The sequence below is a fragment of the Eschrichtius robustus genome, chromosome 9 (assembly GCF_028021215.1).
Source record: "Eschrichtius robustus isolate mEscRob2 chromosome 9, mEscRob2.pri, whole genome shotgun sequence".
NCBI lineage: Eukaryota > Metazoa > Chordata > Mammalia > Artiodactyla > Eschrichtiidae > Eschrichtius > Eschrichtius robustus.
In genome coordinates, this window is record NC_090832.1 from 106,109,249 (window position 1) to 106,180,106 (window position 70,858).

The window sequence follows — 70,858 nt, forward strand, 5'->3', positions numbered from 1 at the left end:
CAATACGAACGCAAGCCGATTTTCTCCTGGAGGCAAGGTGACTTCAGGTAGGAGGTCCTGGAAGGAAGGCGAAGCCTAGTGTTTTCCTCAATGCAGCTCAGACTAGGGAATGTGTGCGATTTCCACAGCAAGGTGGAACTTGCCAAAACGGTGCTCGTCAACCTGTGCGAGTGCTGTTCAATCAAGATATCCTAAGAAAGACTGCAGTGTGTTGCCCATGACTCAGCAGACACCGAGGAACTCCGAGGGACATATGGGCCACGTTGTTGCTCAGCAGGCCTACAGGAGTGTGGAGGATCTCAGGGATCTTGGAACGAAAATGATGCTCACCCGAGGGGCCTAGGAGTGCTGAAAAGGGTACTTCCTTTAAAATAAAGCAGAACGGCGACTAAGAGCTCATGGAAAGAGCTTAATGCCTCCCTTTCTGTCTGGCTACTCAGGGCCTCACCTCGAGGCAAGGACTCACGTTGAGATTCCCTTTAGCTCTAGAGCATGGCAAGATGAGGCCCACCCCGGATAATGAAGCACCCTGTGTAGCCAGAGAAAACTCATTTTCTTCCCAGACCAATGCCTACAATAGCCAGGGTCCTGCCAACAGCAGAGAATTCAGGGAGCGTCAAGGCAGCATGAATGGAGCTTTCAAAATGGATAAGCAAGTCTACCACCAACATGCCCCCGTTTCCATAGGCACAAACAGCATACATCCCTGTGGTTTCACACAACTCAAAAGAGACACAGATTACACACTGGTTCCTTCCCTGAATCAAATTCTCGTGGCAGGGTGTTCTGCATCTAGTGAACTGCCTCAACCAAGGAACGCCCTAGCTAGGCCTCTGGGCTCGTGCCTATTCAAAAGCTTGCAGTGCTGTAGGAAAAACTGTGCTTTAGTTGAAATAGGAAGCAAGGCGTCTTTCTCCTGGAGGCAGGGTGACTTCAGGCAGGAGTTCCTGGAAGGAAGGGGAAGCCTAGTGTTTTTCTCAGTGCAGCTCAGACTAGGGAATGTGTGCGACTTCCACAGCAAGTTGGAACTTGCCCAAGCGGTGCTCGTGAACCTGTGCGAGTGCTGTGAAACCAAGATATCCCAAGAAAGAGTGCAGTGTGTTGCCCATGACTCAGCAGACACAGAGGACCTCTGAGGGACCTATGGGCCTCGTTGTTGCTCAGCAAGCCAACAGGGGTGTGGAGGTTCTCAGTGATCTTGGGACTAAAATGATGCTGCCCCGAGGGTCCTAGGAGTGCCGAACAGGCTACTTCCTTTAATATAAAGGAGAACAGCGACTAAGAGCTCAGGGAAAGAGCTGCATGCCTCCCTTTCTGCATGGCTACTCAGGGCCTTACCTCGAGGCAAGGACTGACGTTGAGATTCCTTATAGCTCTAGAGCATGGCAAGATGAGTCCCAGCCCTGGGTATGAAGCACACTGTGGAGCCAGAGAAAAGTCATTTTCTTCCCAGACCAATGCCTACAATAGCCAGGGGACTGTCCACAGCAGAGAATTTCAGGGAGCTTCACGCCAGCAAGAATGGAGGTTTCCAAATGGGAAACAAGGCTATTACCATCATACCCCCATTTCCGTGGGCACAGGCAGCATACACCTCTGTGGTTTCTAACAAGTCAAAAGAGACACAGAGTACACACTGGTTGCTTCCCTGAATCAACTTCTCGAGGCAGGGCGTTCTACCTCTAGTGAACGGCCTTGCCAAGGAAAGACATAGCTAGGCCTCTGGGCCCTTGCCTATTCAAAAGCCTGCAGTGCTACAGGAGAAACTGTGCTTCCGTTGCAATAGGAACGCAGCCGTCTTTCTCCTGGAGGCAGGGTGACTTCAGGTAGGAGGTCCTGGATGGAAGGAGAAGCCTAGTGTTTTTCTCTGTGCAGCTCAGACTAGGGAATGAGTGTGACTTCCACGGCATGTTGGAACTTGCTAGAACGGTGCTCGTCAATCTGTGCGATTGCTGGCTAAATCCAGATGTCCCAATAAGAGTGCACTGTGTAGCCCTTCCCTCGGCATACACACTGTGAGTCGGAAAGCTCCTGGCCTGGATATTGCTTAGAATGGCCAGGTGAGACTGAGGGTACTCGGTGTTCTTGCAGGGAATAAGTTTACCGGACGAGGCACCTAGGTGTCCTAAAAAGCCTACTGGCGTTCAAATGCTGCAGGGCAGCGACTACGGCCTCATGGAAACTGCTACACGCCTCTGCTTTGTGCATAGCATTTCAGGGCCTTACCTCGAGGCAAGTTCTCACGTTGCTTGCCCTGTGAGCGACACAGCATGTTTGGATGCTGTATTTCTCCTTGAATAGGGTGACTTCAGGAACGAGGTCCTCGATCAATTCTAAGCAGAGTGCTTCCTCAGAGCAGCTCAGACGAGGGCAATGTCGAAGACTTCCAGGGCATGTTGGACTGCCTAGAAATGTGGTTCTGATGCTGTTCGAGGGTTCTGGAAATGGAGCTCTCCTGAAGTAACGTATAGTGTGTTGCCCGAGACTCGGCAGACACAGAGGGCCTCCGAGGGACGTATGGGACTCAGTGCTGCTCAGCAGGCCCACAGGGTTGTGGAGGGAGTCAGTGATCTTGGAAGCAAAAGGATGCTCACCCGAGAGACCTAGGAGTCCTGAAAAGGGTCCTTCCTTTCATATAAAGCAGAACCTCCACTAAGAGCTCATGGAAAGAGCTGCATGCCTCCCTTTCTGCAGGGCTACTCAGGCAGGGCCTTACCTCGAGGCAAGGACTCACGTGGAGATTCCCTTTGGCTCTAGAGCATGGCAAGGTGAGCCCCACCCCGGCCAGTGAAGCTCCGTGCGTAGCCGGAGAAAACTCATTTTCTTCCCACACCCCTGCCTACAGTGGTCACGGGGCGGCCAACAGCAGAGAATTTCAGGGAGCTTCACGACAGCAAGAATGGAGCTTTCCAAATGGAAAGCAAGGCTAGTACCATCATGCCCCCATTTCCATGGGCAGAGGCAGCATACATCTCTGTGGTTTCTAACAAGTCAAAAGAGACACAGACTACACACTGGTTGCTTCCCTCAATCCACTTCTCGAGGCAGGGTGTTCTGCGTCTAGTGAACGGCCTCACCAAGGAACGCCCTAGCCAAGCCTCTGGGCCCATGCCGCTTCAAAAGCCTGCAGTGCTACAGGAAAAACTGTGCTTTAGTTGCAATAGGAGCGCAAGCCGTCTTTCTCCTGGAGGCAGGGTGACTTCAGGTAGGAGGTCCTGGATGGAAGGAGATGCCTAGTGTTTTTCTCTGTGCAGCTCAGACTAGGGAATGAGTGCGACTTCCACGTCCTGTTGGAACTTGCTAGAACGTGGCTCTTGAACCTGTGCGAGTGCTGTGAATCAAGATATCCCAAGAAAGAGTGCAGGGTGTTGCCCATGACTCAGCAGACACAGAGGACCTCCGAGGGACCAATGGGCCTCGTTGTTGCTCAGCAGGCCTGCAGGGGTGTGGAGGTACTCAGAGATCCTGGAATCAAATGATGCTCACCCGAGGGGCCCAGGAGTCCTGAAAAGGGTACCTCCTTTAAAGTAAAGCAGAACAGCGACTAAGAGCTCGTGGAAAGCGCTCCATGCCTCCCTTTCTGCAGGGCTACTCAGGGCCTTACCTCGAGGCAAGGACTCACGTTGAGATTTCCTTGAGCTGTAGAGCATGGCATGATGAGTTCCACCCCGGCCACTGAAGCTCCGTGTGTAGCCAGAGAAAACTCATTTTCTTCCCAGACCCATGGCTACAGTGGGTCGAGGCCTGTCAACAGCAGAGAATTTCAGGGAGCTTCACGGCAGCAAGAATGGAGGTTTCCAAATAGAAAAGCAAGGCTAGTACCATCACGACCCCATTTCCATGTGCACAGGCAGCATACAAAACTCTGGTTTCTCACAAGACAAAAGAGACACAGCGTACCCACTAGTTCCTTCCCTGAATCAACTTCTCGAGGCGCGGGGTTCTGCATCTAGTGAACGGCCTCAACCAAGGAACGCCCGAGTTAGGCCTCGGGGCCGGTGCCTCTTCCAAAGCCTGCAGTGCTAGAGGAAAAACTCTGCTTTAGTTGCAATACGAACGCAAGCCGATTTTCTCCTGGAGGCAGGGTGACTTCAGGTAGGAGGTCCTGGAAGGAAGGCGAAGCCTAGTGTTTTCCTCAATGCAGCTCAGACTAGGGAATGTGTGCGATTTCCACAGCAAGGTGGAACTTGCCAAAACGGTGCTCGTCAACCTGTGCGAGTGCTGTTCAATCAAGATATCCTAAGAAAGACTGCAGTGTGTTGCCCATGACTCAGCAGACACCGAGGAACTCCGAGGGACATATGGGCCACGTTGTTGCTCAGCAGGCCTACAGGAGTGTGGAGGATCTCAGGGATCTTGGAACGAAAATGATGCTCACCCGAGGGGCCTAGGAGTGCTGAAAAGGGTACTTCCTTTAAAATAAAGCAGAACGGCGACTAAGAGCTCATGGAAAGAGCTTAATGCCTCCCTTTCTGTCTGGCTACTCAGGGCCTCACCTCGAGGCAAGGACTCACGTTGAGATTCCCTTTAGCTCTAGAGCATGGCAAGATGAGGCCCAGCCCTGGGTATGAAGCACACTGTGGAGCCAGAGAAAAGTCATTTTCTTCCCAGACCAATGCCTACAATAGCCAGGGGACTGTCCACAGCAGAGAATATCAGGGAGCTTCACGCCAGCAAGAATGGAGGTTTCCAAATGGGAAACAAGGCTATTACCATCATACCCCCATTTCCGTGGGCACAGGCAGCATACACCTCTGTGGTTTCTAACAAGTCAAAAGAGACACAGAGTACACACTGGTTGCTTCCCTGAATCAACTTCTCGAGGCAGGGCGTTCTACCTCTAGTGAACGGCCTTGCCAAGGAAAGACCTAGCTAGGCCTCTGGGCCCTTGCCTATTCAAAAGCCTGCAGTGCTACAGGAGAAACTGTGCTTCCGTTGCAATAGGAACGCAGCCGTCTTTCTCCTGGAGGCAGGGTGACTTCAGGTAGGAGGTCCTGGATGGAAGGAGAAGCCTAGTGTTTTTCTCTGTGCAGCTCAGACTAGGGAATGAGTGTGACTTCCACGGCATGTTGGAACTTGCTAGAACGGTGCTCGTCAATCTGTGCGATTGCTGGCTAAATCCAGATGTCCCAATAAGAGTGCACTGTGTAGCCCTTCCCTCGGCATACACACTGTGAGTCGGAAAGCTCCTGGCCTGGATATTGCTTAGAATGGCCAGGTGAGACTGAGGGTACTCGGTGTTCTTGCAGGGAATAAGTTTACCGGACGAGGCACCTAGGTGTCCTAAAAAGCCTACTGGCGTTCAAATGCTGCAGGGCAGCGACTACGGCCTCATGGAAACTGCTACACGCCTCTGCTTTGTGCATAGCATTTCAGGGCCTTACCTCGAGGCAAGTTCTCACGTTGCTTGCCCTGTGAGCGACACAGCATGTTTGGATGCTGTATTTCTCCTTGAATAGGGTGACTTCAGGAACGAGGTCCTCGATCAATTCTAAGCAGAGTGCTTCCTCAGAGCAGCTCAGACGAGGGCAATGTCGAAGACTTCCAGGGCATGTTGGACTGCCTAGAAATGTGGTTCTGATGCTGTTCGAGGGTTCTGGAAATGGAGCTCTCCTGAAGTAACGTATAGTGTGTTGCCCGAGACTCGGCAGACACAGAGGGCCTCCGAGGGACGTATGGGACTCAGTGCTGCTCAGCAGGCCCACAGGGTTGTGGAGGGAGTCAGTGATCTTGGAAGCAAAAGGATGCTCACCCGAGAGACCTAGGAGTCCTGAAAAGGGTCCTTCCTTTCATATAAAGCAGAACCTCCACTAAGAGCTCATGGAAAGAGCTGCATGCCTCCCTTTCTGCAGGGCTACTCAGGCAGGGCCTTACCTCGAGGCAAGGACTCACGTGGAGATTCCCTTTGGCTCTAGAGCATGGCAAGGTGAGCCCCACCCCGGCCAGTGAAGCTCCGTGCGTAGCCGGAGAAAACTCATTTTCTTCCCACACCCCTGCCTACAGTGGTCACGGGGCGGCCAACAGCAGAGAATTTCAGGGAGCTTCACGACAGCAAGAATGGAGCTTTCCAAATGGAAAGCAAGGCTAGTACCATCATGCCCCCATTTCCATGGGCAGAGGCAGCATACATCTCTGTGGTTTCTAACAAGTCAAAAGAGACACAGACTACACACTGGTTGCTTCCCTCAATCCACTTCTCGAGGCAGGGTGTTCTGCGTCTAGTGAACGGCCTCACCAAGGAACGCCCTAGCCAAGCCTCTGGGCCCATGCCGCTTCAAAAGCCTGCAGTGCTACAGGAAAAACTGTGCTTTAGTTGCAATAGGAGCGCAAGCCGTCTTTCTCCTGGAGGCAGGGTGACTTCAGGTAGGAGGTCCTGGATGGAAGGAGATGCCTAGTGTTTTTCTCTGTGCAGCTCAGACTAGGGAATGAGTGCGACTTCCACGTCCTGTTGGAACTTGCTAGAACGTGGCTCTTGAACCTGTGCGAGTGCTGTGAATCAAGATATCCCAAGAAAGAGTGCAGGGTGTTGCCCATGACTCAGCAGACACAGAGGACCTCCGAGGGACCAATGGGCCTCGTTGTTGCTCAGCAGGCCTGCAGGGGTGTGGAGGTACTCAGAGATCCTGGAATCAAATGATGCTCACCCGAGGGGCCCAGGAGTCCTGAAAAGGGTACCTCCTTTAAAGTAAAGCAGAACAGCGACTAAGAGCTCGTGGAAAGCGCTCCATGCCTCCCTTTCTGCAGGGCTACTCAGGGCCTTACCTCGAGGCAAGGACTCACGTTGAGATTTCCTTGAGCTGTAGAGCATGGCATGATGAGTTCCACCCCGGCCACTGAAGCTCCGTGTGTAGCCAGAGAAAACTCATTTTCTTCCCAGACCCATGGCTACAGTGGGTCGAGGCCTGTCAACAGCAGAGAATTTCAGGGAGCTTCACGGCAGCAAGAATGGAGGTTTCCAAATAGAAAAGCAAGGCTAGTACCATCACGACCCCATTTCCATGTGCACAGGCAGCATACAAAACTCTGGTTTCTCACAAGACAAAAGAGACACAGCGTACCCACTAGTTCCTTCCCTGAATCAACTTCTCGAGGCGCGGGGTTCTGCATCTAGTGAACGGCCTCAACCAAGGAACGCCCGAGTTAGGCCTCGGGGCCGGTGCCTCTTCCAAAGCCTGCAGTGCTAGAGGAAAAACTCTGCTTTAGTTGCAATACGAACGCAAGCCGATTTTCTCCTGGAGGCAGGGTGACTTCAGGTAGGAGGTCCTGGAAGGAAGGCGAAGCCTAGTGTTTTCCTCAATGCAGCTCAGACTAGGGAATGTGTGCGATTTCCACAGCAAGGTGGAACTTGCCAAAACGGTGCTCGTCAACCTGTGCGAGTGCTGTTCAATCAAGATATCCTAAGAAAGACTGCAGTGTGTTGCCCATGACTCAGCAGACACCGAGGAACTCCGAGGGACATATGGGCCACGTTGTTGCTCAGCAGGCCTACAGGAGTGTGGAGGATCTCAGGGATCTTGGAACGAAAATGATGCTCACCCGAGGGGCCTAGGAGTGCTGAAAAGGGTACTTCCTTTAAAATAAAGCAGAACGGCGACTAAGAGCTCATGGAAAGAGCTTAATGCCTCCCTTTCTGTCTGGCTACTCAGGGCCTCACCTCGAGGCAAGGACTCACGTTGAGATTCCCTTTAGCTCTAGAGCATGGCAAGATGAGGCCCACCCCGGATAATGAAGCACCCTGTGTAGCCAGAGAAAACTCATTTTCTTCCCAGACCAATGCCTACAATAGCCAGGGTCCTGCCAACAGCAGAGAATTCAGGGAGCTTCAAGGCAGCATGAATGGAGCTTTCAAAATGGATAAGCAAGTCTACCACCAACATGCCCCCGTTTCCATAGGCACAAACAGCATACATCCCTGTGGTTTCACACAACTCAAAAGAGACACAGATTACACACTGGTTCCTTCCCTGAATCAAATTCTCGTGGCAGGGTGTTCTGCATCTAGTGAACTGCCTCAACCAAGGAACGCCCTAGCTAGGCCTCTGGGCTCGTGCCTATTCAAAAGCTTGCAGTGCTGTAGGAAAAACTGTGCTTTAGTTGCAATAGGAAGCAAGGCGTCTTTCTCCTGGAGGCAGGGTGACTTCAGGCAGGAGTTCCTGGAAGGAAGGGGAAGCCTAGTGTTTTTCTCAGTGCAGCTCAGACTAGGGAATGTGTGCGACTTCCACAGCAAGTTGGAACTTGCCCAAGCGGTGCTCGTGAACCTGTGCGAGTGCTGTGAAACCAAGATATCCCAAGAAAGAGTGCAGTGTGTTGCCCATGACTCAGCAGACACAGAGGACCTCTGAGGGACCTATGGGCCTCTTTGTTGCTCAGCAAGCCAACAGGGGTGTGGAGGTTCTCAGTGATCTTGGGACTAAAATGATGCTGCCCCGAGGGTCCTAGGAGTGCCGAACAGGCTACTTCCTTTAATATAAAGGAGAACAGCGACTAAGAGCTCAGGGAAAGAGCTGCATGCCTCCCTTTCTGCATGGCTACTCAGGGCCTTACCTCGAGGCAAGGACTGACGTGGAGATTCCTTATAGCTCTAGAGCATGGCAAGATGAGTCCCAGCCCTGGGTATGAAGCACACTGTGGAGCCAGAGAAAAGTCATTTTCTTCCCAGACCAATGCCTACAATAGCCAGGGGACTGTCCACAGCAGAGAATTTCAGGGAGCTTCACGCCAGCAAGAATGGAGGTTTCCAAATGGGAAACAAGGCTATTACCATCATACCCCCATTTCCGTGGGCACAGGCAGCATACACCTCTGTGGTTTCTAACAAGTCAAAAGAGACACAGAGTACACACTGGTTGCTTCCCTGAATCAACTTCTCGAGGCAGGGCGTTCTACCTCTAGTGAACGGCCTTGCCAAGGAAAGACCTAGCTAGGCCTCTGGGCCCTTGCCTATTCAAAAGCCTGCAGTGCTACAGGAGAAACTGTGCTTCCGTTGCAATAGGAACGCAGCCGTCTTTCTCCTGGAGGCAGGGTGACTTCAGGTAGGAGGTCCTGGATGGAAGGAGAAGCCTAGTGTTTTTCTCTGTGCAGCTCAGACTAGGGAATGAGTGTGACTTCCACGGCATGTTGGAACTTGCTAGAACGGTGCTCGTCAATCTGTGCGATTGCTGGCTAAATCCAGATGTCCCAATAAGAGTGCACTGTGTAGCCCTTCCCTCGGCATACACACTGTGAGTCGGAAAGCTCCTGGCCTGGATATTGCTTAGAATGGCCAGGTGAGACTGAGGGTACTCGGTGTTCTTGCAGGGAATAAGTTTACCGGACGAGGCACCTAGGTGTCCTAAAAAGCCTACTGGCGTTCAAATGCTGCAGGGCAGCGACTACGGCCTCATGGAAACTGCTACACGCCTCTGCTTTGTGCATAGCATTTCAGGGCCTTACCTCGAGGCAAGTTCTCACGTTGCTTGCCCTGTGAGCGACACAGCATGTTTGGATGCTGTATTTCTCCTTGAATAGGGTGACTTCAGGAACGAGGTCCTCGATCAATTCTAAGCAGAGTGCTTCCTCAGAGCAGCTCAGACGAGGGCAATGTCGAAGACTTCCAGGGCATGTTGGACTGCCTAGAAATGTGGTTCTGATGCTGTTCGAGGGTTCTGGAAATGGAGCTCTCCTGAAGTAACGTATAGTGTGTTGCCCGAGACTCGGCAGACACAGAGGGCCTCCGAGGGACGTATGGGACTCAGTGCTGCTCAGCAGGCCCACAGGGTTGTGGAGGGAGTCAGTGATCTTGGAAGCAAAAGGATGCTCACCCGAGAGACCTAGGAGTCCTGAAAAGGGTCCTTCCTTTCATATAAAGCAGAACCTCCACTAAGAGCTCATGGAAAGAGCTGCATGCCTCCCTTTCTGCAGGGCTACTCAGGCAGGGCCTTACCTCGAGGCAAGGACTCACGTGGAGATTCCCTTTGGCTCTAGAGCATGGCAAGGTGAGCCCCACCCCGGCCAGTGAAGCTCCGTGCGTAGCCGGAGAAAACTCATTTTCTTCCCACACCCCTGCCTACAGTGGTCACGGGGCGGCCAACAGCAGAGAATTTCAGGGAGCTTCACGACAGCAAGAATGGAGCTTTCCAAATGGAAAGCAAGGCTAGTACCATCATGCCCCCATTTCCATGGGCAGAGGCAGCATACATCTCTGTGGTTTCTAACAAGTCAAAAGACACACAGACTACACACTGGTTGCTTCCCTCAATCCACTTCTCGAGGCAGGGTGTTCTGCGTCTAGTGAACGGCCTCACCAAGGAACGCCCTAGCCAAGCCTCTGGGCCCATGCCGCTTCAAAAGCCTGCAGTGCTACAGGAAAAACTGTGCTTTAGTTGCAATAGGAGCGCAAGCCGTCTTTCTCCTGGAGGCAGGGTGACTTCAGGTAGGAGGTCCTGGATGGAAGGAGATGCCTAGTGTTTTTCTCTGTGCAGCTCAGACTAGGGAATGAGTGCGACTTCCACGTCCTGTTGGAACTTGCTAGAACGTGGCTCTTGAACCTGTGCGAGTGCTGTGAATCAAGATATCCCAAGAAAGAGTGCAGGGTGTTGCCCATGACTCAGCAGACACAGAGGACCTCCGAGGGACCAATGGGCCTCGTTGTTGCTCAGCAGGCCTGCAGGGGTGTGGAGGTACTCAGAGATCCTGGAATCAAATGATGCTCACCCGAGGGGCCCAGGAGTCCTGAAAAGGGTACCTCCTTTAAAGTAAAGCAGAACAGCGACTAAGAGCTCGTGGAAAGCGCTCCATGCCTCCCTTTCTGCAGGGCTACTCAGGGCCTTACCTCGAGGCAAGGACTCACGTTGAGATTTCCTTGAGCTGTAGAGCATGGCATGATGAGTTCCACCCCGGCCACTGAAGCTCCGTGTGTAGCCAGAGAAAACTCATTTTCTTCCCAGACCCATGGCTACAGTGGGTCGAGGCCTGTCAACAGCAGAGAATTTCAGGGAGCTTCACGGCAGCAAGAATGGAGGTTTCCAAATAGAAAAGCAAGGCTAGTACCATCACGACCCCATTTCCATGTGCACAGGCAGCATACAAAACTCTGGTTTCTCACAAGACAAAAGAGACACAGCGTACCCACTAGTTCCTTCCCTGAATCAACTTCTCGAGGCGCGGGGTTCTGCATCTAGTGAACGGCCTCAACCAAGGAACGCCCGAGTTAGGCCTCGGGGCCGGTGCCTCTTCCAAAGCCTGCAGTGCTAGAGGAAAAACTCTGCTTTAGTTGCAATACGAACGCAAGCCGATTTTCTCCTGGAGGCAGGGTGACTTCAGGTAGGAGGTCCTGGAAGGAAGGCGAAGCCTAGTGTTTTCCTCAATGCAGCTCAGACTAGGGAATGTGTGCGATTTCCACAGCAAGGTGGAACTTGCCAAAACGGTGCTCGTCAACCTGTGCGAGTGCTGTTCAATCAAGATATCCTAAGAAAGACTGCAGTGTGTTGCCCATGACTCAGCAGACACCGAGGAACTCCGAGGGACATATGGGCCACGTTGTTGCTCAGCAGGCCTACAGGAGTGTGGAGGATCTCAGGGATCTTGGAACGAAAATGATGCTCACCCGAGGGGCCTAGGAGTGCTGAAAAGGGTACTTCCTTTAAAATAAAGCAGAACGGCGACTAAGAGCTCATGGAAAGAGCTTAATGCCTCCCTTTCTGTCTGGCTACTCAGGGCCTCACCTCGAGGCAAGGACTCACGTTGAGATTCCCTTTAGCTCTAGAGCATGGCAAGATGAGGCCCACCCCGGATAATGAAGCACCCTGTGTAGCCAGAGAAAACTCATTTTCTTCCCAGACCCATGGCTACAGTGGGTCGAGGCCTGTCAACAGCAGAGAATTTCAGGGAGCTTCACGGCAGCAAGAATGGAGGTTTCCAAATAGAAAAGCAAGGCTAGTACCATCACGACCCCATTTCCATGTGCACAGGCAGCATACAAAACTCTGGTTTCTCACAAGACAAAAGAGACACAGCGTACCCACTAGTTCCTTCCCTGAATCAACTTCTCGAGGCGCGGGGTTCTGCATCTAGTGAACGGCCTCAACCAAGGAACGCCCTAGTTAGGCCTCGGGGCCGGTGCCTCTTCCAAAGCCTGCAGTGCTAGAGGAAAAACTCTGCTTTAGTTGCAATACGAACGCAAGCCGATTTTCTCCTGGAGGCAGGGTGACTTCAGGTAGGAGGTCCTGGAAGGAAGGCGAAGCCTAGTGTTTTCCTCAATGCAGCTCAGACTAGGGAATGTGTGCGATTTCCACAGCAAGGTGGAACTTGCCAAAACGGTGCTCGTCAACCTGTGCGAGTGCTGTTCAATCAAGATATCCTAAGAAAGACTGCAGTGTGTTGCCCATGACTCAGCAGACACCGAGGAACTCCGAGGGACATATGGGCCACGTTGTTGCTCAGCAGGCCTACAGGAGTGTGGAGGATCTCAGGGATCTTGGAACGAAAATGATGCTCACCCGAGGGGCCTAGGAGTGCTGAAAAGGGTACTTCCTTTAAAATAAAGCAGAACGGCGACTAAGAGCTCATGGAAAGAGCTTAATGCCTCCCTTTCTGTCTGGCTACTCAGGGCCTCACCTCGAGGCAAGGACTCACGTTGAGATTCCCTTTAGCTCTAGAGCATGGCAAGATGAGGCCCACCCCGGATAATGAAGCACCCTGTGTAGCCAGAGAAAACTCATTTTCTTCCCAGACCAATGCCTACAATAGCCAGGGTCCTGCCAACAGCAGAGAATTCAGGGAGCTTCAAGGCAGCATGAATGGAGCTTTCAAAATGGATAAGCAAGTCTACCACCAACATGCCCCCGTTTCCATAGGCACAAACAGCATACATCCCTGTGGTTTCACACAACTCAAAAGAGACACAGATTACACACTGGTTCCTTCCCTGAATCAAATTCTCGTGGCAGGGTGTTCTGCATCTAGTGAACTGCCTCAACCAAGGAACGCCCTAGCTAGGCCTCTGGGCTCGTGCCTATTCAAAAGCTTGCAGTGCTGTAGGAAAAACTGTGCTTTAGTTGCAATAGGAAGCAAGGCGTCTTTCTCCTGGAGGCAGGGTGACTTCAGGCAGGAGTTCCTGGAAGGAAGGGGAAGCCTAGTGTTTTTCTCAGTGCAGCTCAGACTAGGGAATGTGTGCGACTTCCACAGCAAGTTGGAACTTGCCCAAGCGGTGCTCGTGAACCTGTGCGAGTGCTGTGAAACCAAGATATCCCAAGAAAGAGTGCAGTGTGTTGCCCATGACTCAGCAGACACAGAGGACCTCTGAGGGACCTATGGGCCTCTTTGTTGCTCAGCAAGCCAACAGGGGTGTGGAGGTTCTCAGTGATCTTGGGACTAAAATGATGCTGCCCCGAGGGTCCTAGGAGTGCCGAACAGGCTACTTCCTTTAATATAAAGGAGAACAGCGACTAAGAGCTCAGGGAAAGAGCTGCATGCCTCCCTTTCTGCATGGCTACTCAGGGCCTTACCTCGAGGCAAGGACTGACGTGGAGATTCCTTATAGCTCTAGAGCATGGCAAGATGAGTCCCAGCCCTGGGTATGAAGCACACTGTGGAGCCAGAGAAAAGTCATTTTCTTCCCAGACCAATGCCTACAATAGCCAGGGGACTGTCCACAGCAGAGAATTTCAGGGAGCTTCACGCCAGCAAGAATGGAGGTTTCCAAATGGGAAACAAGGCTATTACCATCATACCCCCATTTCCGTGGGCACAGGCAGCATACACCTCTGTGGTTTCTAACAAGTCAAAAGAGACACAGAGTACACACTGGTTGCTTCCCTGAATCAACTTCTCGAGGCAGGGCGTTCTACCTCTAGTGAACGGCCTTGCCAAGGAAAGACCTAGCTAGGCCTCTGGGCCCTTGCCTATTCAAAAGCCTGCAGTGCTACAGGAGAAACTGTGCTTCCGTTGCAATAGGAACGCAGCCGTCTTTCTCCTGGAGGCAGGGTGACTTCAGGTAGGAGGTCCTGGATGGAAGGAGAAGCCTAGTGTTTTTCTCTGTGCAGCTCAGACTAGGGAATGAGTGTGACTTCCACGGCATGTTGGAACTTGCTAGAACGGTGCTCGTCAATCTGTGCGATTGCTGGCTAAATCCAGATGTCCCAATAAGAGTGCACTGTGTAGCCCTTCCCTCGGCATACACACTGTGAGTCGGAAAGCTCCTGGCCTGGATATTGCTTAGAATGGCCAGGTGAGACTGAGGGTACTCGGTGTTCTTGCAGGGAATAAGTTTACCGGACGAGGCACCTAGGTGTCCTAAAAAGCCTACTGGCGTTCAAATGCTGCAGGGCAGCGACTACGGCCTCATGGAAACTGCTACACGCCTCTGCTTTGTGCATAGCATTTCAGGGCCTTACCTCGAGGCAAGTTCTCACGTTGCTTGCCCTGTGAGCGACACAGCATGTTTGGATGCTGTATTTCTCCTTGAATAGGGTGACTTCAGGAACGAGGTCCTCGATCAATTCTAAGCAGAGTGCTTCCTCAGAGCAGCTCAGACGAGGGCAATGTCGAAGACTTCCAGGGCATGTTGGACTGCCTAGAAATGTGGTTCTGATGCTGTTCGAGGGTTCTGGAAATGGAGCTCTCCTGAAGTAACGTATAGTGTGTTGCCCGAGACTCGGCAGACACAGAGGGCCTCCGAGGGACGTATGGGACTCAGTGCTGCTCAGCAGGCCCACAGGGTTGTGGAGGGAGTCAGTGATCTTGGAAGCAAAAGGATGCTCACCCGAGAGACCTAGGAGTCCTGAAAAGGGTCCTTCCTTTCATATAAAGCAGAACCTCCACTAAGAGCTCATGGAAAGAGCTGCATGCCTCCCTTTCTGCAGGGCTACTCAGGCAGGGCCTTACCTCGAGGCAAGGACTCACGTGGAGATTCCCTTTGGCTCTAGAGCATGGCAAGGTGAGCCCCACCCCGGCCAGTGAAGCTCCGTGCGTAGCCGGAGAAAACTCATTTTCTTCCCACACCCCTGCCTACAGTGGTCACGGGGCGGCCAACAGCAGAGAATTTCAGGGAGCTTCACGACAGCAAGAATGGAGCTTTCCAAATGGAAAGCAAGGCTAGTACCATCATGCCCCCATTTCCATGGGCAGAGGCAGCATACATCTCTGTGGTTTCTAACAAGTCAAAAGACACACAGACTACACACTGGTTGCTTCCCTCAATCCACTTCTCGAGGCAGGGTGTTCTGCGTCTAGTGAACGGCCTCACCAAGGAACGCCCTAGCCAAGCCTCTGGGCCCATGCCGCTTCAAAAGCCTGCAGTGCTACAGGAAAAACTGTGCTTTAGTTGCAATAGGAGCGCAAGCCGTCTTTCTCCTGGAGGCAGGGTGACTTCAGGTAGGAGGTCCTGGATGGAAGGAGATGCCTAGTGTTTTTCTCTGTGCAGCTCAGACTAGGGAATGAGTGCGACTTCCACGTCCTGTTGGAACTTGCTAGAACGTGGCTCTTGAACCTGTGCGAGTGCTGTGAATCAAGATATCCCAAGAAAGAGTGCAGGGTGTTGCCCATGACTCAGCAGACACAGAGGACCTCCGAGGGACCAATGGGCCTCGTTGTTGCTCAGCAGGCCTGCAGGGGTGTGGAGGTACTCAGAGATCCTGGAATCAAATGATGCTCACCCGAGGGGCCCAGGAGTCCTGAAAAGGGTACCTCCTTTAAAGTAAAGCAGAACAGCGACTAAGAGCTCGTGGAAAGCGCTCCATGCCTCCCTTTCTGCAGGGCTACTCAGGGCCTTACCTCGAGGCAAGGACTCACGTTGAGATTTCCTTGAGCTGTAGAGCATGGCATGATGAGTTCCACCCCGGCCACTGAAGCTCCGTGTGTAGCCAGAGAAAACTCATTTTCTTCCCAGACCCATGGCTACAGTGGGTCGAGGCCTGTCAACAGCAGAGAATTTCAGGGAGCTTCACGGCAGCAAGAATGGAGGTTTCCAAATAGAAAAGCAAGGCTAGTACCATCACGACCCCATTTCCATGTGCACAGGCAGCATACAAAACTCTGGTTTCTCACAAGACAAAAGAGACACAGCGTACCCACTAGTTCCTTCCCTGAATCAACTTCTCGAGGCGCGGGGTTCTGCATCTAGTGAACGGCCTCAACCAAGGAACGCCCGAGTTAGGCCTCGGGGCCGGTGCCTCTTCCAAAGCCTGCAGTGCTAGAGGAAAAACTCTGCTTTAGTTGCAATACGAACGCAAGCCGATTTTCTCCTGGAGGCAGGGTGACTTCAGGTAGGAGGTCCTGGAAGGAAGGCGAAGCCTAGTGTTTTCCTCAATGCAGCTCAGACTAGGGAATGTGTGCGATTTCCACAGCAAGGTGGAACTTGCCAAAACGGTGCTCGTCAACCTGTGCGAGTGCTGTTCAATCAAGATATCCTAAGAAAGACTGCAGTGTGTTGCCCATGACTCAGCAGACACCGAGGAACTCCGAGGGACATATGGGCCACGTTGTTGCTCAGCAGGCCTACAGGAGTGTGGAGGATCTCAGGGATCTTGGAACGAAAATGATGCTCACCCGAGGGGCCTAGGAGTGCTGAAAAGGGTACTTCCTTTAAAATAAAGCAGAACGGCGACTAAGAGCTCATGGAAAGAGCTTAATGCCTCCCTTTCTGTCTGGCTACTCAGGGCCTCACCTCGAGGCAAGGACTCACGTTGAGATTCCCTTTAGCTCTAGAGCATGGCAAGATGAGGCCCACCCCGGATAATGAAGCACCCTGTGTAGCCAGAGAAAACTCATTTTCTTCCCAGACCCATGGCTACAGTGGGTCGAGGCCTGTCAACAGCAGAGAATTTCAGGGAGCTTCACGGCAGCAAGAATGGAGGTTTCCAAATAGAAAAGCAAGGCTAGTACCATCACGACCCCATTTCCATGTGCACAGGCAGCATACAAAACTCTGGTTTCTCACAAGACAAAAGAGACACAGCGTACCCACTAGTTCCTTCCCTGAATCAACTTCTCGAGGCGCGGGGTTCTGCATCTAGTGAACGGCCTCAACCAAGGAACGCCCTAGTTAGGCCTCGGGGCCGGTGCCTCTTCCAAAGCCTGCAGTGCTAGAGGAAAAACTCTGCTTTAGTTGCAATACGAACGCAAGCCGATTTTCTCCTGGAGGCAGGGTGACTTCAGGTAGGAGGTCCTGGAAGGAAGGCGAAGCCTAGTGTTTTCCTCAATGCAGCTCAGACTAGGGAATGTGTGCGATTTCCACAGCAAGGTGGAACTTGCCAAAACGGTGCTCGTCAACCTGTGCGAGTGCTGTTCAATCAAGATATCCTAAGAAAGACTGCAGTGTGTTGCCCATGACTCAGCAGACACCGAGGAACTCCGAGGGACATATGGGCCACGTTGTTGCTCAGCAGGCCTACAGGAGTGTGGAGGATCTCAGGGATCTTGGAACGAAAATGATGCTCACCCGAGGGGCCTAGGAGTGCTGAAAAGGGTACTTCCTAAAAAATAAAGCAGAACGGCGACTAAGAGCTCATGGAAAGAGCTTAATGCCTCCCTTTCTGTCTGGCTACTCAGGGCCTCACCTCGAGGCAAGGACTCACGTTGAGATTCCCTTTAGCTCTAGAGCATGGCAAGATGAGGCCCACCCCGGATAATGAAGCACCCTGTGTAGCCAGAGAAAACTCATTTTCTTCCCAGACCAATGCCTACAATAGCCAGGGTCCTGCCAACAGCAGAGAATTCAGGGAGCTTCAAGGCAGCATGAATGGAGCTTTCAAAATGGATAAGCAAGTCTACTACCAACATGCCCCCGTTTCCATAGGCACAAACAGCATACATCCCTGTGGTTTCACACAACTCAAAAGAGACACAGATTACACACTGGTTCCTTCCCTGAATCAAATTCTCGTGGCAGGGTGTTCTGCATCTAGTGAACTGCCTCAACCAAGGAACGCCCTAGCTAGGCCTCTGGGCTCGTGCCTATTCAAAAGCTTGCAGTGCTGTAGGAAAAACTGTGCTTTAGTTGCAATAGGAAGCAAGGCGTCTTTCTCCTGGAGGCAGGGTGACTTAAGGCAGGAGTTCCTGGAAGGAAGGGGAAGCCTACTTTTTTTCTCAGTGCAATTCAGAATAGGGAATGTGTGCGACTTCCACAGCAAGTTGGAACTTGCCCAAACGGTGCTCGTGAACCTGTGCGAGTGCTGTGAAACCAAGATATCCCAAGAAAGAGTGCAGTGTGTTGCCCATGACTCAGCAGACACAGAGGACCTCCGAGGGACCTATGGGCCTCGTTGTTGCTCAGCAGGCCTGCAGGGGTGTGGAGGTACTCAGAGATCCTGGAATCAAATGATGCTCACCCGAGGGGCCCAGGAGTCCTGAAAAGGGTACCTTCTTTAAAGTAAAGCAGAACAGCGACTAAGAACTCGTGGAAAGCGCTCCATGCCTCCCTTTCTGCAGGGCTACTCAGGGCCTTACCTCGAGGCAAGGACTCACGTTGAGATTTCCTTGAGCTGTAGAGCATGGCATGATGAGTTCCACCCCGGCCACTGAAGCTCCGTGTGTAGCCAGAGAAAACTCATTTTCTTCCCAGACCCATGGCTACAGTGGGTCGAGGCCTGTCAACAGCAGAGAATTTCAGGGAGCTTCACGGCAGCAAGAATGGAGGTTTCCAAATAGAAAAGCAAGGCTAGTACCATCACGACCCCATTTCCATGTGCACAGGCAGCATACAAAACTCTGGTTTCTCACAAGACAAAAGAGACACAGCGTACCCACTAGTTCCTTCCCTGAATCAACTTCTCGAGGCGCGGGGTTCTGCATCTAGTGAACGGCCTCAACCAAGGAACGCCCTAGTTAGGCCTCGGGGCCGGTGCCTCTTCCAAAGCCTGCAGTGCTAGAGGAAAAACTCTGCTTTAGTTGCAATACGAACGCAAGCCGATTTTCTCCTGGAGGCAGGGTGACTTCAGGTAGGAGGTCCTGGAAGGAAGGCGAAGCCTAGTGTTTTCCTCAATGCAGCTCAGACTAGGGAATGTGTGCGATTTCCACAGCAAGGTGGAACTTGCCAAAACGGTGCTCGTCAACCTGTGCGAGTGCTGTTCAATCAAGATATCCTAAGAAAGACTGCAGTGTGTTGCCCATGACTCAGCAGACACCGAGGAACTCCGAGGGACATATGGGCCACGTTGTTGCTCAGCAGGCCTACAGGAGTGTGGAGGATCTCAGGGATCTTGGAACGAAAATGATGCTCACCCGAGGGGCCTAGGAGTGCTGAAAAGGGTACTTCCTTTAAAATAAAGCAGAACGGCGACTAAGAGCTCATGGAAAGAGCTTAATGCCTCCCTTTCTGTCTGGCTACTCAGGGCCTCACCTCGAGGCAAGGACTCACGTTGAGATTCCCTTTAGCTCTAGAGCATGGCAAGATGAGGCCCACCCCGGATAATGAAGCACCCTGTGTAGCCAGAGAAAACTCATTTTCTTCCCAGACCCATGGCTACAGTGGGTCGAGGCCTGTCAACAGCAGGGAATTTCAGGGAGCTTCACGGCAGCAAGAATGGAGGTTTCCAAATAGAAAAGCAAGGCTAGTACCATCACGACCCCATTTCCATGTGCACAGGCAGCATACAAAACTCTGGTTTCTCACAAGACAAAAGAGACACAGCGTACCCACTAGTTCCTTCCCTGAATCAACTTCTCGAGGCGCGGGGTTCTGCATCTAGTGAACGGCCTCAACCAAGGAACGCCCTAGTTAGGCCTCGGGGCCGGTGCCTCTTCCAAAGCCTGCAGTGCTAGAGGAAAAACTCTGCTTTAGTTGCAATACGAACGCAAGCCGATTTTCTCCTGGAGGCAGGGTGACTTCAGGTAGGAGGTCCTGGAAGGAAGGCGAAGCCTAGTTTTTTCCTCAATGCAGCTCAGACTAGGGAATGTGTGCGATTTCCACAGCAAGGTGGAACTTGCCAAAACGGTGCTCGTCAACCTGTGCGAGTGCTGTTCAATCAAGATATCCTAAGAAAGACTGCAGTGTGTTGCCCATGACTCAGCAGACACCGAGGAACTCCGAGGGACATATGGGCCACGTTGTTGCTCAGCAGGCCTACAGGAGTGTGGAGGATCTCAGGGATCTTGGAACGAAAATGATGCTCACCCGAGGGGCCTAGGAGTGCTGAAAAGGGTACTTCCTTTAAAATAAAGCAGAACGGCGACTAAGAGCTCATGGAAAGAGCTTAATGCCTCCCTTTCTGTCTGGCTACTCAGGGCCTCACCTCGAGGCAAGGACTCACGTTGAGATTCCCTTTAGCTCTAGAGCATGGCAAGATGAGGCCCACCCCGGATAATGAAGCACCCTGTGTAGCCAGAGAAAACTCATTTTCTTCCCAGACCAATGCCTACAATAGCCAGGGTCCTGCCAACAGCAGAGAATTCAGGGAGCTTCAAGGCAGCATGAATGGAGCTTTCAAAATGGATAAGCAAGTCTACCACCAACATGCCCCCGTTTCCATAGGCACAAACAGCATACATCCCTGTGGTTTCACACAACTCAAAAGAGACACAGATTACACACTGGTTCCTTCCCTGAATCAAATTCTCGTGGCAGGGTGTTCTGCATCTAGTGAACTGCCTCAACCAAGGAACGCCCTAGCTAGGCCTCTGGGCTCGTGCCTATTCAAAAGCTTGCAGTGCTGTAGGAAAAACTGTGCTTTAGTTGCAATAGGAAGCAAGGCGTCTTTCTCCTGGAGGCAGGGTGACTTCAGGCAGGAGTTCCTGGAAGGAAGGGGAAGCCTAGTGTTTTTCTCAGTGCAGCTCAGACTAGGGAATGTGTGCGACTTCCACAGCAAGTTGGAACTTGCCCAAGCGGTGCTCGTGAACCTGTGCGAGTGCTGTGAAACCAAGATATCCCAAGAAAGAGTGCAGTGTGTTGCCCATGACTCAGCAGACACAGAGGACCCCTGAGGGACCTATGGGCCTCTTTGTTGCTCAGCAAGCCAACAGGGGTGTGGAGGTTCTCAGTGATCTTGGGACTAAAATGATGCTGCCCCGAGGGTCCTAGGAGTGCCGAACAGGCTACTTCCTTTAATATAAAGGAGAACAGCGACTAAGAGCTCAGGGAAAGAGCTGCATGCCTCCCTTTCTGCATGGCTACTCAGGGCCTTACCTCGAGGCAAGGACTGACGTGGAGATTCCTTATAGCTCTAGAGCATGGCAAGATGAGTCCCAGCCCTGGGTATGAAGCACACTGTGGAGCCAGAGAAAAGTCATTTTCTTCCCAGACCAATGCCTACAATAGCCAGGGGACTGTCCACAGCAGAGAATTTCAGGGAGCTTCACGCCAGCAAGAATGGAGGTTTCCAAATGGGAAACAAGGCTATTACCATCATACCCCCATTTCCGTGGGCACAGGCAGCATACACCTCTGTGGTTTCTAACAAGTCAAAAGAGACACAGAGTACACACTGGTTGCTTCCCTGAATCAACTTCTCGAGGCAGGGCGTTCTACCTCTAGTGAACGGCCTTGCCAAGGAAAGACCTAGCTAGGCCTCTGGGCCCTTGCCTATTCAAAAGCCTGCAGTGCTACAGGAGAAACTGTGCTTCCGTTGCAATAGGAACGCAGCCGTCTTTCTCCTGGAGGCAGGGTGACTTCAGGTAGGAGGTCCTGGATGGAAGGAGAAGCCTAGTGTTTTTCTCTGTGCAGCTCAGACTAGGGAATGAGTGTGACTTCCACGGCATGTTGGAACTTGCTAGAACGGTGCTCGTCAATCTGTGCGATTGCTGGCTAAATCCAGATGTCCCAATAAGAGTGCACTGTGTAGCCCTTCCCTCGGCATACACACTGTGAGTCGGAAAGCTCCTGGCCTGGATATTGCTTAGAATGGCCAGGTGAGACTGAGGGTACTCGGTGTTCTTGCAGGGAATAAGTTTACCGGACGAGGCACCTAGGTGTCCTAAAAAGCCTACTGGCGTTCAAATGCTGCAGGGCAGCGACTACGGCCTCATGGAAACTGCTACACGCCTCTGCTTTGTGCATAGCATTTCAGGGCCTTACCTCGAGGCAAGTTCTCACGTTGCTTGCCCTGTGAGCGACACAGCATGTTTGGATGCTGTATTTCTCCTTGAATAGGGTGACTTCAGGAACGAGGTCCTCGATCAATTCTAAGCAGAGTGCTTCCTCAGAGCAGCTCAGACGAGGGCAATGTCGAAGACTTCCAGGGCATGTTGGACTGCCTAGAAATGTGGTTCTGATGCTGTTCGAGGGTTCTGGAAATGGAGCTCTCCTGAAGTAACGTATAGTGTGTTGCCCGAGACTCGGCAGACACAGAGGGCCTCCGAGGGACGTATGGGACTCAGTGCTGCTCAGCAGGCCCACAGGGTTGTGGAGGGAGTCAGTGATCTTGGAAGCAAAAGGATGCTCACCCGAGAGACCTAGGAGTCCTGAAAAGGGTCCTTCCTTTCATATAAAGCAGAACCTCCACTAAGAGCTCATGGAAAGAGCTGCATGCCTCCCTTTCTGCAGGGCTACTCAGGCAGGGCCTTACCTCGAGGCAAGGACTCACGTGGAGATTCCCTTTGGCTCTAGAGCATGGCAAGGTGAGCCCCACCCCGGCCAGTGAAGCTCCGTGCGTAGCCGGAGAAAACTCATTTTCTTCCCACACCCCTGCCTACAGTGGTCACGGGGCGGCCAACAGCAGAGAATTTCAGGGAGCTTCACGACAGCAAGAATGGAGCTTTCCAAATGGAAAGCAAGGCTAGTACCATCATGCCCCCATTTCCATGGGCAGAGGCAGCATACATCTCTGTGGTTTCTAACAAGTCAAAAGAGACACAGACTACACACTGGTTGCTTCCCTCAATCCACTTCTCGAGGCAGGGTGTTCTGCGTCTAGTGAACGGCCTCACCAAGGAACGCCCTAGCCAAGCCTCTGGGCCCATGCCGCTTCAAAAGCCTGCAGTGCTACAGGAAAAACTGTGCTTTAGTTGCAATAGGAGCGCAAGCCGTCTTTCTCCTGGAGGCAGGGTGACTTCAGGTAGGAGGTCCTGGATGGAAGGAGATGCCTAGTGTTTTTCTCTGTGCAGCTCAGACTAGGGAATGAGTGCGACTTCCACGTCCTGTTGGAACTTGCTAGAACGTGGCTCTTGAACCTGTGCGAGTGCTGTGAATCAAGATATCCCAAGAAAGAGTGCAGGGTGTTGCCCATGACTCAGCAGACACAGAGGACCTCCGAGGGACCTATGGGCCTCGTTGTTGCTCAGCAGGCCTGCAGGGGTGTGGAGGTACTCAGAGATCCTGGAATCAAATGATGCTCACCCGAGGGGCCCAGGAGTCCTGAAAAGGGTACCTCCTTTAAAGTAAAGCAGAACAGCGACTAAGAGCTCGTGGAAAGCGCTCCATGCCTCCCTTTCTGCAGGGCTACTCAGGGCCTTACCTCGAGGCAAGGACTCACGTTGAGATTTCCTTGAGCTGTAGAGCATGGCATGATGAGTTCCACCCCGGCCACTGAAGCTCCGTGTGTAGCCAGAGAAAACTCATTTTCTTCCCAGACCCATGGCTACAGTGGGTCGAGGCCTGTCAACAGCAGAGAATTTCAGGGAGCTTCACGGCAGCAAGAATGGAGGTTTCCAAATAGAAAAGCAAGGCTAGTACCATCACGACCCCATTTCCATGTGCACAGGCAGCATACAAAACTCTGGTTTCTCACAAGACAAAAGAGACACAGCGTACCCACTAGTTCCTTCCCTGAATCAACTTCTCGAGGCGCGGGGTTCTGCATCTAGTGAACGGCCTCAACCAAGGAACGCCCTAGTTAGGCCTCGGGGCCGGTGCCTCTTCCAAAGCCTGCAGTGCTAGAGGAAAAACTCTGCTTTAGTTGCAATACGAACGCAAGCCGATTTTCTCCTGGAGGCAGGGTGACTTCAGGTAGGAGGTCCTGGAAGGAAGGCGAAGCCTAGTGTTTTCCTCAATGCAGCTCAGACTAGGGAATGTGTGCGATTTCCACAGCAAGGTGGAACTTGCCAAAACGGTGCTCGTCAACCTGTGCGAGTGCTGTTCAATCAAGATATCCTAAGAAAGACTGCAGTGTGTTGCCCATGACTCAGCAGACACCGAGGAACTCCGAGGGACATATGGGCCACGTTGTTGCTCAGCAGGCCTACAGGAGTGTGGAGGATCTCAGGGATCTTGGAACGAAAATGATGCTCACCCGAGGGGCCTAGGAGTGCTGAAAAGGGTACTTCCTTTAAAATAAAGCAGAACGGCGACTAAGAGCTCATGGAAAGAGCTTAATGCCTCCCTTTCTGTCTGGCTACTCAGGGCCTCACCTCGAGGCAAGGACTCACGTTGAGATTCCCTTTAGCTCTAGAGCATGGCAAGATGAGGCCCACCCCGGATAATGAAGCACCCTGTGTAGCCAGAGAAAACTCATTTTCTTCCCAGACCAATGCCTACAATAGCCAGGGTCCTGCCAACAGCAGAGAATTCAGGGAGCTTCAAGGCAGCATGAATGGAGCTTTCAAAATGGATAAGCAAGTCTACCACCAACATGCCCCCGTTTCCATAGGCACAAACAGCATACATCCCTGTGGTTTCACACAACTCAAAAGAGACACAGATTACACACTGGTTCCTTCCCTGAATCAAATTCTCGTGGCAGGGTGTTCTGCATCTAGTGAACTGCCTCAACCAAGGAACGCCCTAGCTAGGCCTCTGGGCTCGTGCCTATTCAAAAGCTTGCAGTGCTGTAGGAAAAACTGTGCTTTAGTTGCAATAGGAAGCAAGGCGTCTTTCTCCTGGAGGCAGGGTGACTTCAGGCAGGAGTTCCTGGAAGGAAGGGGAAGCCTAGTGTTTTTCTCAGTGCAGCTCAGACTAGGGAATGTGTGCGACTTCCACAGCAAGTTGGAACTTGCCCAAACGGTGCTCGTGAACCTGTGCGAGTGCTGTGAAACCAAGATATCCCAAGAAAGAGTGCAGTGTGTTGCCCATGACTCAGCAGACACAGAGGACCTCCGAGGGACCTATGGGCCTCTTTGTTGCTCAGCAAGCCAACAGGGGTGTGGAGGTTCTCAGTGATCTTGGGACTAAAATGATGCTGCCCCGAGGGTCCTAGGAGTGCCGAACAGGCTACTTCCTTTAATATAAAGGAGAACAGCGACTAAGAGCTCAGGGAAAGAGCTGCATGCCTCCCTTTCTGCATGGCTACTCAGGGCCTTACCTCGAGGCAAGGACTGACGTGGAGATTCCTTATAGCTCTAGAGCATGGCAAGATGAGTCCCAGCCCTGGGTATGAAGCACACTGTGGAGCCAGAGAAAAGTCATTTTCTTCCCAGACCAATGCCTACAATAGCCAGGGGACTGTCCACAGCAGAGAATTTCAGGGAGCTTCACGCCAGCAAGAATGGAGGTTTCCAAATGGGAAACAAGGCTATTACCATCATACCCCCATTTCCGTGGGCACAGGCAGCATACACCTCTGTGGTTTCTAACAAGTCAAAAGAGACACAGAGTACACACTGGTTGCTTCCCTGAATCAACTTCTCGAGGCAGGGCGTTCTACCTCTAGTGAACGGCCTTGCCAAGGAAAGACCTAGCTAGGCCTCTGGGCCCTTGCCTATTCAAAAGCCTGCAGTGCTACAGGAGAAACTGTGCTTCCGTTGCAATAGGAACGCAGCCGTCTTTCTCCTGGAGGCAGGGTGACTTCAGGTAGGAGGTCCTGGATGGAAGGAGAAGCCTAGTGTTTTTCTCTGTGCAGCTCAGACTAGGGAATGAGTGTGACTTCCACGGCATGTTGGAACTTGCTAGAACGGTGCTCGTCAATCTGTGCGATTGCTGGCTAAATCCAGATGTCCCAATAAGAGTGCACTGTGTAGCCCTTCCCTCGGCATACACACTGTGAGTCGGAAAGCTCCTGGCCTGGATATTGCTTAGAATGGCCAGGTGAGACTGAGGGTACTCGGTGTTCTTGCAGGGAATAAGTTTACCGGACGAGGCACCTAGGTGTCCTAAAAAGCCTACTGGCGTTCAAATGCTGCAGGGCAGCGACTACGGCCTCATGGAAACTGCTACACGCCTCTGCTTTGTGCATAGCATTTCAGGGCCTTACCTCGAGGCAAGTTCTCACGTTGCTTGCCCTGTGAGCGACACAGCATGTTTGGATGCTGTATTTCTCCTTGAATAGGGTGACTTCAGGAACGAGGTCCTCGATCAATTCTAAGCAGAGTGCTTCCTCAGAGCAGCTCAGACGAGGGCAATGTCGAAGACTTCCAGGGCATGTTGGACTGCCTAGAAATGTGGTTCTGATGCTGTTCGAGGGTTCTGGAAATGGAGCTCTCCTGAAGTAACGTATAGTGTGTTGCCCGAGACTCGGCAGACACAGAGGGCCTCCGAGGGACGTATGGGACTCAGTGCTGCTCAGCAGGCCCACAGGGTTGTGGAGGGAGTCAGTGATCTTGGAAGCAAAAGGATGCTCACCCGAGAGACCTAGGAGTCCTGAAAAGGGTCCTTCCTTTCATATAAAGCAGAACCTCCACTAAGAGCTCATGGAAAGAGCTGCATGCCTCCCTTTCTGCAGGGCTACTCAGGCAGGGCCTTACCTCGAGGCAAGGACTCACGTGGAGATTCCCTTTGGCTCTAGAGCATGGCAAGGTGAGCCCCACCCCGGCCAGTGAAGCTCCGTGCGTAGCCGGAGAAAACTCATTTTCTTCCCACACCCCTGCCTACAGTGGTCACGGGGCGGCCAACAGCAGAGAATTTCAGGGAGCTTCACGACAGCAAGAATGGAGCTTTCCAAATGGAAAGCAAGGCTAGTACCATCATGCCCCCATTTCCATGGGCAGAGGCAGCATACATCTCTGTGGTTTCTAACAAGTCAAAAGAGACACAGACTACACACTGGTTACTTCCCTCAATCCACTTCTCGAGGCAGGGTGTTCTGCGTCTAGTGAACGGCCTCACCAAGGAACGCCCTAGCCAAGCCTCTGGGCCCATGCCGCTTCAAAAGCCTGCAGTGCTACAGGAAAAACTGTGCTTTAGTTGCAATAGGAGCGCAAGCCGTCTTTCTCCTGGAGGCAGGGTGACTTCAGGTAGGAGGTCCTGGATGGAAGGAGATGCCTAGTGTTTTTCTCTGTGCAGCTCAGACTAGGGAATGAGTGCGACTTCCACGTCCTGTTGGAACTTGCTAGAACGTGGCTCTTGAACCTGTGCGAGTGCTGTGAATCAAGATATCCCAAGAAAGAGTGCAGGGTGTTGCCCATGACTCAGCAGACACAGAGGACCTCCGAGGGACCAATGGGCCTCGTTGTTGCTCAGCAGGCCTGCAGGGGTGTGGAGGTACTCAGAGATCCTGGAATCAAATGATGCTCACCCGAGGGGCCCAGGAGTCCTGAAAAGGGTACCTCCTTTAAAGTAAAGCAGAACAGCGACTAAGAGCTCGTGGAAAGCGCTCCATGCCTCCCTTTCTGCAGGGCTACTCAGGGCCTTACCTCGAGGCAAGGACTCACGTTGAGATTTCCTTGAGCTGTAGAGCATGGCATGATGAGTTCCACCCCGGCCACTGAAGCTCCGTGTGTAGCCAGAGAAAACTCATTTTCTTCCCAGACCCATGGCTACAGTGGGTCGAGGCCTGTCAACAGCAGAGAATTTCAGGGAGCTTCACGGCAGCAAGAATGGAGGTTTCCAAATAGAAAAGCAAGGCTAGTACCATCACGACCCCATTTCCATGTGCACAGGCAGCATACAAAACTCTGGTTTCTCACAAGACAAAAGAGACACAGCGTACCCACTAGTTCCTTCCCTGAATCAACTTCTCGAGGCGCGGGGTTCTGCATCTAGTGAACGGCCTCAACCAAGGAACGCCCGAGTTAGGCCTCGGGGCCGGTGCCTCTTCCAAAGCCTGCAGTGCTAGAGGAAAAACTCTGCTTTAGTTGCAATACGAACGCAAGCCGATTTTCTCCTGGAGGCAGGGTGACTTCAGGTAGGAGGTCCTGGAAGGAAGGCGAAGCCTAGTGTTTTCCTCAATGCAGCTCAGACTAGGGAATGTGTGCGATTTCCACAGCAAGGTGGAACTTGCCAAAACGGTGCTCGTCAACCTGTGCGAGTGCTGTTCAATCAAGATATCCTAAGAAAGACTGCAGTGTGTTGCCCATGACTCAGCAGACACCGAGGAACTCCGAGGGACATATGGGCCACGTTGTTGCTCAGCAGGCCTACAGGAGTGTGGAGGATCTCAGGGATCTTGGAACGAAAATGATGCTCACCCGAGGGGCCTAGGAGTGCTGAAAAGGGTACTTCCTTTAAAATAAAGCAGAACGGCGACTAAGAGCTCATGGAAAGAGCTTAATGCCTCCCTTTCTGTCTGGCTACTCAGGGCCTCACCTCGAGGCAAGGACTCACGTTGAGATTCCCTTTAGCTCTAGAGCATGGCAAGATGAGGCCCACCCCGGATAATGAAGCACCCTGTGTAGCCAGAGAAAACTCATTTTCTTCCCAGACCAATGCCTACAATAGCCAGGGTCCTGCCAACAGCAGAGAATTCAGGGAGCTTCAAGGCAGCATGAATGGAGCTTTCAAAATGGATAAGCAAGTCTACCACCAACATGCCCCCGTTTCCATAGGCACAAACAGCATACATCCCTGTGGTTTCACACAACTCAAAAGAGACACAGATTACACACTGGTTCCTTCCCTGAATCAAATTCTCGTGGCAGGGTGTTCTGCATCTAGTGAACTGCCTCAACCAAGGAACGCCCTAGCTAGGCCTCTGGGCTCGTGCCTATTCAAAAGCTTGCAGTGCTGTAGGAAAAACTGTGCTTTAGTTGCAATAGGAAGCAAGGCGTCTTTCTCCTGGAGGCAGGGTGACTTCAGGCAGGAGTTCCTGGAAGGAAGGGGAAGCCTAGTGTTTTTCTCAGTGCAGCTCAGACTAGGGAATGTGTGCGACTTCCACAGCAAGTTGGAACTTGCCCAAGCGGTGCTCGTGAACCTGTGCGAGTGCTGTGAAACCAAGATATCCCAAGAAAGAGTGCAGTGTGTTGCCCATGACTCAGCAGACACAGAGGACCTCTGAGGGACCTATGGGCCTCTTTGTTGCTCAGCAAGCCAACAGGGGTGTGGAGGTTCTCAGTGATCTTGGGACTAAAATGATGCTGCCCCGAGGGTCCTAGGAGTGCCGAACAGGCTACTTCCTTTAATATAAAGGAGAACAGCGACTAAGAGCTCAGGGAAAGAGCTGCATGCCTCCCTTTCTGCATGGCTACTCAGGGCCTTACCTCGAGGCAAGGACTGACGTGGAGATTCCTTATAGCTCTAGAGCATGGCAAGATGAGTCCCAGCCCTGGGTATGAAGCACACTGTGGAGCCAGAGAAAAGTCATTTTCTTCCCAGACCAATGCCTACAATAGCCAGGGGACTGTCCACAGCAGAGAATTTCAGGGAGCTTCACGCCAGCAAGAATGGAGGTTTCCAAATGGGAAACAAGGCTATTACCATCATACCCCCATTTCCGTGGGCACAGGCAGCATACACCTCTGTGGTTTCTAACAAGTCAAAAGAGACACAGAGTACACACTGGTTGCTTCCCTGAATCAACTTCTCGAGGCAGGGCGTTCTACCTCTAGTGAACGGCCTTGCCAAGGAAAGACCTAGCTAGGCCTCTGGGCCCTTGCCTATTCAAAAGCCTGCAGTGCTACAGGAGAAACTGTGCTTCCGTTGCAATAGGAACGCAGCCGTCTTTCTCCTGGAGGCAGGGTGACTTCAGGTAGGAGGTCCTGGATGGAAGGAGAAGCCTAGTGTTTTTCTCTGTGCAGCTCAGACTAGGGAATGAGTGTGACTTCCACGGCATGTTGGAACTTGCTAGAACGGTGCTCGTCAATCTGTGCGATTGCTGGCTAAATCCAGATGTCCCAATAAGAGTGCACTGTGTAGCCCTTCCCTCGGCATACACACTGTGAGTCGGAAAGCTCCTGGCCTGGATATTGCTTAGAATGGCCAGGTGAGACTGAGGGTACTCGGTGTTCTTGCAGGGAATAAGTTTACCGGACGAGGCACCTAGGTGTCCTAAAAAGCCTACTGGCGTTCAAATGCTGCAGGGCAGCGACTACGGCCTCATGGAAACTGCTACACGCCTCTGCTTTGTGCATAGCATTTCAGGGCCTTACCTCGAGGCAAGTTCTCACGTTGCTTGCCCTGTGAGCGACACAGCATGTTTGGATGCTGTATTTCTCCTTGAATAGGGTGACTTCAGGAACGAGGTCCTCGATCAATTCTAAGCAGAGTGCTTCCTCAGAGCAGCTCAGACGAGGGCAATGTCGAAGACTTCCAGGGCATGTTGGACTGCCTAGAAATGTGGTTCTGATGCTGTTCGAGGGTTCTGGAAATGGAGCTCTCCTGAAGTAACGTATAGTGTGTTGCCCGAGACTCGGCAGACACAGAGGGCCTCCGAGGGACGTATGGGACTCAGTGCTGCTCAGCAGGCCCACAGGGTTGTGGAGGGAGTCAGTGATCTTGGAAGCAAAAGGATGCTCACCCGAGAGACCTAGGAGTCCTGAAAAGGGTCCTTCCTTTCATATAAAGCAGAACCTCCACTAAGAGCTCATGGAAAGAGCTGCATGCCTCCCTTTCTGCAGGGCTACTCAGGGCCTTACCTCGAGGCAAGGACTCACGTGGAGATTCCCTTTGGCTCTAGAGCATGGCAAGGTGAGCCCCACCCCGGCCAGTGAAGCTCCGTGCGTAGGCGGAGAAAACTCATTTTCTTCCCACACCCCTGCCTACAGTGGTCACGGGGCGGCCAACAGCAGAGAATTTCAGGGAGCTTCACGACAGCAAGAATGGAGCTTTCCAAATGGAAAGCAAGGCTAGTACCATCATGCCCCCATTTCCATGGGCAGAGGCAGCATACATCTCTGTGGTTTCTAACAAGTCAAAAGAGACACAGACTACACACTGGTTGCTTCCCTCAATCCACTTCTCGAGGCAGGGTGTTCTGCGTCTAGTGAACGGCCTCACCAAGGAACGCCCTAGCCAAGCCTCTGGGCCCATGCCGCTTCAAAAGCCTGCAGTGCTACAGGAAAAACTGTGCTTTAGTTGCAATAGGAGCGCAAGCCGTCTTTCTCCTGGAGGCAGGGTGACTTCAGGTAGGAGGTCCTGGATGGAAGGAGATGCCTAGTGTTTTTCTCTGTGCAGCTCAGACTAGGGAATGAGTGCGACTTCCACGTCCTGTTGGAACTTGCTAGAACGTGGCTCTTGAACCTGTGCGAGTGCTGTGAATCAAGATATCCCAAGAAAGAGTGCAGGGTGTTGCCCATGACTCAGCAGACACAGAGGACCTCCGAGGGACCAATGGGCCTCGTTGTTGCTCAGCAGGCCTGCAGGGGTGTGGAGGTACTCAGAGATCCTGGAATCAAATGATGCTCACCCGAGGGGCCCAGGAGTCCTGAAAAGGGTACCTCCTTTAAAGTAAAGCAGAACAGCGACTAAGAGCTCGTGGAAAGCGCTCCATGCCTCCCTTTCTGCAGGGCTACTCAGGGCCTTACCTCGAGGCAAGGACTCACGTTGAGATTTCCTTGAGCTGTAGAGCATGGCATGATGAGTTCCACCCCGGCCACTGAAGCTCCGTGTGTAGCCAGAGAAAACTCATTTTCTTCCCAGACCCATGGCTACAGTGGGTCGAGGCCTGTCAACAGCAGAGAATTTCAGGGAGCTTCACGGCAGCAAGAATGGAGGTTTCCAAATAGAAAAGCAAGGCTAGTACCATCACGACCCCATTTCCATGTGCACAGGCAGCATACAAAACTCTGGTTTCTCACAAGACAAAAGAGACACAGCGTACCCACTAGTTCCTTCCCTGAATCAACTTCTCGAGGCGCGGGGTTCTGCATCTAGTGAACGGCCTCAACCAAGGAACGCCCTAGTTAGGCCTCGGGGCCGGTGCCTCTTCCAAAGCCTGCAGTGCTAGAGGAAAAACTCTGCTTTAGTTGCAATACGAACGCAAGCCGATTTTCTCCTGGAGGCAGGGTGACTTCAGGTAGGAGGTCCTGGAAGGAAGGCGAAGCCTAGTGTTTTCCTCAATGCAGCTCAGACTAGGGAATGTGTGCGATTTCCACAGCAAGGTGGAACTTGCCAAAACGGTGCTCGTCAACCTGTGCGAGTGCTGTTCAATCAAGATATCCTAAGAAAGACTGCAGTGTGTTGCCCATGACTCAGCAGACACCGAGGAACTCCGAGGGACATATGGGCCACGTTGTTGCTCAGCAGGCCTACAGGAGTGTGGAGGATCTCAGGGATCTTGGAACGAAAATGATGCTCACCCGAGGGGCCTAGGAGTGCTGAAAAGTGTACTTCCTAAAAAATAAAGCAGAACGGCGACTAAGAGCTCATGGAAAGAGCTTAATGCCTCCCTTTCTGTCTGGCTACTCAGGGCCTCACCTCGAGGCAAGGACTCACGTTGAGATTCCCTTTAGCTCTAGAGCATGGCAAGATGAGGCCCACCCCGGATAATGAAGCACCCTGTGTAGCCAGAGAAAACTCATTTTCTTCCCAGACCCATGGCTACAGTGGGTCGAGGCCTGTCAACAGCAGAGAATTTCAGGGAGCTTCACGGCAGCAAGAATGGAGGTTTCCAAATAGAAAAGCAAGGCTAGTACCATCACGACCCCATTTCCATGTGCACAGGCAGCATACAAAACTCTGGTTTCTCACAAGACAAAAGAGACACAGCGTACCCACTAGTTCCTTCCCTGAATCAACTTCTCGAGGCGCGGGGTTCTGCATCTAGTGAACGGCCTCAACCAAGGAACGCCCTAGTTAGGCCTCGGGGCCGGTGCCTCTTCCAAAGCCTGCAGTGCTAGAGGAAAAACTCTGCTTTAGTTGCAATACGAACGCAAGCCGATTTTCTCCTGGAGGCAGGGTGACTTCAGGTAGGAGGTCCTGGAAGGAAGGCGAAGCCTAGTGTTTTCCTCAATGCAGCTCAGACTAGGGAATGTGTGCGATTTCCACAGCAAGGTGGAACTTGCCAAAACGGTGCTCGTCAACCTGTGCGAGTGCTGTTCAATCAAGATATCCTAAGAAAGACTGCAGTGTGTTGCCCATGACTCAGCAGACACCGAGGAACTCCGAGGGACATATGGGCCACGTTGTTGCTCAGCAGGCCTACAGGAGTGTGGAGGATCTCAGGGATCTTGGAACGAAAATGATGCTCACCCGAGGGGCCTAGGAGTGCTGAAAAGGGTACTTCCTTTAAAATAAAGCAGAACGGCGACTAAGAGCTCATGGAAAGAGCTTAATGCCTCCCTTTCTGTCTGGCTACTCAGGGCCTCACCTCGAGGCAAGGACTCACGTTGAGATTCCCTTTAGCTCTAGAGCATGGCAAGATGAGGCCCACCCCGGATAATGAAGCACCCTGTGTAGCCAGAGAAAACTCATTTTCTTCCCAGACCAATGCCTACAATAGCCAGGGTCCTGCCAACAGCAGAGAATTCAGGGAGCTTCAAGGCAGCATGAATGGAGCTTTCAAAATGGATAAGCAAGTCTACCACCAACATGCCCCCGTTTCCATAGGCACAAACAGCATACATCCCTGTGGTTTCACACAACTCAAAAGAGACACAGATTACACACTGGTTCCTTCCCTGAATCAAATTCTCGTGGCAGGGTGTTCTGCATCTAGTGAACTGCCTCAACCAAGGAACGCCCTAGCTAGGCCTCTGGGCTCGTGCCTATTCAAAAGCTTGCAGTGCTGTAGGAAAAACTGTGCTTTAGTTGCAATAGGAAGCAAGGCGTCTTTCTCCTGGAGGCAGGGTGACTTCAGGCAGGAGTTCCTGGAAGGAAGGGGAAGCCTAGTGTTTTTCTCAGTGCAGCTCAGACTAGGGAATGTGTGCGACTTCCACAGCAAGTTGGAACTTGCCCAAGCGGTGCTCGTGAACCTGTGCGAGTGCTGTGAAACCAAGATATCCCAAGAAAGAGTGCAGTGTGTTGCCCATGACTCAGCAGACACAGAGGACCCCTGAGGGACCTATGGGCCTCTTTGTTGCTCAGCAAGCCAACAGGGGTGTGGAGGTTCTCAGTGATCTTGGGACTAAAATGATGCTGCCCCGAGGGTCCTAGGAGTGCCGAACAGGCTACTTCCTTTAATATAAAGGAGAACAGCGACTAAGAGCTCAGGGAAAGAGCTGCATGCCTCCCTTTCTGCATGGCTACTCAGGGCCTTACCTCGAGGCAAGGACTGACGTGGAGATTCCTTATAGCTCTAGAGCATGGCAAGATGAGTCCCAGCCCTGGGTATGAAGCACACTGTGGAGCCAGAGAAAAGTCATTTTCTTCCCAGACCAATGCCTACAATAGCCAGGGGACTGTCCACAGCAGAGAATTTCAGGGAGCTTCACGCCAGCAAGAATGGAGGTTTCCAAATGGGAAACAAGGCTATTACCATCATACCCCCATTTCCGTGGGCACAGGCAGCATACACCTCTGTGGTTTCTAACAAGTCAAAAGAGACACAGAGTACACACTGGTTGCTTCCCTGAATCAACTTCTCGAGGCAGGGCGTTCTACCTCTAGTGAACGGCCTTGCCAAGGAAAGACCTAGCTAGGCCTCTGGGCCCTTGCCTATTCAAAAGCCTGCAGTGCTACAGGAGAAACTGTGCTTCCGTTGCAATAGGAACGCAGCCGTCTTTCTCCTGGAGGCAGGGTGACTTCAGGTAGGAGGTCCTGGATGGAAGGAGAAGCCTAGTGTTTTTCTCTGTGCAGCTCAGACTAGGGAATGAGTGTGACTTCCACGGCATGTTGGAACTTGCTAGAACGGTGCTCGTCAATCTGTGCGATTGCTGGCTAAATCCAGATGTCCCAATAAGAGTGCACTGTGTAGCCCTTCCCTCGGCATACACACTGTGAGTCGGAAAGCTCCTGGCCTGGATATTGCTTAGAATGGCCAGGTGAGACTGAGGGTACTCGGTGTTCTTGCAGGGAATAAGTTTACCGGACGAGGCACCTAGGTGTCCTAAAAAGCCTACTGGCGTTCAAATGCTGCAGGGCAGCGACTACGGCCTCATGGAAACTGCTACACGCCTCTGCTTTGTGCATAGCATTTCAGGGCCTTACCTCGAGGCAAGTTCTCACGTTGCTTGCCCTGTGAGCGACACAGCATGTTTGGATGCTGTATTTCTCCTTGAATAGGGTGACTTCAGGAACGAGGTCCTCGATCAATTCTAAGCAGAGTGCTTCCTCAGAGCAGCTCAGACGAGGGCAATGTCGAAGACTTCCAGGGCATGTTGGACTGCCTAGAAATGTGGTTCTGATGCTGTTCGAGGGTTCTGGAAATGGAGCTCTCCTGAAGTAACGTATAGTGTGTTGCCCGAGACTCGGCAGACACAGAGGGCCTCCGAGGGACGTATGGGACTCAGTGCTGCTCAGCAGGCCCACAGGGTTGTGGAGGGAGTCAGTGATCTTGGAAGCAAAAGGATGCTCACCCGAGAGACCTAGGAGTCCTGAAAAGGGTCCTTCCTTTCATATAAAGCAGAACCTCCACTAAGAGCTCATGGAAAGAGCTGCATGCCTCCCTTTCTGCAGGGCGCCTCAGGCAGGGCCTTACCTCGAGGCAAGGACTCACGTGGAGATTCCCTTTGGCTCTAGAGCATGGCAAGGTGAGCCCCACCCCGGCCAGTGAAGCTCCGTGCGTAGCCGGAGAAAACTCATTTTCTTCCCACACCCCTGCCTACAGTGGTCACGGGGCGGCCAACAGCAGAGAATTTCAGGGAGCTTCACGACAGCAAGAATGGAGCTTTCCAAATGGAAAGCAAGGCTAGTACCATCATGCCCCCATTTCCATGGGCAGAGGCAGCATACATCTCTGTGGTTTCTAACAAGTCAAAAGAGACACAGACTACACACTGGTTGCTTCCCTCAATCCACTTCTCGAGGCAGGGTGTTCTGCGTCTAGTGAACGGCCTCACCAAGGAACGCCTTAGCCAAGCCTCTGGGCCCATGCCGCTTCAAAAGCCTGCCGTGCTACAGGAAAAACTGTGCTTTAGTTGCAATAGGAGCGCAAGCCGTCTTTCTCCTGGAGGCAGGGTGACTTCAGGTAGGAGGTCCTGGATGGAAGGAGATGCCTAGTGTTTTTCTCTGTGCAGCTCAGACTAGGGAATGAGTGCGACTCCCACGTCCTGTTGGAACTTGCTAGAACGTGGCTCTTGAACCTGTGCGAGTGCTGTGAATCAAGATATCACAAGAAAGAGTGCAGGGTGTTGCCCATGACTCAGCAGACACAGAGGACCTCCGAGGGACCAATGGGCCTCGTTGTTGCTCAGCAGGCCTGCAGGGGTGTGGAGGTACTCAGAGATCCTGGAATCAAATGATGCTCACCCGAGGGGCCCAGGAGTCCTGAAAAGGGTACTTCCTTTAAAGTAAAGCAGAACAGCGACTAAGAGCTCATGGAAAGCGCTCCATGCCTCCCTTTCTGCAGGGCTACTCAGGGCCTTACCTCGAGGCAAGGACTCACGTTGAGATTTCCTTGAGCTGTAGAGCATGGCATGATGAGTTCCACCCCGGCCACTGAAGCTCCGTGTGTAGCCAGAGAAAACTCATTTTCTTCCCAGACCCATGGCTACAGTGGGTCGAGGCCTGTCAACAGCAGAGAATTTCAGGGAGCTTCACGGCAGCAAGAATGGAGGTTTCCAAATAGAAAAGCAAGGCTAGTACCATCACGACCCCATTTCCATGTGCACAGGCAGCATACAAAACTCTGGTTTCTCACAAGACAAAAGAGACACAGCGTACCCACTAGTTCCTTCCCTGAATCAACTTCTCGAGGCGCGGGGTTCTGCATCTAGTGAACGGCCTCAACCAAGGAACGCCCGAGTTAGGCCTCGGGGCCGGTGCCTCTTCCAAAGCCTGCAGTGCTAGAGGAAAAACTCTGCTTTAGTTGCAATACGAACGCAAGCCGATTTTCTCCTGGAGGCAGGGTGACTTCAGGTAGGAGGTCCTGGAAGGAAGGCGAAGCCTAGTGTTTTCCTCAGTGCAGCTCAGACTAGGGAATGTGTGCGATTTCCACAGCAAGGTGGAACTTGCCAAAACGGTGCTCGTCAACCTGTGCGAGTGCTGTTCAATCAAGATATGCTAAGAAAGACTGCAGTGTGTTGCCCATGACTCAGCAGACACCGAGGAACTCCGAGGGACATATGGGCCACGTTGTTGCTCAGCAGGCCTACAGGAGTGTGGAGGATCTCAGGGACCTTGGAACGAAAATCATGCTCACCCGAGGGGCCTAGGAGTGCTGAAAAGTGTACTTCCTTTAAAATAAAGCAGAACGGCGACTAAGAGCTCATGGAAAGAGCTTAATGCCTCCCTTTCTGTCTGGCTACTCAGGGCCTCACCTCGAGGCAAGGACTCACGTTGAGATTCCCTTTAGCTCTAGAGCATGGCAAGATGAGGCCCACCCCGGATAATGAAGCACCCTGTGTAGCCAGAGAAAACTCATTTTCTTCCCAGACCAATGCCTACAATAGCCAGGGTCCTGCCAACAGCAGAGAATTCAGGGAGCTTCAAGGCAGCATGAATGGAGCTTTCAAAATGGATAAGCAGGTCTACTACCAACATGCCCCCGTTTCCATAGGCACAAACAGCATACATCCCTGTGGTTTCACACAACTCAAAAGAGACACAGATTACACACTGGTTCCTTCCCTGAATCAAATTCTCGTGGCAGGGTGTTCTGCATCTAGTGAACTGCCTCAACCAAGGAACGCCCTAGCTAGGCCTCTGGGCTCGTGCCTATTCAAAAGCTTGCAGTGCTGTAGGAAAAACTGTGCTTTAGTTGCAATAGGAAGCAAGGCGTCTTTCTCCTGGAGGCAGGGTGACTTCAGGCAGGAGTTCCTGGAAGGAAGGGGAAGCCTAGTGTTTTTCTCAGGGCAGCTCAGACTAGGGAATGTGTGCGACTTCCACAGCAACGTTGGAACTTGCCCAAACGGTGCTCGTGAACCTGTGCGAGTGCTGTGAAACCAAGATATCCCAAGAAAGAGTGCAGTGTGTTGCCCATGACTCAGCAGACACAGAGGACCTCCGAGGGACCTATGGGCCTCGTTGTTGCTCAGCAAGCCAACAGGGGTGTGGAGGTTCTCAGTGATCTTGGGACTAAAATGATGCTGCCCCGAGGGTCCTAGGAGTGCCGAACAGGCTACTTCCTTTAATATAAAGGAGAACAGCGACTAAGAGCTCAGGGAAAGAGCTGCATGCCTCCCTTTCTGCATGGCTACTCAGGGCCTTACCTCGAGGCAAGGACTGACGTGGAGATTCCTTATAGCTCTAGAGCATGGCAAGATGAGTCCCAGCCCTGGGTATGAAGCACACTGTGGAGCCAGAGAAAAGTCATTTTCTTCCCAGACCAATGCCTACAATAGCCAGGGGCCTGTCCACAGCAGAGAATTTCAGGGAGCTTCACGCCAGCAAGAATGGAGGTTTCCAAATGGGAAACAAGGCTATTACCATCATACCCCCATTTCCGTGGGCACAGGCAGCATACACCTCTGTGGTTTCTAACAAGTCAAAAGAGACACAGAGTACACACTGGTTGCTTCCCTGAATCAACTTCTCGAGGCAGGGCGTTCTACCTCTAGTGAACGGCCTCGCCAAGGAAAGCCCTAGCTAGGCCTCTGGGCCCTTGCCTATTCAAAAGCCTGCAGTGCTACAGGAGAAACTGTGCTTCCGTTGCAATAGGAACGCAGCCGTCTTTCTCCTGGAGGCAGGGTGACTTCAGGTAGGAGGTCCTGGATGGAAGGAGAAGCCGAGTGTTTTTCTCTGTGCAGCTCAGACTAGGGAATGAGTGTGACTTCCACGGCATGTTGGAACTTGCTAGAACGGTGCTCGTCAATCTGTGCGATTGCTGGCTAAATCCAGATGTCCCAATAAGAGTGCACTGTGTAGCCCTTCCCTCGGCATACACACTGTGAGTCGGAAAGCTCCTGGCCTGGATATTGCTTAGAATGGCCAGGTGAGACTGAGGGTACTCGGTGTTCTTGCAGGGAATAAGTTTACCGGACGAGGCACCTAGGTGTCCTAAAAAGCCTACTGGCGTTCAAATGCTGCAGGGCAGCGACTACGGCCTCATGGAAACTGCTACACGCCTCTGCTTGTGCATAGCATTTCAGGGCCTTACCTCGAGGCAAGTTCTCACGTTGCTTGCCCTGTGAGCGACACAGCATGTTCGGATGCTGTATTTCTCCTTGAATAGGGTGACTTCAGGAACGAGGTCCTCGATCAATTCTAAGCAGAGTGCTTCCTCAGAGCAGCTCAGACGAGGGCAATGTCGAAGACTTCCAGGGCATGTTGGACTGCCTAGAAATGTGGTTCTGATGCTGTTCGAGGGTTCTGGAAATGGAGCTCTCCTGAAGTAACGTATAGTGTGTTGCCCGAGACTCGGCAGACACAGAGGGCCTCCGAGGGACGTATGGGACTCAGTGCTGCTCAGCAGGCCCACAGGGTTGTGGAGGGAGTCAGTGATCTTGGAAGCAAAAGGATGCTCACCCGAGAGACCTAGGAGTCCTGAAAAGGGTCCTTCCTTTCATATAAAGCAGAACCTCCACTAAGAGCTCATGGAAAGAGCTGCATGCCTCCCTTTCTGCAGGGCTACTCAGGGCCTTACCTCGAGGCAAGGACTCACGTGGAGATTCCCTTTGGCTCTAGAGCATGGCAAGGTGAGCCCCACCCCGGCCAGTGAAGCTCCGTGCGTAGGCGGAGAAAACTCATTTTCTTCCCACACCCCTGCCTACAGTGGTCACGGGGCGGCCAACAGCAGAGAATTTCAGGGAGCTTCACGACAGCAAGAATGGAGCTTTCCAAATGGAAAGCAAGGCTAGTACCATCATGCCCCCATTTCCATGGGCAGAGGCAGCATACATCTCTGTGGTTTCTAACAAGTCAAAAGAGACACAGACTACACACTGGTTGCTTCCCTCAATCCACTTCTCGAGGCAGGGTGTTCTGCGTCTAGTGAACGGCCTCACCAAGGAACGCCCTAGCCAAGCCTCTGGGCCCATGCCGCTTCAAAAGCCTGCCGTGCTACAGGAAAAACTGTGCTTTAGTTGCAATAGGAGCGCAAGCCGTCTTTCTCCTGGAGGCAGGGTGACTTCAGGTAGGAGGTCCTGGATGGAAGGAGATGCCTAGTGTTTTTCTCTGTGCAGCTCAGACTAGGGAATGAGTGCGACTTCCACGTCCTGTTGGAACTTGCCAGAACGTGGCTCTTGAACCTGTGCGAGTGCTGTGAATCAAGATATCACAAGAAAGAGTGCAGGGTGTTGCCCATGACTCAGCAGACACAGAGGACCTCCGAGGGACCAATGGGCCTCGTTGTTGCTCAGCAGGCCTGCAGGGGTGTGGAGGTACTCAGAGATCCTGGAATCAAATGATGCTCACCCGAGGGGCCCAGGAGTCCTGAAAAGGGTACTTCCTTTAAAGTAAAGCAGAACAGCGACTAAGAGCTCATGGAAAGCGCTCCATGCCTCCCTTTCTGCAGGGCTACTCAGGGCCTTACCTCGAGGCAAGGACTCACGTTGAGATTTCCTTGAGCTGTAGAGCATGGCATGATGAGTTCCACCCCGGCCACTGAAGCTCCGTGTGTAGCCAGAGAAAACTCATTTTCTTCCCAGACCCATGGCTACAGTGGGTCGAGGCCTGTCAACAGCAGAGAATTTCAGGGAGCTTCACGGCAGCAAGAATGGAGGTTTCCAAATAGAAAAGCAAGGCTAGTACCATCACGACCCCATTTCCATGTGCACAGGCAGCATACAAAACTCTGGTTTCTCACAAGACAAAAGAGACACAGCGTACCCACTAGTTCCTTCCCTGAATCAACTTCTCGAGGCGCGGGGTTCTGCATCTAGTGAACGGCCTCAACCAAGGAACGCCCGAGTTAGGCCTCGGGGCCGGTGCCTCTTCCAAAGCCTGCAGTGCTAGAGGAAAAACTCTGCTTTAGTTGCAATACGAACGCAAGCCGATTTTCTCCTGGAGGCAGGGTGACTTCAGGTAGGAGGTCCTGGAAGGAAGGCGAAGCCTAGTGTTTTCCTCAGTGCAGCTCAGACTAGGGAATGTGTGCGATTTCCACAGCAAGGTGGAACTTGCCAAAACGGTGCTCGTCAACCTGTGCGAGTGCTGTTCAATCAAGATATGCTAAGAAAGACTGCAGTGTGTTGCCCATGACTCAGCAGACACCGAGGAACTCCGAGGGACATATGGGCCACGTTGTTGCTCAGCAGGCCTACAGGAGTGTGGAGGATCTCAGGGACCTTGGAACGAAAATCATGCTCACCCGAGGGGCCTAGGAGTGCTGAAAAGTGTACTTCCTTTAAAATAAAGCAGAACGGCGACTAAGAGCTCATGGAAAGAGCTTAATGCCTCCCTTTCTGTCTGGCTACTCAGGGCCTCACCTCGAGGCAAGGACTCACGTTGAGATTCCCTTTAGCTCTAGAGCATGGCAAGATGAGGCCCACCCCGGATAATGAAGCACCCTGTGTAGCCAGAGAAAACTCATTTTCTTCCCAGACCAATGCCTACAATAGCCAGGGTCCTGCCAACAGCAGAGAATTCAGGGAGCTTCAAGGCAGCATGAATGGAGCTTTCAAAATGGATAAGCAGGTCTACTACCAACATGCCCCCGTTTCCATAGGCACAAACAGCATACATCCCTGTGGTTTCACACAACTCAAAAGAGACACAGATTACACACTGGTTCCTTCCCTGAATCAAATTCTCGTGGCAGGGTGTTCTGCATCTAGTGAACTGCCTCAACCAAGGAACGCCCTAGCTAGGCCTCTGGGCTCGTGCCTATTCAAAAGCTTGCAGTGCTGTAGGAAAAACTGTGCTTTAGTTGCAATAGGAAGCAAGGCGTCTTTCTCCTGGAGGCAGGGTGACTTCAGGGAGGAGTTCCTGGAAGGAAGGGGAAGCCTAGTGTTTTTCTCAGGGCAGCTCAGACTAGGGAATGTGTGCGACTTCCACAGCAACGTTGGAACTTGCCCAAACGGTGCTCGTGAACCTGTGCGAGTGCTGTGAAACCAAGATATCCCAAGAAAGAGTGCAGTGTGTTGCCCATGACTCAGCAGACACAGAGGACCTCCGAGGGACCTATGGGCCTCGTTGTTGCTCAGCAAGCCAACAGGGGTGTGGAGGTTCTCAGTGATCTTGGGACTAAAATGATGCTGCCCCGAGGGTCCTAGGAGTGCCGAACAGGCTACTTCCTTTAATATAAAGGAGAACAGCGACTAAGAGCTCAGGGAAAGAGCTGCATGCCTCCCTTTCTGCATGGCTACTCAGGGCCTTACCTCGAGGCAAGGACTGACGTGGAGATTCCTTATAGCTCTAGAGCATGGCAAGATGAGTCCCAGCCCTGGGTATGAAGCACACTGTGGAGCCAGAGAAAAGTCATTTTCTTCCCAGACCAATGCCTACAATAGCCAGGGGCCTGTCCACAGCAGAGAATTTCAGGGAGCTTCACGCCAGCAAGAATGGAGGTTTCCAAATGGGAAACAAGGCTATTACCATCATACCCCCATTTCCGTGGGCACAGGCAGCATACACCTCTGTGGTTTCTAACAAGTCAAAAGAGACACAGAGTACACACTGGTTGCTTCCCTGAATCAACTTCTCGAGGCAGGGCGTTCTACCTCTAGTGAACGGCCTCGCCAAGGAAAGCCCTAGCTAGGCCTCTGGGCCCTTGCCTATTCAAAAGCCTGCAGTGCTACAGGAGAAACTGTGCTTCCGTTGCAATAGGAACGCAGCCGTCTTTCTCCTGGAGGCAGGGTGACTTCAGGTAGGAGGTCCTGGATGGAAGGAGAAGCCGAGTGTTTTTCTCTGTGCAGCTCAGACTAGGGAATGAGTGTGACTTCCACGGCATGTTGGAACTTGCTAGAACGGTGCTCGTCAATCTGTGCGATTGCTGGCTAAATCCAGATGTCCCAATAAGAGTGCACTGTGTAGCCCTTCCCTCGGCATACACACTGTGAGTCGGAAAGCTCCTGGCCTGGATATTGCTTAGAATGGCCAGGTGAGACTGAGGGTACTCGGTGTTCTTGCAGGGAATAAGTTTACCGGACGAGGCACCTAGGTGTCCTAAAAAGCCTACTGGCGTTCAAATGCTGCAGGGCAGCGACTACGGCCTCATGGAAACTGCTACACGCCTCTGCTTGTGCATAGCATTTCAGGGCCTTACCTCGAGGCAAGTTCTCACGTTGCTTGCCCTGTGAGCGACACAGCATGTTCGGATGCTGTATTTCTCCTTGAATAGGGTGACTTCAGGAACGAGGTCCTCGATCAATTCTAAGCAGAGTGCTTCCTCAGAGCAGCTCAGACGAGGGCAATGTCGAAGACTTCCAGGGCATGTTGGACTGCCTAGAAATGTGGTTCTGATGCTGTTCGAGGGTTCTGGAAATGGAGCTCTCCTGAAGTAACGTATAGTGTGTTGCCCGAGACTCGGCAGACACAGAGGGCCTCCGAGGGACGTATGGGACTCAGTGCTGCTCAGCAGGCCCACAGGGTTGTGGAGGGAGTCAGTGATCTTGGAAGCAAAAGGATGCTCACCCGAGAGACCTAGGAGTCCTGAAAAGGGTCCTTCCTTTCATATAAAGCAGAACCTCCACTAAGAGCTCATGGAAAGAGCTGCATGCCTCCCTTTCTGCAGGGCTACTCAGGGCCTTACCTCGAGGCAAGGACTCACGTGGAGATTCCCTTTGGCTCTAGAGCATGGCAAGGTGAGCCCCACCCCGGCCAGTGAAGCTCCGTGCGTAGGCGGAGAAAACTCATTTTCTTCCCACACCCCTGCCTACAGTGGTCACGGGGCGGCCAACAGCAGAGAATTTCAGGGAGCTTCACGACAGCAAGAATGGAGCTTTCCAAATGGAAAGCAAGGCTAGTACCATCATGCCCCCATTTCCATGGGCAGAGGCAGCATACATCTCTGTGGTTTCTAACAAGTCAAAAGAGACACAGACTACACACTGGTTGCTTCCCTCAATCCACTTCTCGAGGCAGGGTGTTCTGCGTCTAGTGAACGGCCTCACCAAGGAACGCCCTAGCCAAGCCTCTGGGCCCATGCCGCTTCAAAAGCCTGCCGTGCTACAGGAAAAACTGTGCTTTAGTTGCAATAGGAGCGCAAGCCGTCTTTCTCCTGGAGGCAGGGTGACTTCAGGTAGGAGGTCCTGGATGGAAGGAGATGCCTAGTGTTTTTCTCTGTGCAGCTCAGACTAGGGAATGAGTGCGACTTCCACGTCCTGTTGGAACTTGCCAGAACGTGGCTCTTGAACCTGTGCGAGTGCTGTGAATCAAGATATCACAAGAAAGAGTGCAGGGTGTTGCCCATGACTCAGCAGACACAGAGGACCTCCGAGGGACCAATGGGCCTCGTTGTTGCTCAGCAGGCCTGCAGGGGTGTGGAGGTACTCAGAGATCCTGGAATCAAATGATGCTCACCCGAGGGGCCCAGGAGTCCTGAAAAGGGTACTTCCTTTAAAGTAAAGCAGAACAGCGACTAAGAGCTCATGGAAAGCGCTCCATGCCTCCCTTTCTGCAGGGCTACTCAGGGCCTTACCTCGAGGCAAGGACTCACGTTGAGATTTCCTTGAGCTGTAGAGCATGGCATGATGAGTTCCACCCCGGCCACTGAAGCTCCGTGTGTAGCCAGAGAAAACTCATTTTCTTCCCAGACCCATGGCTACAGTGGGTCGAGGCCTGTCAACAGCAGAGAATTTCAGGGAGCTTCACGGCAGCAAGAATGGAGGTTTCCAAATAGAAAAGCAAGGCTAGTACCATCACGACCCCATTTCCATGTGCACAGGCAGCATACAAAACTCTGGTTTCTCACAAGACAAAAGAGACACAGCGTACCCACTAGTTCCTTCCCTGAATCAACTTCTCGAGGCGCGGGGTTCTGCATCTAGTGAACGGCCTCAACCAAGGAACGCCCGAGTTAGGCCTCGGGGCCGGTGCCTCTTCCAAAGCCTGCAGTGCTAGAGGAAAAACTCTGCTTTAGTTGCAATACGAACGCAAGCCGATTTTCTCCTGGAGGCAGGGTGACTTCAGGTAGGAGGTCCTGGAAGGAAGGCGAAGCCTAGTGTTTTCCTCAGTGCAGCTCAGACTAGGGAATGTGTGCGATTTCCACAGCAAGGTGGAACTTGCCAAAACGGTGCTCGTCAACCTGTGCGAGTGCTGTTCAATCAAGATATGCTAAGAAAGACTGCAGTGTGTTGCCCATGACTCAGCAGACACCGAGGAACTCCGAGGGACATATGGGCCACGTTGTTGCTCAGCAGGCCTACAGGAGTGTGGAGGATCTCAGGGACCTTGGAACGAAAATCATGCTCACCCGAGGGGCCTAGGAGTGCTGAAAAGTGTACTTCCTTTAAAATAAAGCAGAACGGCGACTAAGAGCTCATGGAAAGAGCTTAATGCCTCCCTTTCTGTCTGGCTACTCAGGGCCTCACCTCGAGGCAAGGACTCACGTTGAGATTCCCTTTAGCTCTAGAGCATGGCAAGATGAGGCCCACCCCGGATAATGAAGCACCCTGTGTAGCCAGAGAAAACTCATTTTCTTCCCAGACCAATGCCTACAATAGCCAGGGTCCTGCCAACAGCAGAGAATTCAGGGAGCTTCAAGGCAGCATGAATGGAGCTTTCAAAATGGATAAGCAGGTCTACTACCAACATGCCCCCGTTTCCATAGGCACAAACAGCATACATCCCTGTGGTTTCACACAACTCAAAAGAGACACAGATTACACACTGGTTCCTTCCCTGAATCAAATTCTCGTGGCAGGGTGTTCTGCATCTAGTGAACTGCCTCAACCAAGGAACGCCCTAGCTAGGCCTCTGGGCTCGTGCCTATTCAAAAGCTTGCAGTGCTGTAGGAAAAACTGTGCTTTAGTTGCAATAGGAAGCAAGGCGTCTTTCTCCTGGAGGCAGGGTGACTTCAGGGAGGAGTTCCTGGAAGGAAGGGGAAGCCTAGTGTTTTTCTCAGGGCAGCTCAGACTAGGGAATGTGTGCGACTTCCACAGCAACGTTGGAACTTGCCCAAACGGTGCTCGTGAACCTGTGCGAGTGCTGTGAAACCAAGATATCCCAAGAAAGAGTGCAGTGTGTTGCCCATGACTCAGCAGACACAGAGGACCTCCGAGGGACCTATGGGCCTCGTTGTTGCTCAGCAAGCCAACAGGGGTGTGGAGGTTCTCAGTGATCTTGGGACTAAAATGATGCTGCCCCGAGGGTCCTAGGAGTGCCGAACAGGCTACTTCCTTTAATATAAAGGAGAACAGCGACTAAGAGCTCAGGGAAAGAGCTGCATGCCTCCCTTTCTGCATGGCTACTCAGGGCCTTACCTCGAGGCAAGGACTGACGTGGAGATTCCTTATAGCTCTAGAGCATGGCAAGATGAGTCCCAGCCCTGGGTATGAAGCACACTGTGGAGCCAGAGAAAAGTCATTTTCTTCCCAGACCAATGCCTACAATAGCCAGGGGCCTGTCCACAGCAGAGAATTTCAGGGAGCTTCACGCCAGCAAGAATGGAGGTTTCCAAATGGGAAACAAGGCTATTACCATCATACCCCCATTTCCGTGGGCACAGGCAGCATACACCTCTGTGGTTTCTAACAAGTCAAAAGAGACACAGAGTACACACTGGTTGCTTCCCTGAATCAACTTCTCGAGGCAGGGCGTTCTACCTCTAGTGAACGGCCTCGCCAAGGAAAGCCCTAGCTAGGCCTCTGGGCCCTTGCCTATTCAAAAGCCTGCAGTGCTACAGGAGAAACTGTGCTTCCGTTGCAATAGGAACGCAGCCGTCTTTCTCCTGGAGGCAGGGTGACTTCAGGTAGGAGGTCCTGGATGGAAGGAGAAGCCGAGTGTTTTTCTCTGTGCAGCTCAGACTAGGGAATGAGTGTGACTTCCACGGCATGTTGGAACTTGCTAGAACGGTGCTCGTCAATCTGTGCGATTGCTGGCTAAATCCAGATGTCCCAATAAGAGTGCACTGTGTAGCCCTTCCCTCGGCATACACACTGTGAGTCGGAAAGCTCCTGGCCTGGATATTGCTTAGAATGGCCAGGTGAGACTGAGGGTACTCGGTGTTCTTGCAGGGAATAAGTTTACCGGACGAGGCACCTAGGTGTCCTAAAAAGCCTACTGGCGTTCAAATGCTGCAGGGCAGCGACTACGGCCTCATGGAAACTGCTACACGCCTCTGCTTGTGCATAGCATTTCAGGGCCTTACCTCGAGGCAAGTTCTCACGTTGCTTGCCCTGTGAGCGACACAGCATGTTCGGATGCTGTATTTCTCCTTGAATAGGGTGACTTCAGGAACGAGGTCCTCGATCAATTCTAAGCAGAGTGCTTCCTCAGAGCAGCTCAGACGAGGGCAATGTCGAAGACTTCCAGGGCATGTTGGACTGCCTAGAAATGTGGTTCTGATGCTGTTCGAGGGTTCTGGAAATGGAGCTCTCCTGAAGTAACGTATAGTGTGTTGCCCGAGACTCGGCAGACACAGAGGGCCTCCGAGGGACGTATGGGACTCAGTGCTGCTCAGCAGGCCCACAGGGTTGTGGAGGGAGTCAGTGATCTTGGAAGCAAAAGGATGCTCACCCGAGAGACCTAGGAGTCCTGAAAAGGGTCCTTCCTTTCATATAAAGCAGAACCTCCACTAAGAGCTCATGGAAAGAGCTGCATGCCTCCCTTTCTGCAGGGCTACTCAGGGCCTTACCTCGAGGCAAGGACTCACGTGGAGATTCCCTTTGGCTCTAGAGCATGGCAAGGTGAGCCCCACCCCGGCCAGTGAAGCTCCGTGCGTAGGCGGAGAAAACTCATTTTCTTCCCACACCCCTGCCTACAGTGGTCACGGGGCGGCCAACAGCAGAGAATTTCAGGGAGCTTCACGACAGCAAGAATGGAGCTTTCCAAATGGAAAGCAAGGCTAGTACCATCATGCCCCCATTTCCATGGGCAGAGGCAGCATACATCTCTGTGGTTTCTAACAAGTCAAAAGAGACACAGACTACACACTGGTTGCTTCCCTCAATCCACTTCTCGAGGCAGGGTGTTCTGCGTCTAGTGAACGGCCTCACCAAGGAACGCCCTAGCCAAGCCTCTGGGCCCATGCCGCTTCAAAAGCCTGCAGTGCTACAGGAAAAACTGTGCTTTAGTTGCAATAGGAGCGCAAGCCGTCTTTCTCCTGGAGGCAGGGTGACTTCAGGTAGGAGGTCCTGGATGGAAGGAGATGCCTAGTGTTTTTCTCTGTGCAGCTCAGACTAGGGAATGAGTGCGACTTCCACGTCCTGTTGGAACTTGCCAGAACGTGGCTCTTGAACCTGTGCGAGTGCTGTGGATCAAGATATCACAAGAAAGAGTGCAGGGTGTTGCCCATGACTCAGCAGACACAGAGGACCTCCGAGGGACCAATGGGCCTCGTTGTTGCTCAGCAGGCCTGCAGGGGTGTGGAGGTACTCAGAGATCCTGGACTAAAATGATGCTCACCCGAGGGGCCCAGGAGTCCTGAAAAGGGTACTTCCTTTAAAGTAAAGCAGAACAGCGACTAAGAGCTCATGGAAAGCGCTCCATGCCTCCCTTTCTGCAGGGCTACTCAGGGCCTTACCTCGAGGCAAGGACTCACGTTGAGATTTCCTTGAGCTGTAGAGCATGGCATGATGAGTTCCACCCCGGCCACTGAAGCTCCGTGTGTAGCCAGAGAAAACTCATTTTCTTCCCAGACCCATGGCTACAGTGGGTCGAGGCCTGTCAACAGCAGAGAATTTCAGGGAGCTTCACGGCAGCAAGAATGGAGGTTTCCAAATAGAAAAGCAAGGCTAGTACCATCACGACCCCATTTCCATGTGCACAGGCAGCATACAAAACTCTGGTTTCTCACAAGACAAAAGAGACACAGCGTACCCACTAGTTCCTTCCCTGAATCAACTTCTCGAGGCGCGGGGTTCTGCATCTAGTGAACGGCCTCAACCAAGGAACGCCCTAGTTAGGCCTCGGGGCCGGTGCCTCTTCCAAAGCCTGCAGTGCTAGAGGAAAAACTCTGCTTTAGTTGCAATACGAACGCAAGCCGATTTTCTCCTGGAGGCAGGGTGACTTCAGGTAGGAGGTCCTGGAAGGAAGGCGAAGCCTAGTGTTTTCCTCAATGCAGCTCAGACTAGGGAATGTGTGCGATTTCCACAGCAAGGTGGAACTTGCCAAAACGGTGCTCGTCAACCTGTGCGAGTGCTGTTCAATCAAGATATCCTAAGAAAGACTGCAGTGTGTTGCCCATGACTCAGCAGACACCGAGGAACTCCGAGGGACATATGGGCCACGTTGTTGCTCAGCAGGCCTACAGGAGTGTGGAGGATCTCAGGGATCTTGGAACGAAAATGATGCTCACCCGAGGGCCCTAGGAGTGCTGAAAAGTGTACTTCCTTTAAAATAAAGCAGAACGGCGACTAAGAGCTCATGGAAAGAGCTTAATGCCTCCCTTTCTGTCTGGCTACTCAGGGCCTCACCTCGAGGCAAGGACTCACGTTGAGATTCCCTTTAGCTCTAGAGCATGGCAAGATGAGGCCCACCCCGGATAATGAAGCACCCTGTGTAGCCAGAGAAAACTCATTTTCTTCCCAGACCAATGCCTACAATAGCCAGGGTCCTGCCAACAGCAGAGAATTCAGGGAGCTTCAAGGCAGCATGAATGGAGCTTTCAAAATGGATAAGCAGGTCTACAACCAACATGCCCCCGTTTCCAAAGGCACAAACAGCATACATCCCTGTGGTTTCACACAACTCAAAAGAGACACAGATTACACACTGGTTCCTTCCCTGAATCAAATTCTCGTGGCAGGGTGTTCTGCATCTAGTGAACTGCCTCAACCAAGGAACGCCCTAGCTAGGCCTCTGGGCTCGTGCCTATTCAAAAGCTTGCAGTGCTGTAGGAAAAACTGTGCTTTAGTTGCAATAGGAAGCAAGGCGTCTTTCTCCTGGAGGCAGGGTGACTTCAGGCAGGAGTTCCTGGAAGGAAGGGGAAGCCTAGTGTTTTTCTCAGGGCAGCTCAGACTAGGGAATGTGTGCGACTTCCACAGCAAGTTGGAACTTGCCCAAACGGTGCTCGTGAACCTGTGCGAGTGCTGTGAAACCAAGATATCCCAAGAAAGAGTGCAGTGTGTTGCCCATGACTCAGCAGACACAGAGGACCTCCGAGGGACCTATGGGCCTCGTTGTTGCTCAGCAAGCCAACAGGGGTGTGGAGGTTCTCAGTGATCTTGGGACTAAAATGATGCTGCCCCGAGGGTCCTAGGAGTGCCGAACAGGCTACTTCCTTTAATATAAAGGAGAACAGCGACTAAGAGCTCAGGGAAAGAGCTGCATGCCTCCCTTTCTGCATGGCTACTCAGGGCCTTACCTCGAGGCAAGGACTGACGTGGAGATTCCTTATAGCTCTAGAGCATGGCAAGATGAGTCCCAGCCCTGGGTATGAAGCACACTGTGGAGCCAGAGAAAAGTCATTTTCTTCCCAGACCAATGCCTACAATAGCCAGGGGCCTGTCCACAGCAGAGAATTTCAGGGAGCTTCACGCCAGCAAGAATGGAGGTTTCCAAATGGGAAACAAGGCTATTACCATCATACCCCCATTTCCGTGGGCACAGGCAGCATACACCTCTGTGGTTTCTAACAAGTCAAAAGAGACACAGAGTACACACTGGTTGCTTCCCTGAATCAACTTCTCGAGGCAGGGCGTTCTACCTCTAGTGAACGGCCTCGCCAAGGAAAGCCCTAGCTAGGCCTCTGGGCCCTTGCCTATTCAAAAGCCTGCAGTGCTACAGGAGAAACTGTGCTTCCGTTGCAATAGGAACGCAGCCGTCTTTCTCCTGGAGGCAGGGTGACTTCAGGTAGGAGGTCCTGGATGGAAGGAGAAGCCGAGTGTTTTTCTCTGTGCAGCTCAGACTAGGGAATGAGTGTGACTTCCACGGCATGTTGGAACTTGCTAGAACGGTGCTCGTCAATCTGTGCGATTGCTGGCTAAATCCAGATGTCCCAATAAGAGTGCACTGTGTAGCCCTTCCCTCGGCATACACACTGTGAGTCGGAAAGCTCCTGGCCTGGATATTGCTTAGAATGGCCAGGTGAGACTGAGGGTACTCGGTGTTCTTGCAGGGAATAAGTTTACCGGACGAGGCACCTAGGTGTCCTAAAAAGCCTACTGGCGTTCAAATGCTGCAGGGCAGCGACTACGGCCTCATGGAAACTGCTACACGCCTCTGCTTGTGCATAGCATTTCAGGGCCTTACCTCGAGGCAAGTTCTCACGTTGCTTGCCCTGTGAGCGACACAGCATGTTCGGATGCTGTATTTCTCCTTGAATAGGGTGACTTCAGGAACGAGGTCCTCGATCAATTCTAAGCAGAGTGCTTCCTCAGAGCAGCTCAGACGAGGGCAATGTCGAAGACTTCCAGGGCATGTTGGACTGCCTAGAAATGTGGTTCTGATGCTGTTCGAGGGTTCTGGAAATGGAGCTCTCCTGAAGTAACGTATAGTGTGTTGCCCGAGACTCGGCAGACACAGAGGGCCTCCGAGGGACGTATGGGACTCAGTGCTGCTCAGCAGGCCCACAGGGTTGTGGAGGGAGTCAGTGATCTTGGAAGCAAAAGGATGCTCACCCGAGAGACCTAAGAGTCCTGAAAAGGGTCCTTCCTTTCATATAAAGCAGAACCTCCACTAAGAGCTCATGGAAAGAGCTGCATGCCTCCCTTTCTGCAGGGCTACTCAGGGCCTTACCTCGAGGCAAGGACTCACGTGGAGATTCCCTTTGGCTCTAGAGCATGGCAAGGTGAGCCCCACCCCGGCCAGTGAAGCTCCGTGCGTAGGCGGAGAAAACTCATTTTCTTCCCACACCCCTGCCTACAGTGGTCACGGGGCGGCCAACAGCAGAGAATTTCAGGGAGCTTCACGACAGCAAGAATGGAGCTTTCCAAATGGAAAGCAAGGCTAGTACCATCATGCCCCCATTTCCATGGGCAGAGGCAGCATACATCTCTGTGGTTTCTAACAAGTCAAAAGAGACACAGACTACACACTGGTTGCTTCCCTCAATCCACTTCTCGAGGCAGGGTGTTCTGCGTCTAGTGAACGGCCTCACCAAGGAACGCCCTAGCCAAGCCTCTGGGCCCATGCCGCTTCAAAAGCCTGCAGTGCTACAGGAAAAACTGTGCTTTAGTTGCAATAGGAGCGCAAGCCGTCTTTCTCCTGGAGGCAGGGTGACTTCAGGTAGGAGGTCCTGGATGGAAGGAGATGCCTAGTGTTTTTCTCTGTGCAGCTCAGACTAGGGAATGAGTGCGACTCCCACGTCCTGTTGGAACTTGCCAGAACGTGGCTCTTGAACCTGTGCGAGTGCTGTGAATCAAGATATCACAAGAAAGAGTGCAGGGTGTTGCCCATGACTCAGCAGACACAGAGGACCTCCGAGGGACCAATGGGCCTCGTTGTTGCTCAGCAGGCCTGCAGGGGTGTGGAGGTACTCAGAGATCCTGGACTAAAATGATGCTCACCCGAGGGGCCCAGGAGTCCTGAAAAGGGTACTTCCTTTAAAGTAAAGCAGAACAGCGACTAAGAGCTCATGGAAAGCGCTCCATGCCTCCCTTTCTGCAGGGCTACTCAGGGCCTTACCTCGAGGCAAGGACTCACGTTGAGATTTCCTTGAGCTGTAGAGCATGGCATGATGAGTTCCACCCCGGCCACTGAAGCTCCGTGTGTAGCCAGAGAAAACTCATTTTCTTCCCAGACCCATGGCTACAGTGGGTCGAGGCCTGTCAACAGCAGAGAATTTCAGGGAGCTTCACGGCAGCAAGAATGGAGGTTTCCAAATAGAAAAGCAAGGCTAGTACCATCACGACCCCATTTCCATGTGCACAGGCAGCATACAAAACTCTGGTTTCTCACAAGACAAAAGAGACACAGCGTACCCACTAGTTCCTTCCCTGAATCAACTTCTCGAGGCGCGGGGTTCTGCATCTAGTGAACGGCCTCAACCAAGGAACGCCCGAGTTAGGCCTCGGGGCCGGTGCCTCTTCCAAAGCCTGCAGTGCTAGAGGAAAAACTCTGCTTTAGTTGCAATACGAACGCAAGCCGATTTTCTCCTGGAGGCAGGGTGACTTCAGGTAGGAGGTCCTGGAAGGAAGGCGAAGCCTAGTGTTTTCCTCAATGCAGCTCAGACTAGGGAATGTGTGCGATTTCCACAGCAAGGTGGAACTTGCCAAAACGGTGCTCGTCAACCTGTGCGAGTGCTGTTCAATCAAGATATCCTAAGAAAGACTGCAGTGTGTTGCCCATGACTCAGCAGACACCGAGGAACTCCGAGGGACATATGGGCCACGTTGTTGCTCAGCAGGCCTACAGGAGTGTGGAGGATCTCAGGGATCTTGGAACGAAAATGATGCTCACCCGAGGGCCCTAGGAGTGCTGAAAAGTGTACTTCCTTTAAAATAAAGCAGAACGGCGACTAAGAGCTCATGGAAAGAGCTTAATGCCTCCCTTTCTGTCTGGCTACTCAGGGCCTCACCTCGAGGCAAGGACTCACGTTGAGATTCCCTTTAGCTCTAGAGCATGGCAAGATGAGGCCCACCCCGGATAATGAAGCACCCTGTGTAGCCAGAGAAAACTCATTTTCTTCCCAGACCAATGCCTACAATAGCCAGGGTCCTGCCAACAGCAGAGAATTCAGGGAGCTTCAAGGCAGCATGAATGGAGCTTTCAAAATGGATAAGCAGGTCTACTACCAACATGCCCCCGTTTCCATAGGCACAAAGAGCATACATCCCTGTGGTTTCACACAACTCAAAAGAGACACAGATTACACACTGGTTCCTTCCCTGAATCAAATTCTCGTGGCAGGGTGTTCTGCATCTAGTGAACTGCCTCAACCAAGGAACGCCCTAGCTAGGCCTCTGGGCTCGTGCCTATTCAAAAGCTTGCAGTGCTGTAGGAAAAACTGTGCTTTAGTTGCAATAGGAAGCAAGGCGTCTTTCTCCTGGAGGCAGGGTGACTTCAGGCAGGAGTTCCTGGAAGGAAGGGGAAGCCTAGTGTTTTTCTCAGGGCAGCTCAGACTAGGGAATGTGTGCGACTTCCACAGCAAGTTGGAACTTGCCCAAACGGTGCTCGTGAACCTGTGCGAGTGCTGTGAAACCAAGATATCCCAAGAAAGAGTGCAGTGTGTTGCCCATGACTCAGCAGACACAGAGGACCTCCGAGGGACCTATGGGCCTCGTTGTTGCTCAGCAAGCCAACAGGGGTGTGGAGGTTCTCAGTGATCTTGGGACTAAAATGATGCTGCCCCGAGGGTCCTAGGAGTGCCGAACAGGCTACTTCCTTTAATATAAAGGAGAACAGCGACTAAGAGCTCAGGGAAAGAGCTGCATGCCTCCCTTTCTGCATGGCTACTCAGGGCCTTACCTCGAGGCAAGGACTGACGTGGAGATTCCTTATAGCTCTAGAGCATGGCAAGATGAGTCCCAGCCCTGGGTATGAAGCACACTGTGGAGCCAGGGAAAAGTCATTTTCTTCCCAGACCAATGCCTACAATAGCCAGGGGCCTGTCCACAGCAGAGAATTTCAGGGAGCTTCACGCCAGCAAGAATGGAGGTTTCCAAATGGGAAACAAGGCTATTACCATCATACCCCCATTTCCGTGGGCACAGGCAGCATACACCTCTGTGGTTTCTAACAAGTCAAAAGAGACACAGAGTACACACTGGTTGCTTCCCTGAATCAACTTCTCGAGGCAGGGCGTTCTACCTCTAGTGAACGGCCTCGCCAAGGAAAGCCCTAGCTAGGCCTCTGGGCCCTTGCCTATTCAAAAGCCTGCAGTGCTACAGGAGAAACTGTGCTTCCGTTGCAATAGGAACGCAGCCGTCTTTCTCCTGGAGGCAGGGTGACTTCAGGTAGGAGGTCCTGGATGGAAGGAGAAGCCGAGTGTTTTTCTCTGTGCAGCTCAGACTAGGGAATGAGTGTGACTTCCACGGCATGTTGGAACTTGCTAGAACGGTGCTCGTCAATCTGTGCGATTGCTGGCTAAATCCAGATGTCCCAATAAGAGTGCACTGTGTAGCCCTTCCCTCGGCATACACACTGTGAGTCGGAAAGCTCCTGGCCTGGATATTGCTTAGAATGGCCAGGTGAGACTGAGGGTACTCGGTGTTCTTGCAGGGAATAAGTTTACCGGACGAGGCACCTAGGTGTCCTAAAAAGCCTACTGGCGTTCAAATGCTGCAGGGCAGCGACTACGGCCTCATGGAAACTGCTACACGCCTCTGCTTGTGCATAGCATTTCAGGGCCTTACCTCGAGGCAAGTTCTCACGTTGCTTGCCCTGTGAGCGACACAGCATGTTCGGATGCTGTATTTCTCCTTGAATAGGGTGACTTCAGGAACGAGGTCCTCGATCAATTCTAAGCAGAGTGCTTCCTCAGAGCAGCTCAGACGAGGGCAATGTCGAAGACTTCCAGGGCATGTTGGACTGCCTAGAAATGTGGTTCTGATGCTGTTCGAGGGTTCTGGAAATGGAGCTCTCCTGAAGTAACGTATAGTGTGTTGCCCGAGACTCGGCAGACACAGAGGGCCTCCGAGGGACGTATGGGACTCAGTGCTGCTCAGCAGGCCCACAGGGTTGTGGAGGGAGTCAGTGATCTTGGAAGCAAAAGGATGCTCACCCGAGAGACCTAGGAGTCCTGAAAAGGGTCCTTCCTTTCATATAAAGCAGAACCTCCACTAAGAGCTCATGGAAAGAGCTGCATGCCTCCCTTTCTGCAGGGCTACTCAGGGCCTTACCTCGAGGCAAGGACTCACGTGGAGATTCCCTTTGGCTCTAGAGCATGGCAAGGTGAGCCCCACCCCGGCCAGTGAAGCTCCGTGCGTAGGCGGAGAAAACTCATTTTCTTCCCACACCCCTGCCTACAGTGGTCACGGGGCGGCCAACAGCAGAGAATTCCAGGGAGCTTCACGACAGCAAGAATGGAGCTTTCCAAATGGAAAGCAAGGCTAGTACCATCATGCCCCCATTTCCATGGGCAGAGGCAGCATACATCTCTGTGGTTTCTAACAAGTCAAAAGAGACACAGACTACACACTGGTTGCTTCCCTCAATCCACTTCTCGAGGCAGGGTGTTCTGCGTCTAGTGAACGGCCTCACCAAGGAACGCCCTAGCCAAGCCTCTGGGCCCATGCCGCTTCAAAAGCCTGCCGTGCTACAGGAAAAACTGTGCTTTAGTTGCAATAGGAGCGCAAGCCGTCTTTCTCCTGGAGGCAGGGTGACTTCAGGTAGGAGGTCCTGGATGGAAGGAGATGCCTAGTGTTTTTCTCTGTGCAGCTCAGACTAGGGAATGAGTGCGACTTCCACGTCCTGTTGGAACTTGCCAGAACGTGGCTCTTGAACCTGTGCGAGTGCTGTGAATCAAGATATCACAAGAAAGAGTGCAGGGTGTTGCCCATGACTCAGCAGACACAGAGGACCTCCGAGGGACCAATGGGCCTCGTTGTTGCTCAGCAGGCCTGCAGGGGTGTGGAGGTGCTCAGAGATCCTGGACTAAAATGATGCTCACCCGAGGGGCCCAGGAGTCCTGAAAAGGGTACTTCCTTTAAAGTAAAGCAGAACAGCGACTAAGAGCTCATGGAAAGCGCTCCATGCCTCCCTTTCTGCAGGGCTACTCAGGGCCTTACCTCGAGGCAAGGACTCACGTTGAGATTTCCTTGAGCTGTAGAGCATGGCAGGATGAGTTCCACCCCGGCCACTGAAGCTCCGTGTGTAGCCAGAGAAAACTCATTTTCTTCCCAGACCCATGGCTACAGTGGGTCGAGGCCTGTCAACAGCAGAGAATTTCAGGGAGCTTCACGGCAGCAAGAATGGAGGTTTCCAAATAGAAAAGCAAGGCTAGTACCATCACGACCCCATTTCCATGTGCACAGGCAGCATACAAAACTCTGGTTTCTCACAAGACAAAAGAGACACAGCGTACCCACTAGTTCCTTCCCTGAATCAACTTCTCGAGGCGCGGGGTTCTGCATCTAGTGAACGGCCTCAACCAAGGAACGCCCGAGTTAGGCCTCGGGGCCGGTGCCTCTTCCAAAGCCTGCAGTGCTAGAGGAAAAACTCTGCTTTAGTTGCAATACGAACGCAAGCCGATTTTCTCCTGGAGGCAGGGTGACTTCAGGTAGGAGGTCCTGGAAGGAAGGCGAAGCCTAGTGTTTTCCTCAGTGCAGCTCAGACTAGGGAATGTGTGCGATTTCCACAGCAAGGTGGAACTTGCCAAAACGGTGCTCGTCAACCTGTGCGAGTGCTGTTCAATCAAGATATGCTAAGAAAGACTGCAGTGTGTTGCCCATGACTCAGCAGACACCGAGGAACTCCGAGGGACATATGGGCCACGTTGTTGCTCAGCAGGCCTACAGGAGTGTGGAGGATCTCAGGGACCTTGGAACGAAAATGATGCTCACCCGAGGGGCCTAGGAGTGCTGAAAAGTGTACTTCCTTTAAAATAAAGCAGAACGGCGACTAAGAGCTCATGGAAAGAGCTTAATGCCTCCCTTTCTGTCTGGCTACTCAGGGCCTCACCTCGAGGCAAGGACTCACGTTGAGATTCCCTTTAGCTCTAGAGCATGGCAAGATGAGGCCCACCCCGGATAATGAAGCACCCTGTGTAGCCAGAGAAAACTCATTTTCTTCCCAGACCAATGCCTACAATAGCCAGGGTCCTGCCAACAGCAGAGAATTCAGGGAGCTTCAAGGCAGCATGAATGGAGCTTTCAAAATGGATAAGCAGGTCTACTACCAACATGCCCCCGTTTCCATAGGCACAAACAGCATACATCCCTGTGGTTTCACACAACTCAAAAGAGACACAGATTACACACTGGTTCCTTCCCTGAATCAAATTCTCGTGGCAGGGTGTTCTGCATCTAGTGAACTGCCTCAACCAAGGAACGCCCTAGCTAGGCCTCTGGGCTCGTGCCTATTCAAAAGCTTGCAGTGCTGTAGGAAAAACTGTGCTTTAGTTGCAATAGGAAGCAAGGCGTCTTTCTCCTGGAGGCAGGGTGACTTCAGGCAGGAGTTCCTGGAAGGAAGGGGAAGCCTAGTGTTTTTCTCAGGGCAGCTCAGACTAGGGAATGTGTGCGACTTCCACAGCAACGTTGGAACTTGCCCAAACGGTGCTCGTGAACCTGTGCGAGTGCTGTGAAACCAAGATATCCCAAGAAAGAGTGCAGTGTGTTGCCCATGACTCAGCAGACACAGAGGACCTCCGAGGGACCTATGGGCCTCGTTGTTGCTCAGCAAGCCAACAGGGGTGTGGAGGTTCTCAGTGATCTTGGGACTAAAATGATGCTGCCCCGAGGGTCCTAGGAGTGCCGAACAGGCTACTTCCTTTAATATAAAGGAGAACAGCGACTAAGAGCTCAGGGAAAGAGCTGCATGCCTCCCTTTCTGCATGGCTACTCAGGGCCTTACCTCGAGGCAAGGACTGACGTGGAGATTCCTTATAGCTCTAGAGCATGGCAAGATGAGTCCCAGCCCTGGGTATGAAGCACACTGTGGAGCCAGAGAAAAGTCATTTTCTTCCCAGACCAATGCCTACAATAGCCAGGGGCCTGTCCACAGCAGAGAATTTCAGGGAGCTTCACGCCAGCAAGAATGGAGGTTTCCAAATGGGAAACAAGGCTATTACCATCATACCCCCATTTCCGTGGGCACAGGCAGCATACACCTCTGTGGTTTCTAACAAGTCAAAAGAGACACAGAGTACACACTGGTTGCTTCCCTGAATCAACTTCTCGAGGCAGGGCGTTCTACCTCTAGTGAACGGCCTCGCCAAGGAAAGCCCTAGCTAGGCCTCTGGGCCCTTGCCTATTCAAAAGCCTGCAGTGCTACAGGAGAAACTGTGCTTCCGTTGCAATAGGAACGCAGCCGTCTTTCTCCTGGAGGCAGGGTGACTTCAGGTAGGAGGTCCTGGATGGAAGGAGAAGCCGAGTGTTTTTCTCTGTGCAGCTCAGACTAGGGAATGAGTGTGACTTCCACGGCATGTTGGAACTTGCTAGAACGGTGCTCGTCAATCTGTGCGATTGCTGGCTAAATCCAGATGTCCCAATAAGAGTGCACTGTGTAGCCCTTCCCTCGGCATACACACTGTGAGTCGGAAAGCTCCTGGCCTGGATATTGCTTAGAATGGCCAGGTGAGACTGAGGGTACTCGGTGTTCTTGCAGGGAATAAGTTTACCGGACGAGGCACCTAGGTGTCCTAAAAAGCCTACTGGCGTTCAAATGCTGCAGGGCAGCGACTACGGCCTCATGGAAACTGCTACACGCCTCTGCTTGTGCATAGCATTTCAGGGCCTTACCTCGAGGCAAGTTCTCACGTTGCTTGCCCTGTGAGCGACACAGCATGTTCGGATGCTGTATTTCTCCTTGAATAGGGTGACTTCAGGAACGAGGTCCTCGATCAATTCTAAGCAGAGTGCTTCCTCAGAGCAGCTCAGACGAGGGCAATGTCGAAGACTTCCAGGGCATGTTGGACTGCCTAGAAATGTGGTTCTGATGCTGTTCGAGGGTTCTGGAAATGGAGCTCTCCTGAAGTAACGTATAGTGTGTTGCCCGAGACTCGGCAGACACAGAGGGCCTCCGAGGGACGTATGGGACTCAGTGCTGCTCAGCAGGCCCACAGGGTTGTGGAGGGAGTCAGTGATCTTGGAAGCAAAAGGATGCTCACCCGAGAGACCTAAGAGTCCTAAGAAGGGTCCTTCCTTTCATATAAAGCAGAACCTCCACTAAGAGCTCATGGAAAGAGCTGCATGCCTCCCTTTCTGCAGGGCTACTCAGGGCCTTACCTCGAGGCAAGGACTCACGTGGAGATTCCCTTTGGCTCTAGAGCATGGCAAGGTGAGCCCCACCCCGGCCAGTGAAGCTCCGTGCGTAGCCGGAGAAAACTCATTTTCTTCCCACACCCCTGCCTACAGTGGTCACGGGGCGGCCAACAGCAGAGAATTTCAGGGAGCTTCACGACAGCAAGAATGGAGCTTTCCAAATGGAAAGCAAGGCTAGTACCATCATGCCCCCATTTCCATGGGCAGAGGCAGCATACATCTCTGTGGTTTCTAACAAGTCAAAAGAGACACAGACTACACACTGGTTGCTTCCCTCAATCCACTTCTCGAGGCAGGGTGTTCTGCGTCTAGTGAACCGCCTCACCAAGGAACGCCCTAGCCAAGCCTCTGGGCCCATGCCGCTTCAAAAGCCTGCCGTGCTACAGGAAAAACTGTGCTTTAGTTGCAATAGGAGCGCAAGCCGTCTTTCTCCTGGAGGCAGGGTGACTTCAGGTAGGAGGTCCTGGATGGAAGGAGATGCCTAGTGTTTTTCTCTGTGCAGCTCAGACTAGGGAATGAGTGCGACTTCCACGTCCTGTTGGAACTTGCCAGAACGTGGCTCTTGAACCTGTGCGAGTGCTGTGGATCAAGATATCACAAGAAAGAGTGCAGGGTGTTGCCCATGACTCAGCAGACACAGAGGACCTCCGAGGGACCAATGGGCCTCGTTGTTGCTCAGCAGGCCTGCAGGGGTGTGGAGGTACTCAGAGATCCTGGACTAAAATGATGCTCACCCGAGGGGCCCAGGAGTCCTGAAAAGGGTACTTCCTTTAAAGTAAAGCAGAACAGCGACTAAGAGCTCATGGAAAGCCCTCCATGCCTCCCTTTCTGCAGGGCTACTCAGGGCCTTACCTCGAGGCAAGGACTCACGTTGAGATTTCCTTGAGCTGTAGAGCATGGCATGATGAGTTCCACCCCGGCCACTGAAGCTCCGTGTGTAGCCAGAGAAAACTCATTTTCTTCCCAGACCCATGGCTACAGTGGGTCGAGGCCTGTCAACAGCAGAGAATTTCAGGGAGCTTCACGGCAGCAAGAATGGAGGTTTCCAAATAGAAAAGCAAGGCTAGTACCATCACGACCCCATTTCCATGTGCACAGGCAGCATACAAAACTCTGGTTTCTCACAAGACAAAAGAGACACAGCGTACCCACTAGTTCCTTCCCTGAATCAACTTCTCGAGGCGCGGGGTTCTGCATCTAGTGAACGGCCTCAACCAAGGAACGCCCTAGTTAGGCCTCGGGGCCGGTGCCTCTTCCAAAGCCTGCAGTGCTAGAGGAAAAACTCTGCTTTAGTTGCAATACGAACGCAAGCCGATTTTCTCCTGGAGGCAGGGTGACTTCAGGTAGGAGGTCCTGGAAGGAAGGCGAAGCCTAGTGTTTTCCTCAATGCAGCTCAGACTAGGGAATGTGTGCGATTTCCACAGCAAGGTGGAACTTGCCAAAACGGTGCTCGTCAACCTGTGCGAGTGCTGTTCAATCAAGATATCCTAAGAAAGACTGCAGTGTGTTGCCCATGACTCAGCAGACACCGAGGAACTCCGAGGGACATATGGGCCACGTTGTTGCTCAGCAGGCCTACAGGAGTGTGGAGGATCTCAGGGATCTTGGAACGAAAATGATGCTCACCCGAGGGCCCTAGGAGTGCTGAAAAGTGTACTTCCTTTAAAATAAAGCAGAACGGCGACTAAGAGCTCATGGAAAGAGCTTAATGCCTCCCTTTCTGTCTGGCTACTCAGGGCCTCACCTCGAGGCAAGGACTCACGTTGAGATTCCCTTTAGCTCTAGAGCATGGCAAGATGAGGCCCACCCCGGATAATGAAGCACCCTGTGTAGCCAGAGAAAACTCATTTTCTTCCCAGACCAATGCCTACAATAGCCAGGGTCCTGCCAACAGCAGAGAATTCAGGGAGCTTCAAGGCAGCATGAATGGAGCTTTCAAAATGGATAAGCAGGTCTACTACCAACATGCCCCCGTTTCCATAGGCACAAACAGCATACATCCCTGTGGTTTCACACAACTCAAAAGAGACACAGATTACACACTGGTTCCTTCCCTGAATCAAATTCTCGTGGCAGGGTGTTCTGCATCTAGTGAACTGCCTCAACCAAGGAACGCCCTAGCTAGGCCTCTGGGCTCGTGCCTATTCAAAAGCTTGCAGTGCTGTAGGAAAAACTGTGCTTTAGTTGCAATAGGAAGCAAGGCGTCTTTCTCCTGGAGGCAGGGTGACTTCAGGGAGGAGTTCCTGGAAGGAAGGGGAAGCCTAGTGTTTTTCTCAGGGCAGCTCAGACTAGGGAATGTGTGCGACTTCCACAGCAACGTTGGAACTTGCCCAAACGGTGCTCGTGAACCTGTGCGAGTGCTGTGAAACCAAGATATCCCAAGAAAGAGTGCAGTGTGTTGCCCATGACTCAGCAGACACAGAGGACCTCCGAGGGACCTATGGGCCTCGTTGTTGCTCAGCAAGCCAACAGGGGTGTGGAGGTTCTCAGTGATCTTGGGACTAAAATGATGCTGCCCCGAGGGTCCTAGGAGTGCCGAACAGGCTACTTCCTTTAATATAAAGGAGAACAGCGACTAAGAGCTCAGGGAAAGAGCTGCATGCCTCCCTTTCTGCATGGCTACTCAGGGCCTTACCTCGAGGCAAGGACTGACGTGGAGATTCCTTATAGCTCTAGAGCATGGCAAGATGAGTCCCAGCCCTGGGTATGAAGCACACTGTGGAGCCAGAGAAAAGTCATTTTCTTCCCAGACCAATGCCTACAATAGCCAGGGGCCTGTCCACAGCAGAGAATTTCAGGGAGCTTCACGCCAGCAAGAATGGAGGTTTCCAAATGGGAAACAAGGCTATTACCATCATACCCCCATTTCCGTGGGCACAGGCAGCATACACCTCTGTGGTTTCTAACAAGTCAAAAGAGACACAGAGTACACACTGGTTGCTTCCCTGAATCAACTTCTCGAGGCAGGGCGTTCTACCTCTAGTGAACGGCCTCGCCAAGGAAAGCCCTAGCTAGGCCTCTGGGCCCTTGCCTATTCAAAAGCCTGCAGTGCTACAGGAGAAACTGTGCTTCCGTTGCAATAGGAACGCAGCCGTCTTTCTCCTGGAGGCAGGGTGACTTCAGGTAGGAGGTCCTGGATGGAAGGAGAAGCCGAGTGTTTTTCTCTGTGCAGCTCAGACTAGGGAATGAGTGTGACTTCCACGGCATGTTGGAACTTGCTAGAACGGTGCTCGTCAATCTGTGCGATTGCTGGCTAAATCCAGATGTCCCAATAAGAGTGCACTGTGTAGCCCTTCCCTCGGCATACACACTGTGAGTCGGAAAGCTCCTGGCCTGGATATTGCTTAGAATGGCCAGGTGAGACTGAGGGTACTCGGTGTTCTTGCAGGGAATAAGTTTACCGGACGAGGCACCTAGGTGTCCTAAAAAGCCTACTGGCGTTCAAATGCTGCAGGGCAGCGACTACGGCCTCATGGAAACTGCTACACGCCTCTGCTTGTGCATAGCATTTCAGGGCCTTACCTCGAGGCAAGTTCTCACGTTGCTTGCCCTGTGAGCGACACAGCATGTTCGGATGCTGTATTTCTCCTTGAATAGGGTGACTTCAGGAACGAGGTCCTCGATCAATTCTAAGCAGAGTGCTTCCTCAGAGCAGCTCAGACGAGGGCAATGTCGAAGACTTCCAGGGCATGTTGGACTGCCTAGAAATGTGGTTCTGATGCTGTTCGAGGGTTCTGGAAATGGAGCTCTCCTGAAGTAACGTATAGTGTGTTGCCCGAGACTCGGCAGACACAGAGGGCCTCCGAGGGACGTATGGGACTCAGTGCTGCTCAGCAGGCCCACAGGGTTGTGGAGGGAGTCAGTGATCTTGGAAGCAAAAGGATGCTCACCCGAGAGACCTAGGAGTCCTGAAAAGGGTCCTTCCTTTCATATAAAGCAGAACCTCCACTAAGAGCTCATGGAAAGAGCTGCATGCCTCCCTTTCTGCAGGGCTACTCAGGGCCTTACCTCGAGGCAAGGACTCACGTGGAGATTCCCTTTGGCTCTAGAGCATGGCAAGGTGAGCCCCACCCCGGCCAGTGAAGCTCCGTGCGTAGGCGGAGAAAACTCATTTTCTTCCCACACCCCTGCCTACAGTGGTCACGGGGCGGCCAACAGCAGAGAATTTCAGGGAGCTTCACGACAGCAAGAATGGAGCTTTCCAAATGGAAAGCAAGGCTAGTACCATCATGCCCCCATTTCCATGGGCAGAGGCAGCATACATCTCTGTGGTTTCTAACAAGTCAAAAGAGACACAGACTACACACTGGTTGCTTCCCTCAATCCACTTCTCGAGGCAGGGTGTTCTGCGTCTAGTGAACGGCCTCACCAAGGAACGCCCTAGCCAAGCCTCTGGGCCCATGCCGCTTCAAAAGCCTGCAGTGCTACAGGAAAAACTGTGCTTTAGTTGCAATAGGAGCGCAAGCCGTCTTTCTCCTGGAGGCAGGGTGACTTCAGGTAGGAGGTCCTGGATGGAAGGAGATGCCTAGTGTTTTTCTCTGTGCAGCTCAGACTAGGGAATGAGTGCGACTTCCACGTCCTGTTGGAACTTGCCAGAACGTGGCTCTTGAACCTGTGCGAGTGCTGTGAATCAAGATATCACAAGAAAGAGTGCAGGGTGTTGCCCATGACTCAGCAGACACAGAGGACCTCCGAGGGACCAATGGGCCTCGTTGTTGCTCAGCAGGCCTGCAGGGGTGTGGAGGTACTCAGAGATCCTGGAATCAAATGATGCTCACCCGAGGGGCCCAGGAGTCCTGAAAAGGGTACTTCCTTTAAAGTAAAGCAGAACAGCGACTAAGAGCTCATGGAAAGCGCTCCATGCCTCCCTTTCTGCAGGGCTACTCAGGGCCTTACCTCGAGGCAAGGACTCACGTTGAGATTTCCTTGAGCTGTAGAGCATGGCATGATGAGTTCCACCCCGGCCACTGAAGCTCCGTGTGTAGCCAGAGAAAACTCATTTTCTTCCCAGACCCATGGCTACAGTGGGTCGAGGCCTGTCAACAGCAGAGAATTTCAGGGAGCTTCACGGCAGCAAGAATGGAGGTTTCCAAATAGAAAAGCAAGGCTAGTACCATCACGACCCCATTTCCATGTGCACAGGCAGCATACAAAACTCTGGTTTCTCACAAGACAAAAGAGACACAGCGTACCCACTAGTTCCTTCCCTGAATCAACTTCTCGATGCGCGGGGTTCTGCATCTAGTGAACGGCCTCAACCAAGGAACGCCCTAGTTAGGCCTCGGGGCCGGTGCCTCTTCCAAAGCCTGCAGTGCTAGAGGAAAAACTCTGCTTTAGTTGCAATACGAACGCAAGCCGATTTTCTCCTGGAGGCAGGGTGACTTCAGGTAGGAGGTCCTGGAAGGAAGGCGAAGCCTAGTGTTTTCCTCAATGCAGCTCAGACTAGGGAATGTGTGCGATTTCCACAGCAAGGTGGAACTTGCCAAAACGGTGCTCGTCAACCTGTGCGAGTGCTGTTCAATCAAGATATCCTAAGAAAGACTGCAGTGTGTTGCCCATGACTCAGCAGACACCGAGGAACTCCGAGGGACATATGGGCCACGTTGTTGCTCAGCAGGCCTACAGGAGTGTGGAGGATCTCAGGGATCTTGGAACGAAAATGATGCTCACCCGAGGGCCCTAGGAGTGCTGAAAAGTGTACTTCCTTTAAAATAAAGCAGAACGGCGACTAAGAGCTCATGGAAAGAGCTTAATGCCTCCCTTTCTGTCTGGCTACTCAGGGCCTCACCTCGAGGCAAGGACTCACGTTGAGATTCCCTTTAGCTCTAGAGCATGGCAAGATGAGGCCCACCCCGGATAATGAAGCACCCTGTGTAGCCAGAGAAAACTCATTTTCTTCCCAGACCAATGCCTACAATAGCCAGGGTCCTGCCAACAGCAGAGAATTCAGGGAGCTTCAAGGCAGCATGAATGGAGCTTTCAAAATGGATAGGCAGGTCTACTACCAACATGCCCCCGTTTCCATAGGCACAAACAGCATACATCCCTGTGGTTTCACACAACTCAAAAGAGACACAGATTACACACTGGTTCCTTCCCTGAATCAAATTCTCGTGGCAGGGTGTTCTGCATCTAGTGAACTGCCTCAACCAAGGAACGCCCTAGCTAGGCCTCTGGGCTCGTGCCTATTCAAAAGCTTGCAGTGCTGTAGGAAAAACTGTGCTTTAGTTGCAATAGGAAGCAAGGCGTCTTTCTCCTGGAGGCAGGGTGACTTCAGGCAGGAGTTCCTGGAAGGAAGGGGAAGCCTAGTGTTTTTCTCAGTGCAGCTCAGACTAGGGAATGTGTGCGACTTCCACAGCAACGTTGGAACTTGCCCAAACGGTGCTCGTGAACCTGTGCGAGTGCTGTGAAACCAAGATATCCCAAGAAAGAGTGCAGTGTGTTGCCCATGACTCAGCAGACACAGAGGACCTCCGAGGGACCTATGGGCCTCGTTGTTGCTCAGCAAGCCAACAGGGGTGTGGAGGTTCTCAGTGATCTTGGGACTAAAATGATGCTGCCCCGAGGGTCCTAGGAGTGCCGAACAGGCTACTTCCTTTAATATAAAGGAGAACAGCGACTAAGAGCTCAGGGAAAGAGCTGCATGCCTCCCTTTCTGCATGGCTACTCAGGGCCTTACCTCGAGGCAAGGACTGACGTGGAGATTCCTTATAGCTCTAGAGCATGGCAAGATGAGTCCCAGCCCTGGGTATGAAGCACACTGTGGAGCCAGAGAAAAGTCATTTTCTTCCCAGACCAATGCCTACAATAGCCAGGGGCCTGTCCACAGCAGAGAATTTCAGGGAGCTTCACGCCAGCAAGAATGGAGGTTTCCAAATGGGAAACAAGGCTATTACCATCATACCCCCATTTCCGTGGGCACAGGCAGCATACACCTCTGTGGTTTCTAACAAGTCAAAAGAGACACAGAGTACACACTGGTTGCTTCCCTGAATCAACTTCTCGAGGCAGGGCGTTCTACCTCTAGTGAACGGCCTCGCCAAGGAAAGCCCTAGCTAGGCCTCTGGGCCCTTGCCTATTCAAAAGCCTGCAGTGCTACAGGAGAAACTGTGCTTCCGTTGCAATAGGAACGCAGCCGTCTTTCTCCTGGAGGCAGGGTGACTTCAGGTAGGAGGTCCTGGATGGAAGGAGAAGCCGAGTGTTTTTCTCTGTGCAGCTCAGACTAGGGAATGAGTGTGACTTCCACGGCATGTTGGAACTTGCTAGAACGGTGCTCGTCAATCTGTGCGATTGCTGGCTAAATCCAGATGTCCCAATAAGAGTGCACTGTGTAGCCCTTCCCTCGGCATACACACTGTGAGTCGGAAAGCTCCTGGCCTGGATATTGCTTAGAATGGCCAGGTGAGACTGAGGGTACTCGGTGTTCTTGCAGGGAATAAGTTTACCGGACGAGGCACCTAGGTGTCCTAAAAAGCCTACTGGCGTTCAAATGCTGCAGGGCAGCGACTACGGCCTCATGGAAACTGCTACACGCCTCTGCTTGTGCATAGCATTTCAGGGCCTTACCTCGAGGCAAGTTCTCACGTTGCTTGCCCTGTGAGCGACACAGCATGTTCGGATGCTGTATTTCTCCTTGAATAGGGTGACTTCAGGAACGAGGTCCTCGATCAATTCTAAGCAGAGTGCTTCCTCAGAGCAGCTCAGACGAGGGCAATGTCGAAGACTTCCAGGGCATGTTGGACTGCCTAGAAATGTGGTTCTGATGCTGTTCGAGGGTTCTGGAAATGGAGCTCTCCTGAAGTAACGTATAGTGTGTTGCCCGAGACTCGGCAGACACAGAGGGCCTCCGAGGGACGTATGGGACTCAGTGCTGCTCAGCAGGCCCACAGGGTTGTGGAGGGAGTCAGTGATCTTGGAAGCAAAAGGATGCTCACCCGAGAGACCTAGGAGTCCTGAAAAGGGTCCTTCCTTTCATATAAAGCAGAACCTCCACTAAGAGCTCATGGAAAGAGCTGCATGCCTCCCTTTCTGCAGGGCTACTCAGGGCCTTACCTCGAGGCAAGGACTCACGTGGAGATTCCCTTTGGCTCTAGAGCATGGCAAGGTGAGCCCCACCCCGGCCAGTGAAGCTCCGTGCGTAGGCGGAGAAAACTCATTTTCTTCCCACACCCCTGCCTACAGTGGTCACGGGGCGGCCAACAGCAGAGAATTTCAGGGAGCTTCACGACAGCAAGAATGGAGCTTTCCAAATGGAAAGCAAGGCTAGTACCATCATGCCCCCATTTCCATGGGCAGAGGCAGCATACATCTCTGTGGTTTCTAACAAGTCAAAAGAGACACAGACTACACACTGGTTGCTTCCCTCAATCCACTTCTCGAGGCAGGGTGTTCTGCGTCTAGTGAACGGCCTCACCAAGGAACGCCTTAGCCAAGCCTCTGGGCCCATGCCGCTTCAAAAGCCTGCCGTGCTACAGGAAAAACTGTGCTTTAGTTGCAATAGGAGCGCAAGCCGTCTTTCTCCTGGAGGCAGGGTGACTTCAGGTAGGAGGTCCTGGATGGAAGGAGATGCCTAGTGTTTTTCTCTGTGCAGCTCAGACTAGGGAATGAGTGCGACTTCCACGTCCTGTTGGAACTTGCCAGAACGTGGCTCTTGAACCTGTGCGAGTGCTGTGAATCAAGATATCACAAGAAAGAGTGCAGGGTGTTGCCCATGACTCAGCAGACACAGAGGACCTCCGAGGGACCAATGGGCCTCGTTGTTGCTCAGCAGGCCTGCAGGGGTGTGGAGGTACTCAGAGATCCTGGACTAAAATGATGCTCACCCGAGGGGCCCAGGAGTCCTGAAAAGGGTACTTCCTTTAAAGTAAAGCAGAACAGCGACTAAGAGCTCATGGAAAGCGCTCCATGCCTCCCTTTCTGCAGGGCTACTCAGGGCCTTACCTCGAGGCAAGGACTCACGTTGAGATTTCCTTGAGCTGTAGAGCATGGCATGATGAGTTCCACCCCGGCCACTGAAGCTCCGTGTGTAGCCAGAGAAAACTCATTTTCTTCCCAGACCCATGGCTACAGTGGGTCGAGGCCTGTCAACAGCAGAGAATTTCAGGGAGCTTCACGGCAGCAAGAATGGAGGTTTCCAAATAGAAAAGCAAGGCTAGTACCATCACGACCCCATTTCCATGTGCACAGGCAGCATACAAAACTCTGGTTTCTCACAAGACAAAAGAGACACAGCGTACCCACTAGTTCCTTCCCTGAATCAACTTCTCGAGGCGCGGGGTTCTGCATCTAGTGAACGGCCTCAACCAAGGAACGCCCTAGTTAGGCCTCGGGGCCGGTGCCTCTTCCAAAGCCTGCAGTGCTAGAGGAAAAACTCTGCTTTAGTTGCAATACGAACGCAAGCCGATTTTCTCCTGGAGGCAGGGTGACTTCAGGTAGGAGGTCCTGGAAGGAAGGCGAAGCCTAGTGTTTTCCTCAATGCAGCTCAGACTAGGGAATGTGTGCGATTTCCACAGCAAGGTGGAACTTGCCAAAACGGTGCTCGTCAACCTGTGCGAGTGCTGTTCAATCAAGATATGCTAAGAAAGACTGCAGTGTGTTGCCCATGACTCAGCAGACACCGAGGAACTCCGAGGGACATATGGGCCACGTTGTTGCTCAGCAGGCCTACAGGAGTGTGGAGGATCTCAGGGACCTTGGAACGAAAATCATGCTCACCCGAGGGGCCTAGGAGTGCTGAAAAGTGTACTTCCTTTAAAATAAAGCAGAACGGCGACTAAGAGCTCATGGAAAGAGCTTAATGCCTCCCTTTCTGTCTGGCTACTCAGGGCCTCACCTCGAGGCAAGGACTCACGTTGAGATTCCCTTTAGCTCTAGAGCATGGCAAGATGAGGCCCACCCCGGATAATGAAGCACCCTGTGTAGCCAGAGAAAACTCATTTTCTTCCCAGACCAATGCCTACAATAGCCAGGGTCCTGCCAACAGCAGAGAATTCAGGGAGCTTCAAGGCAGCATGAATGGAGCTTTCAAAATGGATAAGCAGGTCTACTACCAACATGCCCCCGTTTCCATAGGCACAAACAGCATACATCCCTGTGGTTTCACACAACTCAAAAGAGACACAGATTACACACTGGTTCCTTCCCTGAATCAAATTCTCGTGGCAGGGTGTTCTGCATCTAGTGAACTGCCTCAACCAAGGAACGCCCTAGCTAGGCCTCTGGGCTCGTGCCTATTCAAAAGCTTGCAGTGCTGTAGGAAAAACTGTGCTTTAGTTGCAATAGGAAGCAAGGCGTCTTTCTCCTGGAGGCAGGGTGACTTCAGGCAGGAGTTCCTGGAAGGAAGGGGAAGCCTAGTGTTTTTCTCAGGGCAGCTCAGACTAGGGAATGTGTGCGACTTCCACAGCAACGTTGGAACTTGCCCAAACGGTGCTCGTGAACCTGTGCGAGTGCTGTGAAACCAAGATATCCCAAGAAAGAGTGCAGTGTGTTGCCCATGACTCAGCAGACACAGAGGACCTCCGAGGGACCTATGGGCCTCGTTGTTGCTCAGCAAGCCAACAGGGGTGTGGAGGTTCTCAGTGATCTTGGGACTAAAATGATGCTGCCCCGAGGGTCCTAGGAGTGCCGAACAGGCTACTTCCTTTAATATAAAGGAGAACAGCGACTAAGAGCTCAGGGAAAGAGCTGCATGCCTCCCTTTCTGCATGGCTACTCAGGGCCTTACCTCGAGGCAAGGACTGACGTGGAGATTCCTTATAGCTCTAGAGCATGGCAAGATGAGTCCCAGCCCTGGGTATGAAGCACACTGTGGAGCCAGAGAAAAGTCATTTTCTTCCCAGACCAATGCCTACAATAGCCAGGGGCCTGTCCACAGCAGAGAATTTCAGGGAGCTTCACGCCAGCAAGAATGGAGGTTTCCAAATGGGAAACAAGGCTATTACCATCATACCCCCATTTCCGTGGGCACAGGCAGCATACACCTCTGTGGTTTCTAACAAGTCAAAAGAGACACAGAGTACACACTGGTTGCTTCCCTGAATCAACTTCTCGAGGC